Raw genomic sequence first — 72089 nt, forward strand, 5'->3', positions numbered from 1 at the left:
AACATTGAATAATATTCCACTGTCTGGATATACCAGTTTATTTATCCATTCACTAACTGCTTCATTGCTTTCAAGTTTTGACAATTATGAATAAAGCTGTGTTAAATATCTGTGTACAGATTATTTTGTGAACATAAGTTTTTAATTCATTTTGGTAAATACCAAGGAGCACAATTGCTGGGTTGTAAGGTAAGTGTATGTTTTAATTTGTAAAAAAAACTGCCAAAATGTCTTCCAAAGTGGCTGATATGGTTTGGCTGTGTCCCTATTCAAAATCTCATCTTGAACTGTAATAATCCCCAAGTGTCAAAGGGATTATTACAACAGTATGGTGGTTTTCCCCATACTTTTCTTGTGATAGTGAGTGAGTTCTCATAAGATCTGGTGGTTTTATAAGGGGCTTCCCCCTTCACTTGGCTATTATTCTCTCATCCTGTCTCCTGCCACAGTATGAAAAGGTGCCTTCTGCCATGATTGTAAGTTTCCTGAGGGCTCCTCAGCCATGTAGAACGGTGAGTCAATTAAACCTCTTTTCTTGGCCAGGCGTGGTGGCTCATGCCTGTAATCTCAGCACTTTGGGAGATTGAGGCTGGTAGATCATTTGAGGTTAGGAGTTCTAGACCAGCCTGGCCAACATGGTGAAACCCCATCTCTACTAAAAGTACAAAAAAATTAGCCGGGCATGGTGGTGGCGCATCTGTAATCTGAGCTACTTGGGAGGCTGAGGCAGGAGAATCCCTTGAATCCAGGAGGCAGGGGTTGCAGTGAGCTGAGATGGTGCCACTGCACTCCAGCCTGGGAACAGAGCAAGACTCTGTCTCAAAGAAAAAAAAAAAAAAATTCTCTTTTCTTTATAAATTACCTAGTCTCGAGTATGTCTTTATTAGCAACATGACAGTTCACTAATACAGTGGCTGTATCATTTTGCACTCGCAACAGCAACCAGCAACTAATGAGAGTTCTTCTTGCTCCACCACTTCCCAGCATTTGGTAGTGTCAGTGGTCTGGATTTTAGTCACCCTAAAAAAGTGTGTATCTCATTGTTTTAATTTTCAGTTCCCAAATGACATATAATGTGAGCATCTTTTCATGTGCTTATATGCTTGCTTGACATTTGTGTATGAGGTGTCTGTTCAGATATTTTGCCCATTTTTTTAACTGGGTTGTTTATTTTCTTATTGCTGAGTTTTAACAGTACTTTGTATATTTTGAATAACAGTCCTTTATCAGATACATCTCTTGCAAATATTTTTTTTTTTTTTTTTTTTTTTGAGACGGAGTCTTGCTCTTTCGCCCGGGCTGGAGTGCAGTGGCCGGATCTCAGCTCACTGCAAGCTCCGCCTCCCGGGTTTTACGCCATTCTCCTGCCTCAGCCTCCGGAGTAGCTGGGACTACAGGCGCCCGCCACCTCGCCCGGCTAGTTTTTTGTATTTTTAGTAGATACGGGGTTTCACCGTGTTAGCCAGGATGGTCTCGATCTCCTGACCTCGTGATCCGCCCGTCTCGGCCTCCCAAAGTGCTGGGATTACATCTTGCAAATATTTTCTCTCCATCTGTGGGCAAGTGCCCTGTCATTCTCAATTACTTTTTAGAAACCTTTTTGTAGTGTGTATTTTTAAAAGTCAGCCTGATCCTTTCTGAGACAAATTCATATATTGATAATTTTTACATAGATTTTACATATAAAATAGAATAGGGAAGGCTATGTCACAGGTGATTTCTCCTGCTTTGTTATCTGTTTCACTTTGTTTTAGCTCATTTACTGACTGTCAAAGCTTGAACGAATTCCTTCCTCTTAGGACCTCAACTTCTTCTTCTGTAAAATGAGGTAGGTGGATCAGATCATGCCCAGCGTTCCTTGAAACGTTCACAGGACACATGCCAACAGTCCAGCCAGTAGAGGGCCCAACCCTGGCTCATCTGGTGGCAACAGAGAGACCTACACCCTGAAAACTCTGAAAAATGGATTCAACATCCTGACATAGGGCATGATTCTCAGTGACTCTCTCTAATCTTCACTAACATCTGTCTGAGCAAAAAACTGGTATTATTTGATTAGCTTTTTGGAGGAATATCTGGGATAGAAATATCCCATGCTCAACTGTTGGCTGACAATATGGAAAAACAGACATTATTGATTACAAATCAATGTAGGGGAGATTGGGAAAAACACAGAAGTGAAAATATTTTGCAAATCTAAACCTGAAAATGGTTAGGAAAGAAGTCAAATAACAATAAGCATTTAAAGTTCATAGAATCCTAGCACCTCCAAGTATTCTCATAGCCCTTAGCATCACTTAAATTGCAGTGAAGATTCCTTGGAAGCTCAAATTCATTTTCTGTGATTCCCAATCTTAGCTGGTGTTACTAGTCACACTTTGTTATTTTATTTTGTTGTTGTTGTTGTTGTTGCTTTATGGATGAATAAACTGAGGCTTAGATATATTAAATAATCTAAGACCACACAAGCAACAGAAAGAGTGAGGGACCAGGCCTTCTAACTTCTGGCCCAGAGCTCTTTCCACCCCACACTCCTGCGCCATGATTGGTTCAATTTTAAACCTTTCTTGGGTAAATATCTCCCTTCTATGTGCATTTCCATTCTTTCCCCTTCAATTCCAGCCACTGGCCAGTTTTACAGGGCTTTATGGACATATTTCAGATGACTCCAAGTCAGGAGAGATTTTTAAAATCGCAGATGTCAGGATGAAGAATTGAAAATAATCCTAAAAGGCTGGAATGCAGAGCAGAAGCCAGTATGCTGAAATTTTACAGGTTTAATATAAAAACCTGAACAAGTTATGTCCCACTACATGCTGTGTGCTGTGTTGTAGCTCTGGGTTTCTTGCTGAGAATGCCTTTCCACCACAGTCTACCTAAGCAGGACCTGCAGTTAATCCTGCAAATCCTAGCTGAATTACCTCTCTTCCTGGAAACCTTACTTAGCATATTCAGGCAGAATCATCAAATCTTTCTTGTGTCACCTAGAACACACTTCTGTTGAGGCACTGGCCTCGATTCCTATATAAAATTATATGTGTCTATGTCTCCCTACTCTGTGAAAGCCAAAAGTAGATAGTCACAAGAATCTTGTGAGCATTATAAACTATTTATTTACATGACTGAAAGTTCCTGGGGAGTAGGATCTGGGTCTTATTAATGCCCATAACCCCAGCCAGCACCAGGCCAAAGTACATAAACATTTGCGCCACACAGTATTCTAGTGAATGAGACAAAGTTTATATACTCCTGGTTCTTATGTTCTAGCAGAGAGAAGCAGATAATATGCATCAAGGTAAAAAAAAAAAAAAAAAAAAAAAGAACACTTGAGATTGCTGTACTAGGAAAAAAAAACAAAACCTAGATAACTTAAGGGGCTAGCCTAGGGTTATTTTTTTTTTCTTTTTCTTTTACATTAAAGTTCAAGGATACATGAGCAGAATGTGCAGGTAAATGTGTGCCATCGTGTTTTGCTGCACCTATCAACCCATCACCTAGGTATTAAGCCCCATATGCATCAGTCATTTGTCCTGATGCTCTCCCTCCCCTCACCCCCTTCCCCGACAGGCCCTGGTGTGTGTTGTTTCCCTCCTTGTGTCCATGTGTTCTCATTGTTCAACTCCCAGTTATGAGTGAGAACATGCGGTGTTTGGTTTTCTGTTTCTGTGTTAGTTTGCTGAGGATAATGGCTTCCAACTTCATCCATGTCCCTGCAAAGGACATGATCTCATTCCTTTTTACAGCTGCATAGTATTTCATGGTGTATATGTACCACATTTTCTTTATCCAGTCTATCATTGATGGGCATTTGAGTTGGTTCCATGTCTTTACTATTGTGAATAGTAGCCTAGGGTTATTTTTAACCAGGGCAAGAAGAGCCTTTGGAAAAAGCAACCTTTGAGCTCAGACTTGAATGATGCCTAGGAGCCAGCCATGGGGGGGGAATCTAGGGAACAACTACTCCAATCAGAAGAGCAGCAGTGCCAAATAAATCATGGAGACAGGAAGAAGCATGACACATTTGAGGGACAGCATTAAACTGCTTATTAAGTTTAGAGTCATTTCACAATCTTCCATGAGGATCGGGGTGAAAGATAGAAGAGTATGTGATTAATTTTTCTCAAATGCCTTCCAGATCCCTGGAACTTCACATATGTGATCTCATATAATTCTCACAACCACAGAGCGGATTTACCCCATTTTACAGATGAGGCCCAGAGAGGAAGGGTGGCAGAAGCCAGATCTGGCAGACCCGGCTTTGGTTCTTCCCACCTTGTCACTCTACAGCAGTGGCCTCCTCATGTAGTAGAGGAAATGAGAGAAGAGCACAACGTACTCCAATGCTAGGTAAAAAGCCCCAAGTAGCACTGAAATGTACAGACCAACAGCTGTTGGTATTTTAGAACACGAAGGAATGGAACCCACCCATCTTTCCAGCTTCTGCCCATCTGTCAATGCCACAGCATACCACAGGCACCTAGCGAAGTCTTTGAAATACATTTTCTGAGCGATATGTTAAGTATCCAATTTGAAAAGAAAACTGGCTATGAAAACTGAGCTGTGGATAATTCCCTAAGCTCTTTCCCCTTAATTATGGTGCACACAGACAGCCAGCGAAACAAAGACTTAGGCCCTCTGTTGATTCTCTGATGCCTCATCTGAAGTCTAGGTATTTATTTTAATTCAGGACTTGGTTCCTTTTAAAGAAAAATCAGAGTCCCTGAAGAGATTCTCCTGCTAAGATTTCAATCTCCATTTCCTCCGAAATGGATGTCAAAGACAAAATCCCCAGGATCCTTATGACAGTCCACTTTGGGTTTCTAATTTTGACAAGGAAACCATAATCTGATGGTTTAACCCCTGAGGATGAATGCAAGAAGGAATGAGAATCAAATGGATGAATCGATCAAATAGAAACAGAGGTCTGCACAAAACAACATTCATGGAAATAAAATCTCCTGAGGCTCTAAGCTAATAGAAGCAGCTGGTGAAGACCACCAAAGACAAGAGAGTGAGAAAGGGCTTCCAGTGCGAGAAAGCAGAGTGGCTTCTCAGGGACAATGGAGCAGAAATTAGCATTCCAATGAATCGGCACAAAGGGACCCTGGCCAAGCCTGGGAAGGAGGCCCCTCTCCTCCTGGCCCCTTCTTAAGGTCCATTTGTATCCCTCTGCAGCCTTCCCACAAAATAAGTTGGTTTGCTACACGTTATCTTCTTCTGTATTTTTAATCAAAATATGTTTTCTGCTTCATTTAGCTAGAAATAGAGGGCTCTTCTGCTTGATATTTGGGCAAAATATGGCCCCAGCATTGAAATACTCACTTGTTATCAGAACTGTGCTGTCTCCCTTTCCCTTTCTTTTAATAAAAGTTTGGATTCCACAGAGTGTTCTTCCACTCTTAAGCTCCAAACATTTCAAACACCACAAAAGATATGACAAGATGAAAGGAAATGTCCGCAAATAGACAGCTAGACAACTAGTTAGCAGCTGTCTGCTTTTCTTCAGGGTTTGCCTTTCTTCAACTTCTTTTTCTGCAGGGGGGGAAAAAGTTTATTTTTCATTCTTGAAGAAGCCTGACTACCGACTGACACTGACACTGACTCCCTCTCTCCCTCTCTCTCTCTCTCTCTCTCTCTCTCTGTCTCTCTCCCTCCCTCTTCCCCTTTCCCTCTCTCTTTCTGTGTCTCTAACATTGGCCATTTTCCAAGTCTGTTGAGTGTTAGAAGGAGAAAAACACTTACCACGCCATGTGTAACCCTGACCTTTGGAACTCATTGTCCTTCTGGGGCACCGTGTGGAGGGCTGCAGCAGCTAAGTAGAATTGCTCATTCTCCATCTTTTATAGTCCAATGTTTGCAATTTAATGAGGTTTTGATGTTCCATCAAGTAAGGGCATTTCTTTAACAAAAGGAACCTGAAACACAGGTTTTGATTTAAAAACCTGCCCAGGCTTTGGAGAACTGATTTAAATCTATTTTAGATCTGGATCAACTGAGGTTTGATTTGAAGTTATTCCTCTTGTTCCCTAACAGATCAGGCAAGGACATTATTCTTTAATTCTTGATTTTAATTGCAGCTGCTTTGCAAATTTCTCACCTTTCCTCTCTCCAGGTCTTAAGCTCATGAGACGAAGATCCTGTAGCATAAAGACAAACCTTTAGAGTGCAGCTGAGAACATCTCTTTCCTATTAGTCCAGATCCCCTCTCAGATCTCAGGTTGATATCACTGGATGGCAGAAGAGGCAACAAGAGCTTCCCTGTGAGTTAATTGAGGGCTGGAAGTGTGTACCTCTGCTCACACTGGATCACCATTCCCCCCTGCCTATTAAACACTGCCATGGAACCTTCTGATGTACCTGACCAAACCCTACCCATCTTGCCTATTTTACAAGCCGGGTATAAAATGAACATCACATGTAAAACCACTTTGCAAACCAAGGGTGATGTAAACTATCATCCTCATGCTCATCACCTGTTCCTCCCCTAAGGCTTCCCTTTCTTGTGGGAGACCATATCCTCCACCTGTCCAGGAATTAGATGGTGCCTAAGGATTTTCCTCTCTCTTTTTTTTTTTTTTTTTTTTGAGACGGAGTCTCGCTCTGTCACCCAGGCTGGAGTGCAGTGGCCGGATCTCAGCTCACTGCAAGCTCCGCCTCCCGGGTTTACGCCATTCTCCTGCCTCAGCCTCCCGAGTAGCTGGGACTACAGGTGCCCGCCGCCTCGCCCGGCTAGTTTTTTTTGTATTTTTTAGTAGAGACGGGGTTTCAACAGGTTAGCCAGGATGGTCTCGATCTCCTGACCTCGTGATCCACCCGTCTTGGCCTCCCAAAGTGCTGGAAGATTTTCCTCTCTTAAGCATCACCATAACCCATCCATCTCTACCAATGTCAATTACCTCTCCTAACCACCTCACAAATGTATCCCTGTCCTCTCCCACAGCCTGGATGGTGCCCATGTCTAGGACCTCTTCCCCTCCTAATTGATGTTACAGCCTAAAGTCTCATTTCTCTCTAAATCATCCTCTGCTGCAAGAAAGATTTTTTAAAATTGCTATTATCACCCCCTTTATTACCATCCCTAAGCAATTCTCACCTGCTTCGGCATAAAGATCAGACACAGTCTAGGTTCTAGGGCCCCTCACAATCCAACCTCTGTCAATTTCCATGGCTCTTGTCCCATCACTCACCCCTCACCCCAACACCAGTCACACTGGCCTTTGCACTCCCAGGCTTCCATGATTTTCTTTAAGGCTACCCCTCTGCTAGAATGTCTTTCCCCATTCCAGCCTGATCAACTTCTCAGTTCACTCCATTAAAACTTTCCCTGTCGTGGTTTTGGTTAATGGTCCTGCCCCTGTTCTCCCACAACACTGTAAAAACACCACTATCACTGCAACCAGCAGTCAGCCACTTACTAAGCCTCATTTGCTGTTCCTCATTCCTGTGCATTCTGGCCAAAGAACAAATTGTACATTTCTTTTCCCACAGCCTAACCCAGGACTAGGCATCAATAAATAGTTGATAGGCGGATTAACTAATAATTAAATACTTATCTATGAAATAGGTCAAAGTTTTCAGCAGTCCTGTAAGTTGTGGTAGAAAAAAAAAGACCAAGAGGGCCTCTTCGTGAAAGATCACTTAAGGCATCTTATCCATCTAGAATTGACTGTATGTGGGACAAAGGATGGTATGTACAATGCCATAGATAAAGAAACATCCTGTGCTCAGATGGGCACTTATGAGGCATAGCTTACTCAGTGACAGGGCTAACCCTTCCAAATCATATTGAAGCAGTCTTAGGGTAGCAGAATGAGACTTAGACTAGAGTCCAAAGTCCTGGGTCCACTGACATGTACTCACTTTGCAACTCTGTGGAAGTTATATAACCTCTCTGATCCTTTTTCATGAAATAGAAAAACACTGCAGATCCTGCCTGTTTCACAAGCTGGATATGAGATTAACATCACATGTAAAAGCACCTTGCAAACCAAGGGTGATGCAAATTATCATCCTTATTTGATTTAAAGTCAGCTTAGCAAATATGCCTGAATTTTTTTAAAGTCTACCCTCCACAGATGTTCTCCTATTAAAATCTTGCATATATATTTACAAGCAAGTAGGACATAATATATAATAATAATTTGAAGTAGTAATTAGTGTGTTTTCCTTCATGTCTGCTTTCATGGAATTTCCTCACTGTTTTTCCAAGGACATCCCCTCTTTGCCTAGACACCTAGATGTGAGCCACCTACTGCTTGGAGGTAAATGACACACTGAAGAACTAGAAAACCACAAGCGACTATTCTTAAATATTGAGTTCAAAAGCCACTGGACTAGATGTAAAACAGATTGAGAGCAGACATTGAGAGGAGATTGTTTCTGCCACTAGACTAGATAAAAGTCTCCACGGGCCAAGAGAAAGGAAGAGGAGGAATCACATAGACAAAATGAGTGAGATGGAGAGACCACAGGCATGTGCCCCAGCAGGAGCCATTCATCATCATCGTCAGCCTGGGAGCAGAAAGAAAACCTGGCTTCCCCATTGTTATCTACTAACAACTACCAATCAATGGAAACCAGTGCATCACTCATGAGATATTCACCTCCTTTCTGCCCTTAGAGATTTCCCAGCCTCTTATACAGTCCACTCCATGTCAAAAATGCTTCATTCAATGGCCCAGATCACTTGTAGGGACACACACACACACACACTCACACACACACGGCTGCACACACACACACATGCACCCATGCACTGAGTAAAAAATAGGGCCCAGAAGATACAGAAGTGGTTATCCTCATGTTTGTGGAAGTGAGACTAGATGCAACCAGCAGAAGATCTCCCGCCAAGCTGACACTGGGACACACACACACACAACCCTATCTCCTTCCTTTACACATTGTAAAGTACCTCTCAGTCTTCATACAGAACATCAGAAATTGAACTGATAAATAAAGGATACATTTTTAAGGGGATAAAAAAGCTTGGCTTCTAAACAAATACAGTAGAATATTTACTATGAAGAATTGACTTAGAATAACATCAAGGTCTTACCTGAAGTAGCTTTTGTCATAAAACTTCCTTCTGAGTGCATCGTCCTTACATATCAAAAGTGTTTGGTACATTTTGCTGAATACTGAGGAGCATTTATGAAGCCAGGTGATCTTAGGTGCAGAATGGCTAAATATTAGCACTCACGAAGTTGGTGGGAGAAAGAAGGGTCACCTTGGATGTGTTACACAGAAAGTGCCAGAGCATCCATACTTCTGTCCAACAAGAGATCTGCTTATAATTCATACTCTGATCTTTGTGGCAAGAAGCAAGCAGGATTCAACCCACCCCCACCCCCCACATCTTGTAGAGCACAGTGGCTGACCCAAGCCTGGAGCATGAAGATGAGGAAAAGGCAGAGGGGGTGGGCAGAATCCTGCAAATAAATGAACAGCCCAACTCCTAACGGAGTAGTAGAGAAGTTACAGCAGGTTCATGGCCACGCAGGTTGGAGACAGGAATACTGCACGTAAGAACAGAAGCCAGCAGGATACACAGAGCTACTGCCCACGTGGAGGTTACTACAGACGATGAAGGAAGAGAAATAACTGCCTAGGCAGCTATAACACAGTGGGATAAGTGCCAGGATAGGGAAAGAAAGGCTTCCTGTAGTGCCTCCTATTACAGAAACACCCTGGAGGGGAATTTGACATAGCCAAGGGTTAAGGGCAGCAGCTAAGAAAGGTTATTGTCAGAAGTAACTTTTTTATTGAGAAATAATAATTCTATATATTTATGGGGTACAAAGGGGTGTTTGATACATTTAAGAATGAGTAAGAGTTTTCTAAGTAAATTGGATGTGATGAGTGAACCAGGCAGTTGGCAGTGTTCTCATACTAGATATTCAGGAAAAAAAAAAACAAACCCACAGATCCATTCAATCTGGCTCTCAGAGCTTTGTGGGTTTGTGGACGTTGTTTTTAATTACTGTCATTAATGAAGGTTTTCACATTAAAATTCTGATTTCTGATTTCTCTTGAAATACCCTCATGGTAACAACTGACTAGAACTGAGTAATGACTGCCCCTTTAAATGGGGTCTGATTTACTGCAGTTGCTATCACTTTTTCTTGTGCCTTTCCATGGTCTGAATGTATCTCCCCAAGTTCATGTCAAAACTTAATGGCAATTAATTATTATTAATATGAGAATGGTAAGAGGTGAGGGCCTTTGGGGCCACCAAGTTATGAGGGCAGAGCCCTCATGAATGGGATCAGTGCCCTTATACAAGAAGCTTAGGGAGCCCCCTTTGTCCTTCTACCATGTGAGGACACTGTTCATCTCTCCTGTCACATGAGCATACAGCAAAAAGGTTCCATCTATGAAGAGCAGACACCAAAGCGGCTGGCACCTTGATCTTGAACTTCCCAGCCTCCAGAACCATGAGCAATAAACTCCTATTATTTATAAATTACCCAGTTCTGTAATTTTGTTACAGAATCCAGAATGGACTAAGACATGCCTCTAGCAGTGAGGCCTAGGTCAGCTCCATTTATCATTAAGCTTGTGCTATTGTCTTTTTAATAGTACAGTTCAAGGAAAAACAAAATGTTTCTTATGTTCATGTTTCTACCAAAAGTGGAAAAGGTAGGATAGAGCAAGAAAGACACGTTTCACTCACTCTTTTCCCGCATAGTAATGGCCGTCCCAGCCCCTGTATACCTCTGAGTGCTGAGTCCTGGCCTAGACCTACATGAGGATAGGAACCACATCTTGTTCACCTCTACGAATGGCACTTGGTACAGAAGAAATGAATGCTTTTTGAGTGATTTTTTTTTAATGTACAATTGTCTACAATCCAGTAAGAACATATTTTATTCAGAGAACTGGAGGGAAAATTAGGATGAATATAAAGGAATAAGGAGAAACTTGGCATGAGGGTAAAGAGGAAGACAGAGGCCACATCAGGAAGGTCTAGCCAGGCTTTCTAGAGTAGAGAGCTTAAGAGCGTTGGGAACGTTTTGAAAGGTTTTAAGCAGAGGGAGTAGACTTCCCTAGATTTACATTTAGAAAGAGCTCTCAGCAGCATTGTAAAAGCTGCGTCAGAGGAGCTTTCATTTTTTTCATATACAGGCTGGTCTAGGAAGGCATCACAATGGTCCAGGTGAGCACCAACGGCCTGAACTGGACAGGGGTGGTCGCAATGGTGGAAAAAGAGTTTTAAGGCATCAGAATCCCCATCAGAAGCTGACCATTTGAGGGCAGGGAAAGGAGAGTACAGGTCAGACTTAGGCCCAGTGGGTAGAGCCATCCATGTCTAGAAATGAACAAGGCTTCCATGAATGCACTGAAGTGAGATGGGGCCACCTTCCCTAGTCACCTTTTTCTGTTCCATAATCCCTTGTCTTTCTGGAGGTTTAACTACTATTTCAGCTAGGGTTTGATAGACAAAATATTGGGTGACCAGTTCATTTGAATTTCAGATCAACAAAATTTTCTTTAATATAGGTATGCCTCAAAAAACATTTGGGCATCCTATATTTTTATTTGCTAAATCTGGCAACCCTGGTTTCAGCCCCATTTCTTCCACCAGGGTTCGCCATTGTAACCCACCCTCATCTCCCAGAGTGATGGATTTGGGCAGGCATTTTCTTACCACAGGGTAGAAATCTCCAAACGCTGTTCTAGAGCAACCTTACATTTGGAAATTGATGGAGTTGTTTTTCTGTAAAATATTCCCGTGGCCCATCAAGTTTTGGTATAAAAAAACTATCACCATGCTCCCTCAGTGCAGTTTCCAAAGGAAGCAAGTGAGTACCCCAAAGGCAGAGCCAATGAACCAAAATCACAGACACAAAAGGAGACAGGTGACAAGAGAGAAAGGGCAACTATGAGCAGAGAAAAGAAGAGGAGTGGTGGAACAAAGAAAACTACATCTATCGTGAATCAGGCAGAAGACTCCAAGGTCCACAGGGAGTCTTAACATACTCACATACGGGTGATGGAATTATCAATAATATTCTATTTCTTCATCTTCACACTTTTCTATATTTCAAAAAGTGCTACACTGAATATGTGCTACTTTTATTTTTAAAAATAGTAAATGCTATTTTAAAAAGGAAAAACAGGCAGGCTATTCAAAGTTTTTGCTATAAAAATTTTAAGATTTGTCTTCAAACCCATGATAGCAGTTAGCACCATTTGAGTTTACGGGGCAAATGCATTTGTAGCAAAATTGGTGGAGGCGGCGAGGTTGTCTGATGACTGCATAAGTGATAATAAATCCAAAGTACTTGCATCTAGGAGCAGCACCTCCTAACAAAGAAGCTACTGGAACTAAAATGTCTCAAACCTTAGAGAAATCCTGCAACATGCCACATCTTTTTAGCAGAACTTTCACAATCTGATGACTCTATACACCCAAAGTGTAGACCCAGAAAAGGAACATATAAGATGATATGTTTTCTTGGTTATAATGCTTTTTTCCCCCACACATGAATTCCAATGGGTGCAAGCTACTCTCTCTAGGGAGGAGGGGGAAAGAGGTAATCATGACAAATTATCCTTTTTCCAAGTTATCATCATCTTGCTCTGTCTCTGTCAAATTGTTCCTCCAACACAGCAGCCTGCAAGCCCTGCTCAGCCTTCCCCTTCTAGTGCTATTTATACCTTTTGGATCAAACCAGCACTTTTGCATATCTCAGCCATTTCAGGGGCTGTGATGGTGAACTGTACCGTTTCAATCATTCCCATCAGAGTCACTCGTCGTCATGTCCCTGAATATCTGTAAGGACAACGCATTCCACAATCACTTCAATCTAAATCTGTCGATAATTATGATAGAAGGGGATAGTCTAAGTTTCACCTGTGAAGGAATGGGTCATTTTTCAAACCTACACATTGCTTCCAAATTATCTGCAAGCAGCAACACAACCTTGATCTGCAACTTTGCAAAGAAGTGATTGTGAGCCTCTTTTTTATAATTCTCCCAGGAAACAAATCACCATTTCTCCTGAACAAAGACTGTATTTTTCTCCTTAAGCAATTTTCTTTCTTTCATGTTGTTTGTTAGGTATTGGCTTATTTTATTGAAGAGAACACTCATGGAAAAAAAACTCAATATCCAAGGTGTTGGAGCAGAGAAAGGGGGTAAAAGAAGGGAAGGAAAGGAAAGAGTGCTACAAAGAAGGGAGAGAGGAGATGGGTGGAAAGTATGACATTAACGAGGTGATGATGCTTGTCCTGGAATAATCAGCTTAGCAGAACATTGCAGCTGCTTCTTTCCAACTATTTTTCTGAATGGGAAGTAAGTTAGAGTGGCTGCAGAATTTTTAAGCTTCCCCACGATGGTTTACAAACTTCCCTTACCACAGACTCATTTCTCCCACCACATTTCCCTCTTTCTTTAGTCAACATCCTAGAAGTTTATATCTAAAGTATTTTAAATTACTAGATATAAATAGACTCAAAACAAATTATTGATGCTATGAAATCAGGAAGTTTAAAACTGAAAATGATACTTCTGTAAAACTTAAAAGGAATAATAAGGTGTAGAAGGATAGGAATTTTTTTTAACTCCAAGGCTACTTTTCCCAACCCATCAAGAGTTCACACATGTGGAAAATTCAAGAACATGTATGGTATTTACTAGAAACTTGTGGGTTTCTAAACAATCAATTAGGCTGTGTTTCACTCATCTTCCCCAATGAGGGTTTGAGAAAATATATAGGAAGGAGCTTCACACTAGCCAGCATTTCTCTTAACCCTCAAACAAGGAATGCACTGAGTAGCTAGATTGTGTCTCCATGACCTCAAGGGAAAACTAGCTTTCACATTAAATTTCTACCCAGTAAGGGAGAGTACAAAGAGTATGGGATGTGGAATCATGGGACCTTGATCAAGTCTTGCCTATTTGTAGATACGGAGTAAGTCTCAGTTTTCATACCCTTAAAATTAGAATAACTAAAAATCTGTGAGCATTTAATAACATGTATTTTTTAAAACACTACATAAACTATAGAGCCCTAAGTGTTTTGTTATCAGAAGCAACTATCCTGGCTCAAAGGGAGGATCAGTCCCCACATCATCCTCATCATTTGGCTCTGACGTTTGCTTCCAAAAATTAGCCAAAGACGTTTCTATTTACCCTCTGAGCATGCTCAAGCTCTGTAAAAGGGCAAAATAAAATTTAAAGAGATGACCCTTGCCTCCATGATTAAAATGTGTCTCTAGACCAAAATGCTCACATCTAAAACTAAATTAGAAGTATTTTCTGTATGTTTCTTACAATGAGAAGAAGGTAATTTTAAAATGCAGACAGGAAAGCAAGATGGAAACAAATGAGCTTGCTCTAATAATGATAATAGTAGCAAAGTTACATGGAGCCTTCTCTATTTAACCCTCACTCTACTCCTGTGAAATAGGTACTTTTACTAACCCATTGTACCGATGAGGAAGCTGAGGTAGAAGGCATGGAAGCAACATATGCCCAGAAACTCCTATGGGTTCTTCAAGCTAGAAATGTGAAACTTAAATGAAGATGTAAATTCACAAATCCTCTCTCTATTTTCCCATTTCTGTCTCCATGCAACTGCTGTTGTACGACTCAGCTGGACAAATGGATGAGTCTTTTACCTAGATACTTACCCCAAATGTTAAAGGCAGAAAATATTCCTTAGTGCATCATGGTTGCAGCAGTAGTACGTGAGAAGCACCAGGAGGAAGGCGAAGCTTGCAAAGAAAGGTTGAGATTTCTTAATTCATTTTTCCTTCCTTTTTAAGAAATTCTTCTTACAGTGCCAACTTGGAGGTTTCTGTATCTTATTTTTATTAGGAATATGGCTTTTCCACATAAGTGCTAATTAGATCTTAGAGATTTTAGAGGGAATTTGAGATATTTCTTGCTGTTATCCTTGTCCTGGGCAACCCCGATTTGTAGAACCATAAAAGCATCTGTAGAGGAATCAAGAGATGAAGAATCAAAAGTGAGGGAGGGGATCACGGCAGATGGGAGGCAGGACTACATTGTAGCTCTGACTTAGATGAGCAGAGCAGCACGTGGAGGCTCCCATCATGAATTTTTACTCCAAAATGATTGCAGGCATAAATCAGGAAGCCTGAGAGGACCCACAGACCCCCTGAAGGAAGCAGATTGCTCCTGTAGGACCCAGGAGACAACCCAAATAGTGTGCTGGTATCCATGACAGAGAGACCGACAGATGGTTCACATCACAGGACTCTGTACAGACAACCCCCAGTACCAGCCTGGAGCCTGGTAGACCCAAGACAGAAAGTGTTCTTTAGTGGACAGCATCATGGTGGTAGCAGCAGTACATGAGAAGCACCAAGTCTACCAGGCTCTAGGCTGGTACTGGGGGTTGTCTGTACAGAGTGGCCAGATTCAGAAAAGAGACAACAATCACTACAGCTCTGGCCACCTTGTGGGACAAAAGAATCTGAAAAACAGCCTTCTGCCCTAGACTTTCCCTCTGACAGAGGCTACTCAAATGAGAAGGAACCAGGAACCAACTCTGGTAATATGACAAAACAAGGTTTCTAATACCTCCAAAAAATCACACTAGTTTACCAGCAATGGACCCAAACCAAGAAGAAATCCCTGATTTACCTAAAAAAGAATTCAGGAGGTTAATTATTAAGCTAATCAGGGAGGCACCAGAGAAAGGTGAAGCCCAATGTAAGGAAATCCAAAAACTGATACAAGAAGTGAATGGAGAAATATTCAAGAAAATAGATAGCATAAACAAAAAACAATCAAAACTTCAGGAAACAATAGACACACTTATTATAGAAATGCAAAATGAACTGGAAAGTCTCAGCAATATAACTGAACAAGTAGAAGAAAGAAATTGAGGGCTCAGAGACAAGGTCTTCAAATTAACCTAATCCAACAAAGACAAAGAAAAAAGAATAAGAAAATACTAACAAAGCCTCCAAGAAGTCTGTGATTATGTTAAATGACCAAACCTAAGAATAACTGGTGTTCCTGAGGAAGAAGAGAAATACAAAAGTTTGGAAAACGTATTTAGGGGAATAATCAAGGAAAACTTCCCCAGCCTTGCTAGAGACCTAGACATCCAAATACAAGAAGCACAAAGAGCACCTGGGAAATTCATCAAAAAAAGATCATCGTCTAGGCACATTTTCATCAGGTTATCTAAAGTTATGATGAAAGAAAGAATCTTAAGAGCTATGAGACAAAAACACCAGGTAACCTATACAGGAAAACCTATCGGATTAACAGCTGATTTCTCAGCAGAAACCCTACATGCAAGAGGGGATTGGTGTGCCTCCTCAAACAAAACAACCACCAGCCAAAAATTTTGTATCCAGTGAAACTAAGCTTCATATGTGAAGGAAAGACACAGTCTTTTTCACACAGACAAATGCTAGGAGAATTCACCACTACCAAGCCACCAGTACAAGAACTGCTCAAAGGAGCTCTAAATCTTGAAACAAATCCTGGAAACACATCAAAACAGAACCTCTTTAAAACATAAATCTCATAGAACCTATAAAACAAAAATACAATTTAAAAAACAAAAAACCAAGGTATACAGGCAACAAATGGTACAATAAATTGTACCTCACATCTCAATACTAACAGTGAATGTAAATGGCCTAAATGCTCCACTTAAAAGATACAGAATTGCAGAATGGATAAGAAGTCACCAACCAACTATCTGCTGCCTTCAAGAGACTCATCTAACATATAAGGACTTGCACAAATGTAAGGTAAAGGAGTGGAAAAAGATATTTCATGCAAATGGATACCAAAAGCAAGCAGTAGTAGCTATTCTTATATCAGACAAAATAAACTTTAAAGCAACAGCAGTTTAAAAAGACAAAAAGGGACATTATATAATGATAAATGGCCTTGTCCAACAATCCTTAATCCATCAGAAGAAAGGAAATAATCAAGATCAGAGCAAAAATTAATAAAATCTAAACAAAAAAATAAAATTAAATTAACAAATGAAACAAAAAGCTGGTTCTTTGGCAAGATAAATAAAATCGATAGACCATTAAGATTAACCAAGAAAAGAAGAGAGGAAATCCAAATAAGTTCAATAAGAAATGAAACAGGATTATTACAACTGACACCACAGAAATACAAAAGATCATTTAAGGCCACTATGAACAACTTTATGCACATAAACTAGAAAACCTAGAAGAGATGGATAAATTCCTGGAAAAATATAACCCTCCTAGCTTAAATCAGTAAGAATTAGATACCCTGAACAGACCAATAACAATCAGTGAGATCTAAATGGTAATTTTTAATTACCAACAAAAAAAAGTCCAGGACCAGATGGGTTCATAGCAGAATTCTACCAGACATTCAAAGAAGAATTGCTACCAGTTCTATTGACACTAGTCCACAAGACAGAAAAAGAGGGAACCCTCCCTAAATCATTCCATGGAGCCAGTATTACCCTAATACCAAAACCAGGAAAGGACCGATATCCCCAATGAACACAGATGCTAAAATCCTTAACAAAATACTAGTTAACCAAATCCAACAACATATCAGAAAGATAATCCACCATGATCAAGTGGGTTTCATACCAGGGATGCAGTGACGGTTTAACATATGCAAGTCAATAAATGTCATACATCACATAAACAGAATTAAAAACAAAAATCACATAATCATCTCAACAGATGCAGAAAAAGCATTCAACAAAATCCAGCACCCCTTTATGATTAAAACACTTAGCAAAATCAGCATATAAGGGACATCCCTTAATATAAGAAAAGCCATCTATGACAAACCCATAGCCAACATAATACTGAATGGGGAAAAAGATGAAAGCATTCCCTTTGAGAACTGGAACAAGACAAGGATGCCTACTCTCACCACTCCTCTTCAACATAGTACTGGAAGTCCTAGCCAGAGCAATCAGACAAGAGAAAGAAATAAAGGCCATCCAAATCGGTAAAGAGGAAGTCAAACTGTCACTGTTTGCTGATGATATGATCATTTACCTAGAAGACCTGAACAATCCTCCAGAAAGCTCCTAGAACTGATCAAAGAATTCAGCAAAGTTTCCAGATACAAGATTAATCTACACAAATTAGCAGCTCTTCTATATACCAACAGTGACCAAGCTGAGAATCAAATCAAGAACTCAACCCCTTTTGTGATAGCTGCAAAAAATAAAATAAAATACAATACTTAGGAATAAACCTAAGCAAGGTCATGAAAGACCTCTACAAGGAAAACTACAAAACACTGCTGAAAGAAATTGTAGACTACACAAATAAATGAAAACACATCCCATGCTCATGGATGGGTAGAATCAACATTGTGAAAACGACCATACTGTCAAAAGCAGTCTACAAATCCCATCAAAATACCACCATCATTCTTCACATAATTAGAAAAAAAAAATTCTAAAATTCGTATGGAACCAAAAAAGAGCCTGCATAGCCAAAGCAAGACTAAGCAAAAAGAACAATCTGGAGGCATCACATGACCTGATTTCAAACTATACCATCAGGCCATAGTTACCAAAACAACATGGTACTGGTATAAAAATAGGCACATAGACCAATGGAACAGAATAGAGAACCCAGAAATAAACCCAAATACTTACAGCCAACTGATCTTCAACAAAGCAAACAAAAACAAAAGTGGGGGGAAAAGCAAACAAAAACATTAAGTGGGGAAAGGAAACCCTTTTCAACAAATGATGCTGGGATAATTGGCTAGCCACATGTAGGAGAATGAAACTGGCTCTTCATCTCTCACCTTATACAAAAGTCAACTCAAGATGGATTAAGAACTTGAATCTAAGAACTGAAACGATAAAAATTACAGAATATAACATTGAAAACCCTTCTAAACGTTGGCTTAGAAAAGGATTTCATGACCATGAACCAAAAAGCAAATGCAATAAAAACAAAGATAAATTGCTGGGACTTAATTAAATGAAAGAGCTTTTACATGGCAAAAGGAACAGTCAGAATAAACAGACAACCCATAGGGTGGGAAAAAATCTTCACAATCTGTACATTGACAAAGGACTAATATCCTGAATCTACAATGAACTCGAACAAATCAACAAGAAAAAGAATCTCATCAAGAAGTGGGCTAAGGACATGAATAGACAATTCTCAAAAGAAGATACATAAATGGGCCAACAAACATATGAAAAAATGCTCAACATCACTAATGATCAGGAAAACGCAAATTAAAACCACAATGTGATACCACCTTACAGCAAGAATGGCCATAATCAAAAAACCAAAACATAGTAGATGTTGACGTGGATGCGGTGAAGAGGGAACACTTCTATACTGCTGGTGGGAATGTAAACTAGTACAACTGCCATGCAAAACGGTGTGGAGATTCTTTAAAGACCTAAAAGTAGAACTACCATTTGATTCAGTAATCCCACTACTGGTATACACACACACACACACACACACACACACACACACACATATACATATGCATATATAGACATACATATATATACACATGTACATATATACACACATACATATATACACATACATATATATATATATTATATATATATATATATATATGATGGACTACTATTCAGCGATAAAAAGGAATGAATTAATGGCATTTGCAGGAACCTGGATGAGATTGAAGACTAGTATTCTAAGTAAAGTAACTCAGGAATGGGAAATCAAACATTGTATGTTCTCACTGATACGTGGAGCTAAGCTATGAGGACACAAAGGTATAAGAATAATACCATGGATTCTGGGGACTTGGAAAGAGTGGGAGGGGGGTGAAGCATAAAATACTACAAATAGGTACAGTATATACTGTGTGGGTGATGGGCACACCAAAATCTCACAAATCACCACTAAAGAATTTACTAATGTAACCAAACACCACTTGTTCCCCAATAACCTATGGAAATTTAAAAAAAAAAAAAATTTGAAAAAAGAGATGAGGAATCAAGTGCTCAGAAAATAACACTGATAAAACCCTAAACCAAGCATACAAATTTATAGAGACCCTAATAGAACAACAAACCCTTCACACTAGACACCATCCACAGTGGCATCCAGGATGGTGCCGCAACAATCTTTAGATTGTTGCCAGGGGAGGTCTGAGCTCTTTAACATCAGCTGAGCCCTTAGTGTGCCTAAACAGGCATTGCTCTTAATCATACGTGACCAGTTCCTTCTTTGCCCCTTCAATGGTGGCTCCAAACCTCTCCACTCACCTGAAGCCCCCTATGTCTTCCCTTCATCCCTCTCCTTCAGATGATCTCACAGACAATATTCAACAGACAAAACAAGTGAGCCAGCCTGAATTTCCTCATCCTCTTTCGTCTACACCAACAACCATCTGACTCACCCACTCCCTCTTAAACTTCTCCCTCCAGTTCCCAAGGAAGATATGTTCTTCCCACCGCTCCAGGCACATTCTTCCAGTTGTTCTTCATCTTATCCCTTTCCACCAGTGGTCCTTCAATCTGTGATGGTCCAGATTCTCCTTTCTCCTGGATCCTTCCTTTACTCCTGGGAAACACGAGCAAGTGTCTCCTAACTTTAATGTCCCTCCCTTTCCCATATCCCTATCTAGTAGCTACCACCTTCTCCTTCCCTCTTTTTATAACCATGTGTCTAGAAAGAGTTGTCCAGTTTCACTGTGGTTAGATTCTATCATTCACTCCTCAACTCAACCCTAGACACTCTCACCAAGAACACCTGTGAACTCCATATTGCACAAGCCAATGGATACATCTTAATCCTCACCTCCATTATCCCTCATCAGGACTACTACTAGCTCAATTATCTGGGAAACATTTATTTACCCCTAAAATTTGGTTTAAGAGAGTCACCTCTTCTGTGATTCATCCACACCCTCTCTAGGGGTCTAGGGTGACCTCTCCCTCTTGGCACCTATGCAGTACTGAACACTATGCATACTTCTGCTACCCATCATCTCACCTTGTACAGCATTTAACTCCTGACATCTCTCTCTCTGCTCCAGGTGTGTAAGTTTCTGGAAAACACAGGCAATGTGTTTTCAGTACCTGACATGTAGGCCTCCAATAAATGTATCTCAAATTGAACTGAATTCATTCTAGTCTTAAGTTCCTAGAGAGTAAGTTCAAATAATGCTTATTTGGTTAAGAAAAGCTTGTGGACTGATGTAAACTAGAACCAAGTCTCTGAGTTTTTATCAAACAGGAAGAAAACAGAAGCATGAAAATATTCTCCACATTGAAACTAAACTTCACGTTTTGATTCAAGTTCACAGTTGCCACCGCTTTGGGTATGTCTTATGTACATGGTTACACACTAATGTTGATAGTAAGAAAAGAAGTCTCTCTGGGAAGATGCAGTGGTGCAGCTGAAAAAATCCCCAAACAGAAAAAAAGACACTTGGGATCTATTCTCTGCTCTGCTAATAACTCACTTGGTCAAGTTCCTTCTTCTGTCACCCCATCTGAAAAATGATAGGGTTGAATTAAATGATCGATAAGGGTACTTCCTGTTCTGAATGGCTAAAATTCTGGGGGTTTTTTTCTAGCTTAAAAGATTTGATGTACGGAGTACAACTGAAGGTCACAGATTTCAAGAGGCTGAAGAACTAGCCTCTGGGAAGGGATGTAAGCAAGGATGTTGAAGTCAACAAGATCAGCCAGGGCTGGAATTCAAGATAATTTCTTCATCTGCAAAATGGGAACAATGGTGGTCATCTAAATTAACCCTTGTGGTAATTGTGAAGATGAGTTTAACTGATCAGGTGAAAATGCAATATCAGCAGTCAAGCAAGCACTTTAAAAAGTTTATTTTTGTTTTTCATAATAAATTATTAATAAGAGTAGCTAGCTATAGGCAGAAACTACAGTAGAAATTTCTCAAGAACTTAAACACATAAATCAACAAATACTCTGTCCTACTCAGTTGAGAGCAGTTCCTCTAATATTCATCTAAAAAAAAAAGCAGATTTGATATCTCTAAGAGCCATTTAGATTCACTATAACCACAGTAAGAAAGATTTACAAAGGTTACCCTGATATTTGAAATATATTCAAACTGCGTTATTAATAATAATAACAAAAACAATAGTTTTTCAGGATGCACTTTAGAGTTTACAAGACACTTTCATTTTACCCATGAAGATACTGAGTCTCAGAGAGGTTAAGTAACCTGCCCAATGCTTCACTCCCAATAAAGAAGGATGCTGGGCCGGGCGCGGTGGCTCAAGCCTGTAATCCCAGCACTTTGGGAGGCCGAGACGGGCAGATCACGAGGTCAGGAGATCGAGACCATCCTGGCTAACACAGTGAAACCCCCGTCTCTACTAAAAATACAAAAACTAGCCGGGCGAGGTGGCGGGCGCCTGTAGTCCCAGCTACCAGGAGGCTGAGGCAGGAGAATGGCGTAAACCCGGGAGGCGGAGCTCAGTGAGCTGAGATCCGGCCACTGCACTCCAGTCCGGGCGACAGAGCGAGACTCTGCCTCAAAAAAAAAAAAAAAAAAAAAAAAAAGGATGCTGGAGTTTACCTTACATAAACCAGGATTCCATTTCCCATGGAACTACTAAGAAAATTTCTAAAATACATATATAAAGACATAGACAAAGTGATACATGCGATAAATAAAACTGAAACTCCCCATGCTACAGAGCTCATAAAAATGATCAGTGTGTGTGTATAAAATTTTCATTGTTTTAGAATGAAAAACCTGACAAAAAGGCCAGAGAAATGTATCCCCAATCACATAGCAGTATCTGAAAATTCACTGAGTCCAACTTTGCAATGGGAAGGTTTGCTCCTAAGTAGATGGCAAGCAAGGTTTCATTTTCCAAGGTGATAGCACGCAAGAGGACATGGGGAGAATAGGACACACACACACACACCGAGCAGAGATTTCCCAAAACCTCGGACCCTCATTGTATAAACACACAGGCAAAGTAGTCACCAAAGGAAATGGCACTTGCCCAGAGATATTTCCTGGTATATAAAGTCTGTCTTTTATTTCACCAATGCACTACTTTGTAAAAGCATAACATTCGTGAGATTCCTAACTCCATGCAAATCCAAACACTCATGAGAGGGTGGGAACTTCTTAATTGCGGCCTTTCACAGACTGGTGGGGTCTAGGGTTACTAGGTGGCACATTGGAGGTTAAAGCTAAGAAGAAAGTTCAAAGGAAGCCTCTCCCTGACCTCCCCCTTGATCAGCAGGTGGATTTGAGGGGATTTGCCTGGGAATATCACATCTACTCTGTCACTTTAATCAAGAACCTTACTTTTTTAAATTTTCTAACCCATTGCAGTAACATTCTAACTAGAATCTGAATGCCTAATCTCAGTCCCCTCCAATTTATCTCTTCAGTGACAACTAGTGATTTTTGTAAAATGCCAATCTGACCATGTTACATCCCTTAATTAAAAAAAAAAAATTAACCTTCCAATAAATTACACCTGCTTTCAGGATGAAAGATAAATCTCTCAGTGCTGAATCTAAAGCTCCCTCATCCTCTGCCTCCCTTCTGCAACTCACTCTCAACCCTAAAATTCAGCCTTCCCAAGTTAATTTCAAGACACACTCCCATGGGTACCATATTCTGCCAGGTACCCATGCCTTCACTCAAATCAGGCTTTTTGTTGGAAATGCCCTTTCCCTTGTCCATTAGGCAGCTCCTATAATGCTTCAGCGCTTCCGGTCACATGCTACCTGGTCTAAACATCAGCACTCACCCCTAAACCCCCCCAAATTAGTTGCTGTCTCTGTGATATGCTCCTTCAGCCTTCTACAGACCTGTTTCCTAGCATTGTTCTCAGTATGTTACAATTGCCCCGTCTTTCCCCCTAACTAGACTGTGATGGCAGGAGGGATTATGTCTTATATATCAGTATATTCCCAGTTTTGGCAAGGACACAGAATAGATGTTCAATGCAGCTTTGTTGAAAAAAATGCCCATGGAGCATTTATGGAACTCCATAAGTGCACTGTAAGTATTGGGCACTGCATGTATACTATATTAGGATCTCTAACTTTGTTAAATATCAGGGGAACAAATTGCTGGAGTGATTAAGCGAGCACACCCACTTACTGGCAAACACTGGCTCACTGACCACATCCAATTTCTAATAAAGGTTTTACTTTTTATGTAGGTCATAATAAAATAAGAATAAAGTAATATAATTAGATTTTCTACCATTATTCCCGTCTTACTTTTTTCGGTGCTAAAACATCTTCATTTAGTAAGATAAATAGAGCGGTAGCAGACAGCAGTTTTGTTTGGGTCTTGCTTATTTGTTTACGCCCTTACTTGGCAATCTAAAAATAAGCAAGTCAATATTGGTCTTTGTAACAGTCAGGGTCTCAGCAGGAAACAGAATTCACCCCAGATGGTTCAAATAAAGAGACGTCAATGAAAAAACCACTCACAGAGCTGGGAGGGGTGGGAGAATAAACAAGGGCAATGAGATGCCCAGAAGGGTCAAGGGGAGAAAATTGTGTCACTGGAGCCTGGTGAGTGCTGGAGCCATGGAGAGGGGCCACCAGCAGAAGCCATAGCTTTGAAGGAGTATCACTACCTCTGACATGCCACACTGCAGCAGAGTTTCTCTCCTATTACCACTCAGTCTCCTGCCAGGGACTCCCATTGGTCAGCTGGAAGCCAGCCAGCAAGGAGCTGGTACAGCCCACAGGTCAGCCTCTTGGACACAGAGCAGGCCTGGCCTGGGCCCAGAATGAAATGAGGGAAGAGGAGAAATGAGGAATAAACTGCATAGTTTCCCCCAATTGTTAAACTGGTCCGTGAAAACCAAATCTTGGCTACTACTGAACGAGTGGCCTGAGCACCAAAAAGGGAAATAGAATCCTGAATTATAACTTAATCCCTTTTAGTTACTAGCTGGGTGACCTTAAGCAAGTCCTTTAACTTCTCTTTAAGACATTTTCTTCATCTGTAAAGTGGAAATAATAATCACTGTCATACCAACTCCCACGGTTGTTGTAAGAATTAAAAAGTGTATCATATACGCAAGGACTTATAAACTGCCCAGTACTATAGTTTAATTTAACCAACATTTATAGTCCTTACTGTGTGCCAGGCTCTGTTCTAATCCCTTACCAAACACCAATCCAGGAAATCTTCCATGCAGGTTTCCCCCACATACAATATCTTTTCCTCATAGGGGCAGAAAAATATTCAAAGGATGAATGATACACTCATCATTACTTTCAATGTTATAAGAGGAATCAACTTCATTCATTCTGAAACAAGAACATTAAGTTAATATTTACATATCACACTAAGAGGCTGTAAGATATCCTGATTATTTTATTCAAAATAACACTAAAATTTACCTTATTTTCATGGATTTCACTACTGGAGGAAAATAAGAACCAGTGGCAGACTATGGACATTTACTATTGCCATTATTCTTCTTACTATTTTATTGTCAACCAAAATTGAGACTCTGTAGCGGCCTAGAGATAAACACAGATCATTCTCCTGGGAAAATAACACATTTTTATGGCATTTCTTCAGCTTGTTTTTCCAAACACTCTAAAAAAATAATAATCATGGACACCATAATTGGTTCCATCAAAAATGAATAATCAGTGTGGTTCATCGCCCACTCATTTTGCCAGTTAGCCAACTATGACCACCTGCAGATTTAGACTGGTAAACAGGCTTAAAGAGTTGTTTGTTCCAAACCTGTTCCAAACGCTGTTCCTTGTGCCTGGAGCGTTCATAAAACATGTTCACAAATCATCACAGACAGAGAATTTCCAGTGGAGATTTTAGAGGGCGTGGCTGGAGGGCAAAAGTCTCTGAGTTCAATTACATATTGTTATTAGGAGTATTTCTCATCCTAGAGCTCCACAAATCCTAAGCTATAATAAGGTTGCAGAAAGAAGACAGGCTCTGAAGTCACACTAGGACTTAAATTGCAGATTCTCCACTTACTAGGTATGTGACCTTGGGTAAATTACTTAATGTGGCTGAACCTTGACAAAGTAGGAAAAGAATTTCTGCCTTATAGGATTATTGTAGAAATACATGAGATAATATATGATGCACCTGGTCTGGTGCCTAGCATATAGCTAGTGCTCACTAAATAAACATAATGATGCTGATGATAAGGAAAGCCTATGATGTCCTGACCCAGAAGGGGTGGCTGTGGAGGAAGACATCAAAAGTGGATGAATACAAGACTTGGCTTTCTCTTCAGACAGGAATCTGTGCTAATCAATGCTCCTTGGCTGTAATGAGCAGTTACCTTTTGTCTGCCTAACATTCCTCCCTCTTTCTGGGAACAGCACTCCCCATTGGAATGAGAATGGAGTCTCCCCTTCTCCACCTCTTCGACTTTAGTATACTCCCCACACCACCTCTGGCCACAGAAAGCAAGAAAAACTGATCAGAGTCCCTCCTCAGGACTTTCCAAATTGGAACTAAGAGAAGAGAGTTTTTTCCACCCCGGAGTCAAAGCTAAGAGGATGTGAGCTAGCACCTGTCTGTGCCCAAAACTTGGCGAAAAGAAACTAGCATCCAGGGTAAGGTAAAAGTAAAGGCAGCGCGTGAGAGAGAAGCCTGGTGGAAATTGAGTCCCTGGTTCCTGACATCCCTAAGGCCAGCTGTACCCCTGCCCATCCATTCTACAGTTTGGTATCAGAGCCAATAAATCTCCTTTCTGTCTAAGCCAGTTAACTTAGTTTCTGTCATGCTCAATCATGCTGAGTAATACAGGGGCCATTCATCTAAATACAGGACAAAATCTAAGACAACACCTCTCCACCTCTTCAGAATTCAGAGTAGCAGAGAAATATCCATGAGAGGAGGCCTTGGTGGTAGGGGCAGGGGAAACTGCATTTCTTCCTCTCTTCAGTCAGTCATTCAACAACCATTACAGAATTTTATTATGTCCCATATGCAAATCCAAGATAATTCATCATTTTCTATATCTTCATAGTCTAGAGATCAATGTGAATTAATAATCATTATATAAGAAAATAATTTTATTAATGAAGGTATGTACAAAGGGCAGAGAGCATAAGGAATATTTTTCAGGCCTTCACAGAAGAAAAAAGCTAAGCTAAGACTTGAAAGTTGAGATGAGTTTGCTTTTTCAAACTCTCTCTAGTGAAAGCCCAGTTTAGTTTGAGTGAGAGTGTGTGTGTGTGCATGTGTGTGTGTTTTATTGCCAATCCTTTGCAGGTTGGTTTATGGCCCTACTACATCTGAACTTGTACCACCTGTGACTCACTGTACAAGTTCAATAACTCCTAAACTGTCAATAACCTCTTCAATGACACGTTTACTAATCAAAGTCCTGTATGTTACAGCAATATTAAGTTGTTATAAATTTTTTTAAATGCTCACTTTCCATTTCTGTATTTATTTTGTCCCAGAGTAGTAACTAACCCTTCATGGCCCAGTAGTGTGCTAGAGGAGCAGCAGAATTCTAGAAGGCAGGCTGGGCCAGAGCACCTCAGGCAGCATAGTGAAGGCTTCAGAGAGTTCAATAATAAGGAAAATGAAGCTCCCTCTTGGAGTTAAACCATAAAATAAACACATAGTTACAGGCACCTTAACCATGTTGACTGGCTTCTAGATGAGAGTAAGACTTCACTATATTGGTGATATTATAGTCTTGAGGCAAGAAGCAGAAATCAGAATATTATAAGGTCATCATAGAAAATAAAGAAAAATTAGGAGGAGCATCTCCAGTATCTGCCTAGCCCTGGCCCAGGGTCCCCATCCTGGCCCTGGATCTGGCACATGTTAGATGGCTGCTTTTATAGACCTTTCTCTTTCTGAGATTACAGGTGGTACAGAGTGTCTGACTTTGAATCCCGCTGCTATGTCCAGCTGAACTTTCAGCATTCCTGTTGTAGAAATGGATGCATCAGAGCTAAAGGCCACTGAACACAGGGATCTTCCAACCTAGTCTTCCCTTTGTTCTAAGCTCTGACTCTCCAAACTCTCCTTGTCCTGTGGTGCCCCATGAGCTGGTGTTAGGAGACAGACCTCTGGTTAAGTCAGTGAACATCGGTCAGTTGGTACGAGAGACTTGAGTTTTCTCTCACACATAAATGATGAACTGGGAATCCTGGTATGTAAGTTGGTTATCATTACATAATAAACTATCTAAAAGCTCGGCGGCCTAAAACAAGATGCACATATTACTGCACAGAAGTCTGTAGGTCAGCTGGGTGTGCTACTGATCTGAGCCAACCTTGGCAGATCTTGGCTGGGCTCACTTATGTGGTCTGCAGTCTCCCGGTAGATCCGCTGAGGGCTGGCTGCCTAGGGGTTGGCTGGCTTCTGGCAGCTGGCTGGCTGGTGACTGTGGGAGCAGGGGTGACTCATCCTCTAAAAGCTGGTTTGGTCTTGTTCACATGACAGTGGCAAGGATCTGAGAGTGGAGGCTTGAGCGGCCTCTTGAGGCCTAGGTTTGAACTAGAACACCATCATTTCCACTTCATTCATTTTGCCAAAGCAAACCACAGGATAACCCAAATTCAAAGAGTGGAGAAACAGGCTCCATCCCTTGATAGGAGCAGTTACAGAGTCACATTGCTAAGGGTAGGACTTGGGGGCCCAAGAATTGGGGCCATTTTTGCAATCCATCTGCCCCATCTGGCTTCCACTTTGGGTGTTTCCTCTGGATGAGTTACTGACCAAGTATTAAGTTTCTGAATCCGCCAAATCCAGCCCCTGAACCATAGAAAATTCCCCAAGGTAAATGCCACTCTCCGCAGCTTTGGTAAGCAAGATCCACATCTGACTAGGTGCTTTTTGTTTGTTTGTTTGGAGACAGGGTCTCACTCTGTCAACCACGCTGGAGTGCAGTGGTACAATCTCAGGTCACTGCAACCTTTGCCTCCCGGGTTCAAGTGATTCTCATGCTTCAGCCTGCAGAGTAGCTGGAATTACAGGCAACATGCCATCAGGCCAGGAGAATTTTTGTATTTTTAGTGGAGACAGGGTTTCACCATGTTGGCCAGACTGGTCTCAAATGCCTGACCTCAAGTGATCCTCCCACCTCAGCCTCACAAAGTGCTGGGATTACATGTGTGAGCCTGACTACGTGCTTTCTTTAAAACTCCAACCAGTATCAAGTTGAACATCCTTTTTGGGGGAGGGAGGGAAGGAGCATTTAAGTTAACCAAGGAGCTCATGAGAAAATGTTATCCTTACGTTAGAAAAAAAGCATGCAAGAATATGGGAATGATAGGATTCAAAATTCAATTCATTCATTTAGTTATCCATTCAATAAACGCTGGTTTAATACCTTCTAAATGCATGATGCACCTAAGATGCTTTGGGGCATATAGAGGCAATTTAGACCTGCATAGTGCCCTTAAGGGAATATGACCTCATATATAGTCAGTATCAGAGGGTTTGGTGCCCAGTTCCCGTAGAAACTACAGTTGTTTACCTATTTCTCCTCCAGCTGCCTACGAGATCCTCAAAATTGTGGATCTCATTTTATCTACATTTAACGCATATTAAGCACTCAATGAATGTTTGCAGAAATACAATTAAATAAATATCTGAACAAAAGAAAACTATAAACATTGACAACATAATTTACCCTTCATAAACAAAATGGTTTGATTTACCCACTCCCCATTTAACAGAGTTAAAACATGTGGAAATGATACAACTTACCCACAAAATAGTGATACTATGGCCCCTTTACAAAAAGCTTAGTGAGTTTATAAGTCAATAAAAAGGGCATTTTTGTTTTTCCCCACTCCTCTGTAGGAGCGTCTCCTCCGTTGGAAGGAAGAAACAAGGCAAACAGCAGCCTGCATGCTTCTGAAGCTGGACTATCAACAAAGGATCTTCTCAATCAATTCATTACCAGCAACAGAATGCAGGCGGTTCTCAGAAATGGCTCACAAAGAAGCACAGAGAAAGGCTCTCTGAAGGCAGAAGCAGGAGATGTTTCCCTCCTGAAGATGGAAATTGGACCTACAGGCTTTTCTGTGGAGTCAGAAGTGCCATGGCCATCTCGGTGCGGGTGATTCATAGAGGGTCAGAACACTTCCTCCAGGCCACCCAGGGGAGTTTTCATTAGAGCCATAGAAGTCAGATTCCCCAGCTGCCCTCCTCCTGGGCTCTCCAGCCTCTGCCAGCACGAGGCCCAACAGGCAGTGCCCCCAGCAGAGGAACAAGAAGCATTGAGGAGGAGCACCGACTTGAACAGCTGCCAGCACCATCTGCGCATTCCACCGATGGAGGAGACAGAAGCAGCCTCAAACCCCACTGAATTTAAAGAACAGGGATGTTAAAGAGTGAGACTGATGACATCAGCTGGACTTCACGGAGCCCAGGACCTAAGGGGACTCAGTGGGTCCACTCAGCTTTCCAGGCTCCAAAATATGATTTTGCCCATGCACTCTGAGCTTGTAAGAGCTGCTTTCCAACTAATCTCATTTTTAAAATGATCTTTTTGAAAAATAGACTATTTTTTAAAGTAGTTTTAGGTTCACAGCAAAATTGGGCAGAACAAAACAACTATATTTTTAAATGTATAATTGGTTCAATAAACATGCCTTGAGCTGGATGAAAGTATAGCAAATAAGACAGCATTGTCCCAAAACCGAATTGCTCAAAGTGGATGAGACAGAAAAATACGTGTAAGAGTTTCCCAAGTTAGTGAAGGGTTTAGGGGACATTTTATTTTAGGAAAAATTGATGTCCTATGATCTCTCCTTGTCCAAACCTAAGGCCAAATGAGCCTTAGAAAATCCCTGCAACCGCCTTCTCTGAATCCAGGAAGTCCTCCATGTCCATCTCTAATATCCTACTCTAATGCTTCACTTTCTTCCCATTGCTCCTGTTTTCACTGTGAATTCAACTCCACTTGGCAGCTCCTTCAGGGGAGTGACCCACTGGGTGGTTTCCAAACCTGGATTTTGGTTTCTGCCCCAGATGCTGCCTCTTTTATCACATCCACATGTGGGTAGGCTATTTCCCAGGTTACTATATCTGAGCCCAGAGCTCCATGACCCCTCTGGCTTGGTAGGGAATGGGGAGATTTGACCATTGCAGGCAGTGGAAGCAGATGTACAATGGCAAAAAACCCCTCTCTGAAGAGTGCTCTGCCTCACTCAGATCCCAGTGTCTTCAAATCAGGAGAAACAGGTGTTTGGGCAACATTAACTCCACACCCAGAGAATCCTAAAAGTGAGTTCTTCAGGTTGTAGCCAAAGCCCCATGAACGATTTATCCCAATCAGAAAGGTGACTGGAGAGTGAATTCTCAATAACCTGAGAACACACACTGCTCTTCTTAATTCAATGTGAACATCTTTAATGTTCATTAAGTGACATATCTGAGGACCATCACCCCAGCTGTTTTCTTAGGAAGATAGCCAACCTCAGCCATTCTAGACTGATGTCTACAACTGCCCCCCTCGGGAGGGAAATGCCTTACAAATGCTGATGACCTCCAACTGTGAGGTCCTATGTCTTGCTGCAACTCCTCCAACATAATTGAAATGAGGTATTTCACTAACAATCTCCATAGGTTCCTCCCCATTCCTTCTCCTAGAGAGAACTATTTCCTTGAAGCCACCCTAGGCCTCAGCCCACTCTTACACCCATCTGTAAACACAGCCTGAACTATTCCATATAACAGAGTTTCCTCTCCCCATCTGAATTGGGAGCTCCAAGAGGGCAGGTGCCATATCTTAAGTCATTTTTTTGTGTATGCTATGAACACACATTCAATGTGTGCACTAAACAATGTGGAGCAAATGAGCCTCCCTGTAAAATTGGAAGAAATAACCAAATGGATGTCAGAGGTTCACTAGGTGCATTACATGGAAGGATGTATGAAAAATCCCCAGCATGGAACATAGTAAGTGCTCAAAACTTATTTGCTGCTGGTCTGTGTTGTTAATATCTTAATTAACTAACTCTGGGTCTTAGCTCCCTCATTAGTTCAATAGTAATAAAATAGGTACTTTAATGGGTTACAGTAACTAAATGAGACAACGCTCATAAGAACCTAGAATGCTGATGTTCTCACTCATAGGTGGGAATTGAACAATGAGAACACTTGGACACAGGAAGGGGAGCATCACACACTGGGGCCTATCGAGGGGTCGGGGGAGCGGGGAGGGATAACATTAGGAGAAATACCTAATGTAAATGACGAGTTAACTGGTGCAGCACACCAACATGGCACCTGTATACATATGTAGCAAACCTGCACGTTGTGCACATGTACCCTAGAACTTAAAGTATAATAATAATAAAAAAAAAAGAACCTAGCATGCTGTCTGGCACATACTAGTCCCTTTGTAAATGGAAGAATTAATACTAATGCACTGAGAACTTGCCTCCCCTTCTTCCCTATTTCCACCCATGGAGAGGGGTAGTTGATCTGGTCCCTCTGAATTTAAGTACTACTAGAAGACCTAAGGTACATGAGGTTGAGGATGCTCCTCTCCCCGGGGTTCCTGGGAACTCTGAGAGATACCCTGCCCAGTGCTACCACAGACGGCTGTGATGGGGCTCACCAGAGGCATCAGCAACCTGCCCCAGGAAAGCTGAGCATCTGAGCGAGGGACACACACCCCAAATAGGAAACAAATGCCTACCACTGGTGAGGACTGCAGAGGGATGCTACAGCCCACTCCCCTGGGTTTTATGAATTTTTAAGCCAGGGCAAAGAGAACACTGCTTGAGAGCCTACTGAAAGTCATCCATTCATTTGCTTATCTACTATTCAGCCACCCATCTGTTCATTTACAGCATAGAGGCTCTGGAGGTAGGCTTCCTGAATTGAACCCTGACTCAATCACTTACTAGATGTGTGACTTGAACAAAGCACTTAATACCATAAGCCTCATATTCCCCCTTTTATAGAATGGGAAATAGTAACAATAAATGCCCCATAAGTTTATTCATGGAAAAAACAATCCCTGAGTATAGCACCTGGCACAGCATAAACATCATCACATGCTACCTGCTATTATGACGATGATGATGATGATGATGATGTAGGAAGCCTGCACAAAGTGGAGGATAGAGCTGCATAAATCAAACTGCAGAGGAGTGCACACAGGCAATACCATCAAAGCCGGCCCTGAATAATTGGGGCTAGGGCTGCTGCTTCTGTTATTAGGCTGTTTTAAGATCTGTTGTGTTTTCAAAGGGAAGAAGATATGCTGCCACTTCCCTTGAAGTTTCCAGTTTACACGGGTCAGTTGCACACCTGCAATTAAACCTTGAAGGGATTTTGGGAAGCTCTCTTTTTCAGCAGCTACTTTTTTTTAACCATCCTTTTCCAGGTTTGTTCCCATAGTCACCTGTCAATGTGTCACTTCCCTTCAACCTGCCCTCAAATGCACTTGCTAAAAAACAATTTACAAACTCTCCTTGTTACCAACAGAGATGCTGAGAAAGAGAGAGGAGAGCTGGAAAAGCTACCGATTCTCTTTGATGAGTCAAAGATTCTAGCATTTTCCTTTCTTGATGCTCTGCCTTTGACTGACATTGAGGCCTGTTTATAAATCTCTAACCTGAGCCAGTGATCATTTCTCAAAATCTAAAACTGCAGACCAGAATCAACCTTAGAATTGATTGCAGTGGATTTGTTTTGGTTGCTCATTTCTCCGGAGCCTTAACAAGCAATCTTTCAAGGCTTGCTGGTGGGAGGGATGGATGGCCTGAAAGGAAGTAAGTGAGGTGATGAGAGTTCCCCAGGCTCTCGCACCACCCCTGCTTTCTCTCTACTACTGGGTGATTTCTTTTCTCTACTACTTTTTGAAGCTACCAATTAAGTCTCTCCACCACCCTCTGCCTAAGTCAAGCACTGCTTCTGCTTATGCCAAGTCACATTCAAATTGAAAAAATTAAGGAAATGTAGTAGCAAGAAAGATGGCCCTAAAATCCTGTTCAGTGAGTTTCAATAGTTCCATTTTTTAAAATTACCGGAACATCAAGACATGGTGCACGTAGGAAAAATACGTGATCTACACGTTGGTGTGCACATGCAAACAGGGGATGACCCCCTTGTGTCACACTGGAAGCCTCTGACAACATCAGATTCTAAATTATTAAAGTAACGAAAATTTAAAATGGCCACAGCCCCTCACAATGCCCAATAACAAACAGCTGTATCTCTAATAAGATGCATTCTCAGGCCACAAGCCCGGAGCCTGCTGAGCCATGCCGCAGCTCATCTTGTTCACCAAGGCCTTTGCAGCTTGAAGGTGACAGAGTCCACACCTGCAAGGGCAGGGTCATCCCAGCAGCCACCATGGCCCCTTCAATCAGCTAATCCCAGATATGACCTCTTTTCACGGAGACAAGAAACTACATGGATCTTTCCACTTGGTCACATCCTGGGGATGGAGCCTGGTACACGAATGTGCTCAGAGACATGCCAGCCAAATTAACTAACAGGCCTGGGGCACAGAGGCCAGGGCCACCTGTGCAGGCAACCTGTGATTAGGCAGGCTCCTGGCATATCAGCAGAGGGACTATGGCCCAAGAGACAGAACCACATACCCTGTTAGGCCCAAATTTGCCCTGTCAGCCTGCAGCCTGGACAACCTCTGTTCCCACCAGCTTATACAGAGCTGAAAGAATTGTAGGCACCTTCACCACTGCTGAGAGTAATTGAGCAATAGCCTCCCAGCAGGTTGAATCACGATGTGTTCCTTGGGAAATTATATACTTTTAACCTCTAAAACAATATAATTTAAAAGTGAAAGTATTTTTCCTCAATAGTTACAGAGCCTCTTATTTCCTCTAAAGAGCTGAGGTGGGAAGTTATTTTGCTGCTCCTACATATATATTTAAAGAGATACTTACAATGGATTCACCTCCAAATGTAAGTTTTGGTAGAGAGGTATTTAGAAGGCCTCTGAAAGTAATATTTCTGTATAGGATTTTACTTCCAATTAACCCAGTTTTGTAACCAAAGTGTATGTGCCCACTCCGACCCCTTACAGAGTTTCTATTTATGACAACAGAATCTTCCCAAACACCAAGACAAGAAGAGTTATAGTCATGGTGAAGAATGAAGGTGATCTCATCACTACCCTTCATTCCTCATATTCCCTCATTCAATAATTCCATCACCGAGAGTTAGTCAACCATCCAATCTGGCCTCTTTTTCATTGAAGTGGCTCTTGTATTCATTCCTATTCAGTTCCAATATCCCTACACAAGGCAAGACTCTTCCACCCTCATGCTGGGATCACTGTGTCCGTTCCAATTAAACCCCCTGGGTTCCAGCAGCTTCTCCACATGGTACAATCCTGCACACAGCTGCTAGCAGCATCCACTTTCATGCTACTTTTTGCGAGGTCACTCCTCTGCTCAAAAACCTTCAATGCCTTTTATCCTACCATGGTATTCAAAGCAGCATTCTCTGGCCATCTCACAAGCAAGATCCACCCTGCCTATCCTGCTGTATTCACAATATTTTTCAGCAGGTACTCACTATTCCAGTCACACCAACAATGTTTGGACCCACAATCACATCAAACTCATTCATATCTGAAACTTCTGTATCTTTGCTCATCCTGTTTCCATCATTTGGAATTCTCTGTAATCTTCTCACTTCCTAACTCAATTCTAGGCATCCTCCAAAGTTCACTTCTTCCATGAAGACTTTCTTGATTGCCTTGTGCCCTGCTATTCTCCCACAAGTGCTATGTCAGTCAACGTTGTGCTTTATTATGGACTATTTGTGACCAAGTCACTGTTTCTTGTTTTTTTTCAATGTCCTATTTTTTCAAAATTGCAAGAATTTGAGTGTCGTAAGTCATCCGTATCATTTTTTACACGAAGTCTAGAACCGATTAGCAAATAGGCAGCTTATGCAGACTTGGAAATAAATGAAAAGATGCTGTGATGCCAACCTGAGCTCATCAAGGACAAGTCACACCAGACTAGCTTAATTCCTTCCCGTTCAGGGATTTTAGAAAGGTATAATAGGAAAATAGAATAAATGCAATGCTCTGCATTTCACCAAAGTATTTAACAAAGTCTCTCCTTCCCAAAAATTTATGAGCAAAAGTACCTTTGATGAACTTTCTAGATAATCGTTTGATTATCTAGAAAGAATGCCAATCATTGCACTGTTGTCAACCAGCTAGGAGAGCTCTAGTGGTATGCTCATGAGTCTATCTCAAGAATATTTTTGTCAATGGCAGAATGATAATATTTATAGCACTCTGGGGAAAACACACAACTTGGAGGGAAAATTATAATATTGAATGACCAAATAAAGTTACAAAATTTTCTGAACTGGCTGGTGAAAGAAACAAAGCTGTCAATATGGCATTCAATAGAGACAAATTTAAAGCTTCACCCACGTCCATTCATCCAATATGACAAGTATGGAATTCCAGTTGCTGAAGTTTTTCTGATATAAGTTATTTTTTCATTTTTATGATATACAAAATATCCAGTATCCAAAAGGGGGCTGAACTATATGATGTCAAAAAATCTTCCCAACTTTTGAGATCGGAGTGATATGTGATTCTATATATCTCTGTCTCTATCTCACACCGAAACTAGATTGTAAATGTATTGGCATGAACATCATGAACATCATGGTGTAGGGAAAAGAGCATGGAATTTGGAGACAGATAGACATGAGTTCAAATAATAGTTTTTCCAGTTACTCGGTGGATAACTTCTGTTTCTTTTTCCACAAATTAGAAAATGTGCAAGGTATGAGAGTTGACTTGGATAATGTTCCAAACATACGACCTAGTCTAATGTCTGGCACACAGTGGGCATTGAATAAATGTTAATTATAAATATTTCTCTGTATCCTACCCAGCTGATAGACTATTAGGAATAAATTGGAATTTTAGTAAGAAATCATTTAGTTCTTTGATTTTGAAGAATGTCTTAGCGAGGTTACTTGCTCATTAGAAAAGGTTTGAAGAGGTTTGAAGATGGAGGAAGAATAAATACAGGTATTCTAGCAGAGGAATGGCAGGAGGAAAGGCACTGAAGTGTGAATATGTAGAACATGGCATTTGCAGAGAATGGGAATGACTACAACCCAATAGGACTAAAGGCTGGAGAGAAGGTTAGGTTGGTAGAATGGCTCAGATGGTGCAGACCTTGAAGTGCCACTGAGCCAAACTGTAAGCCATGGGTACTTTCTGATACTCACATGATAACTCACCTCTATACTCTCTTTTTGGCACATTTTAGGAATATTAAATAAATATTATGATCAAGATAGTTTCTCTTTGAGAGCAATGGCATGACAAAAACAATTCGCAAGAGATGTCTCTTCTAGCAGCAATCAAATTATTTCATCCTCATTTTTCTAGTTTGCTTTCAAAAGCCAAGGTTTACTGATTTGAACCAGGTGCCCCATTGTACCCATGCAGTCTCTCTAGCCAGCAGAGTTTGAAGGTCTATTTCACCAGTTCTATTCTTTTTCTGACACTAACATATTTGACAGGAATATGAGTAGGTGGAAAACACAATGTTTTCAATTGAAGTTCACTAGCAAGTCTCCAGTAGAGTTATTTTAGAGATTAAAGAAAGGATCATTTGGACACATGAATTTGAATATGATTTATAGATTACTTCCACAGACATAGAGTTGCTTATCTCTCAGACAGCTGTGAGAATAGACTTAGAAATCACATAGGAGGTATGTAGTCCCTAGAATGGGAAAAAATATATATTAAATCTTAAAGTGGCTGATGCAGCAATTAATATTTCAACCTTCCTTGTGCAAGGAAGAAAAGAGTAAGATTACAGGGATGTCGGATTCCCATGAATATGTGATTTCAGACTTGCGGGGAAAAATGCCTAATTATGTATTACAAACCTAAACCCCTCAGGCACTAATGGGCTATTTCACAATGGTTTTTAAAAATTGTGGAGACTAAAAAATTGTTTCTATCAAGGTTTCAGTAGCATATTTCTAGCACATTCCTAAATAAGGTTATGGAAAAGAAACAGTATATAGTCAAAATCCTGTGAAAATGAATTTCCATTGCTTTTTAATTTATCGACAAGTATTTAGTAACCATGCTCTGTGGGGCTAGCAGACCACATCCTTTTACCCTCTAAACCCCACTCTTTTTCCAAAACACACAGTTTCTTACACAAATACACAAGAAAAAAGATATATGGGTCAGTCCTAAAGGGTTTTATCATCAGTTTAGGGATAGAAAACAAACAGGAAAAACCTATAAAAAATTTTTGTGCATTCACCTCGCTGACCCTGACTTGAAGTACTTCTGGAGTTCCAGAAAGGCTCTAGGTGAGCTAAAGAAGTCAAAAGAAGTTTCAGAGAGAAAGTGCAAAGGCATCTGGGCCTTTGAGGTAGAAGGCAAAGGAGGCCGGGTCTACAATGAAATGAAGAATTTGTATGTTTGGCCAAAGGGAAGAAGTCATTTAAATGAAAAAGGAACATCTTTAAGTTCATCAAGCACTCTACCAACTCTATACACACTTTCTCAAAAATTGTATTCTGCCTTGCATTTCCAACTGATAGACCCAGCACATGCATCACCTCCCCATTTACTGAGGTCATGTTGATATATTGATATGATAGAAAAAAACTTCTTATGAAACCAAATATAAAGGAAGCCAGCTGTCACAAGAAATATTGAAGAAATCCTGTAAAATATAAAGCAGCTAGGACAAGTTCAATGAAGAATAAGAGTTGGGAAAACTATAGCTTAAAAATAAACAATCAAAGCAGTCCTTCCCAAGCATATGACAGAGCCTGAATGGGCAGAGGACTCATTATCAGGATAATAAACTACAGAATTACAATAAGAGTGTGAATCTTAATCAGACCTTTGCTGTGTCCTCAGGCTTACAGAGCCTATGAGAATGGCAGCAGCATTTTATGCCCTCAGGATAAAGCATGACAACTTCTCTCTAGGAATATTAGAAATGTGACTGGAAAGGGAGTTAGTACAGGAGATGAGGCCTGAAAGAGTTTGAATAGATGACTATACACTTCCACATTAGACCAGATGGATGGGAGATAGGAGAAGTCAGCTCCATTTAGGAGTAAAATAAACTAAAGTTTTCTAACTGCAGAGTAAATTTCTATTACTTTGGAAATTGTGAGAAGTTTGCCAATCTACATGCTTCTTCTTTGTTTATGAACCTTATCTCAAAATCTGCCAATCTATTCACCTTTTTGGAGCCCTAAGTAAGACCTCCCAATCAAAAGAGAAGCCTACTGAGAAAACAGACTTCTAAAAAAGGCAGAGAAAATCCCATGTAAGTTACCTATATGAATCAAACCACTCCTTCATTTATAATCAGGATCACAAGACATTTGAGGAAATAAATTTACATTAAAACAAGATGAACCCAATATGACATCAGAAGAAATAAAAATGATTCAGAAAAGTGAAAATAATTATTAAATGTTTTCAGATGTTTATTTTAGAGATATTTGAGTGGGTGTTGAACACACATAAAAAATGAATAGATTATAAAAGCTTCTACGAAATAAGAGTAATCAGAGTACATGAACAAATGTTGGGAAATTAAAAATATGGTTACTGAACTTTAAAAAATTCAATGTATGGAATAGATGACCACAACAAATAAGGCTGAAGACTGGATAAAGAAAATTTCTCATGAAAAAGAGCAAAAATGAAAAGAGATAGAAAATATGAGCTTGTGGAAGATAGAGCTAGAAAGGCAACATATATCTGAGTCCTAGAAGCAGAAAATTGCAACAATAGAGGGGGAAAAATAATCAAAGAAATAAAGGTGAGTGGGAATCCTAGGGGTAAAGAAAGATAATTCATAAGAATGAAAAGACCAGGCCGAGCGCGGTGGCTCAAGCCTGTAATCCCAGCACTTTGGGAGGCCGAGACGGGCGGATCACGAGGTCAGGAGATCGAGACCATCCTGGCTAACACGGTGAAACCCCGTCTCTACTAAAATATACAAAAAATTAGCCGGGCGAGATGGCGGGCGCCTGTAGTCCCAGCTACTCGGGAGGCTGAGGCGAGAGAATGGCGTAAACCCGGGAGGCGGAGCTTGCAGTGAGCTGAGATCCGGCCACTGCACTCCAGCCTGGGTGACAGAGCGAGACTCCGTCTCAAAAAAAAAAAAAAAAAAGAATGAAAAGACCAGCCCGATGCAGTGGCTCACCCCTGCAATTCCAATACTTTCAGAGTCTGAAGCAGGAGGATTGCTTGAGGCCAGGAGTTTGAGACCAGCCTGAGCAACATAGTAAGACCCTCTCTCTAAATTTTTTTTAAAACTTAGCCTGACATGATGGCCTATGCCTGTAGTCCCAGCTGCTGGACAGACTGAGGCGTGAGCCCAGGAATTCAAGGTTATAGTGAGTTACAATCACATCACTGCACTCCAGCCTGGGCAACAGAATAAGACCTTGTCTCTAAAACAAATACATAATAATGATGAAAAGACCTACCAACTTAATGTGTGAACAGAAACAATACACATCTGAACAAATCTTGGTGAAATTTCAAAAATCCTAAAAATTATCATAAAGAAGGGAGGTTCTTACAGAGTAGCAAGATCAGAGTGATAGCACACTTCTCAACAGCAATAAGGGAGCAATTCCTTCAAAGTTCTGAGAAGATGTTTGAAATCAGAAATATATACTTAGCCAAAGTGTCAATCAAAAGTGAAGTAAAAATAAAGACAGTTTTAGATATTCAAAGATTTTTAAATGTTGCTCCCTTATATTTCATATTTTTAAAAGTTCTGATGAAGGACTCCAGTAAAACAAAATTGGAATATGACAAGAAAAATGAGAGGAGATAAATATTTGAGAAAAAAAATAACATCTGAACACGACCCAGAAGAAAGCAAGCTCCAAAGAAATGAAGAGAGAAAACTCTCGCTTCTGTGTCTTAGGGATCTGTTGAGTGATTTGGGACTACATTCCTTTCTCTTTGGATCCAATCTCTTCACAGGGATAAGTTTTATAAATACTATTTTTCCTTGGTTAATAATTGCAACTAACCCATGGATAAAGCATTACCAAAAACAATTGTAGTGACAACAGAATGTAAATATTTTAAAACTTGACAACATAAAAATAAGTGCAACAAAAATCTAGAACAAAGGGGAAATGCAGAAATAAATGTAAATGTGCTACATAGTGGGGATTCCATAGATAATGTCTAAATATAAGTCATCAAACAGAGAATGGAGAATTTTAAAGCTATAAAGCTAACCATTAGAATATCAATAAAATCTCAAGAGATAAAGAAGGGGAGGGAAAGTGTACAATACTAAAAATAACCAAATACCTCAAATTTTCATAGCAGGATGTCAAAATATACTCTAAAATGTTGATATATAAAAAACATAAAATTATATGACTTACAATTTTAATTGTTGCCACCAAAAATCCAAAAGCAGAAACTTGAATTTCTTAGGGATAAAATTGGGGTACAGGGGGGAAATAGACAAGATAAATGTTTACTTTCCATTTTAGACTCATGAGTAGTTCAAATAATTTTTTTCTGTTTACATAGGCAGGTTGTTTAAATTAATTCAAAAAATCATAAAGAAAAAAATAAGTTATAATTTCTCAGCTTATCAGTGAGTGGTGCCCCCAAAATGAGCTGGGTCCTTTTAGGTATTAGGAATTTAATATGGCAGCTGAAGCCAAGAACTGGTATGTGAGATTTGAAGGTCAAAAATTTTAGACATGTAAAGTCCACAACAGGGCCAGATCAAGACTAAAAAGATGTGTAATTGATTAATAAGCATAGAAAAATCATTCATTTATACATGCATTCATTCACTCTCTCATTCACTCATTTATTCCCTCTGACTCATTTTCCAACTTACAAATCATTAATTCTTTCATTGATTCACTTATTCAATGGCTTATCAGAAAACATAAGGCAGGCTCTCTCTGCCTTCAAAGAGTTTAAAAATCAGCTGGAGGGAAGGCAATAACCTAATACACTACTCTCAGAAAGCACCGAATCATGCTAAAAGATGGGCATGGGCAAAAGTCTCATGAATGGGATAATAAGTGTACTGGGTTTTGAAGAATGAACAACCTCTGACTCGGAGGAAGGAATTTGTTTCGTTTTACATCTTCATACTTTCATTTTTAAGTTTTATGCTACCCTTTGAGATATTGAGGATAACGGTAGTGAGTAAGCTTTCTATAAACTAGAGGCAAGGATCCATAGATCTACTATCTCGCACTAGTCAGAATAGCAATTATTAAAAAGTCAAAAATAACAGATGCTGGCGAGGAGAAAAAGGATACTTTTACATTGTGGGAGTGTAAATTAGTTCAACCATTGTGGAAGACAGTTTAGCAATTCCTCAAAGACCTAGAGGCAAAAATATCATTTGATCCAGCAATCTCAATATTGGGTACATACCCAAAGGAATAAAAATCATTTTATTATGAAGATACATGCATGCATATGTTCATTGCAGCACTATTCACAATAGCAAAGGCACGGAATCAACCTAAATGCCCATCAATAATAGACTAGATTAAAACATGTGATACATATACACCATGGAATACTGTACAGCCATAAAGAGGAATAAGATCATGTGCTTTGCAGGGACATGAATAAAGTCTGAAGTTATTATTGTCAGCAAACTAATGCAGTTAACAGAAAACTAAACACCACAGGTTCTTACTTACAAGTGGGAGCTGAATGATGACAACACATGGACACTTGACAGGGAACAACACACTGGGGTCTGTCAGAGGGCTGGGGGCAAGAGGAGGGAGGGCATCAGGAAGAATAGCTAATGGATGCTGGTCTTAATATCTAGGTGATGGGATGATCTGTGCAGCAAACCACCATAGCACCATAGTACATGTTTACCTATGTAACAAATGTGTACATCCTGCACAGGTACCCCTGAACTTAATATAAAAGTTGGAAATCAAAAAGAAAAAGAATCCATACATAAATCCACAATAGAGCAGGCAACTAGTCCACAGAAGAAAACAAGACCTTCTTCAACCACAGAGAAAGTTCTATCACCCCCTGGGGTACTTGTTTAAGCTGTGTCTGGGTCCTCCAAAGGGGATAAGTTGCCCTGAGTAAGATGACTGACCACCCCAATTTTCCCAGGACTGTCCTGGTTTTAGCACTTAAAGTCTTGTGTTTCTAGCAGCCTGTCACTCTCAAGCAAACTAGAACAGTTGGTCACTCTAGAGTCAGCATTCAGTTTCTAACACTTCAAGACTTACTTCATTTGATTCACACCATGAGTTTACTGTGAGTTGAGATACTCGTATCCCTACTTTTCTGATGACAAAATTGAGGCACGAAGGGGTCCACTGATTGCTAAACGACACATACACAAAGAAAGTGGTAGAGCCAGGATTGAATCCCAGGTCTGTCTGCTTTTATCTAAAACTCTCTCTCCAACAACCTCACTCCATGCCCTGTGTTTCTTCACACAGACAGGCGTGAGAACAGAGGTAGTACATACTAAGGAATTTCAATTCTCCGTGTGCAGAAGTGACAGAGGAGCAGGAGACCTTGAGTTCACTGGTACCTTGCTCCAACCCAGTGAGCTAGGCAGCACAGTTATGAGGATAAGGCAATATCTACATTTAGCATTCAGGATCCACAGAACTGCTTGCAGGGTCTGATGAAATGCCATTTAATTAGACAGGTACTCAATAATTTTTCTGTAAATTGAGACAACATGGCTCCTTATTTTCTACAGCATACATAGTTTATCATTCCTGGATAGTCATAATAGTAATAATAATAATAATAATGCACCACTTAGGCACGGTAGGATTTTTTTAACAAAATCTTTGCAATACCTTGTCAAGGATGTTGAAGATTACATATCTATCCAGTACAAAGAGGAAACTTCTGAGGCCTCTTCCAACCCTAGAAGATGACAGTTATCAGACTCAGAGACAATGTACCCATATTCCTGGATAAAATCTTTGCCTATGTGTACCCTACTAGGGATTTTTTAAAAGAATAGATTATATAAAAAAGAAAGAGAAGAGATCTGGGAGAAAATGAGATAAGAGGGAAAAGAGAGGGTGACAGAAATAATGAAAGAGGTAGATAAAGGAAGGAATGAAAGAAAAAGAAGAGCTAGACCTGCATAATGAGAAACTAGAACAGATAAATGAAAAACGACAGTACAGAAAGTCATGGAGTGTTCAATTAATTAGTTATTGTCCATTTCCTTGAGAGACCTCTAACAAATCTGTCCTTGTCAGTGACAGGAAATCTTTCTGAATTCTTTGTAAAAGGATATTAATGGCCACTGCAAGCTTCAGCAGCCCTCCACTGTGATGCTGTGATGCAGGGAGGTTGCCGAAGTTCCTCTAGGTCATGCCAGGAGCCAGCCTTGGTGCAGGAGCGACTCCTCTCATGTGGACACAAAGAGTACTCCTCCAGCCCACAGATTGTCAACCCTCTATCCTTGACTGGTACATGGGAGGCTGACATTTAATACCCTGAGGATATAGATGTTTGAAAGCTGGTTATTGTAACAAAGGAAGCCATCCAAACTCTGCAAGACCAAATGGATCAGATAAAGCTGACACAGAGATAAATCTGTTTTACATCCATTCTTGCACAAGTTTTGCTAATCTATGTAGTTATAGCTTTCCCACTGAAGGGGAAAAAAATAGCCCACCACATGTCGGCAAGTCCACATCGCATTCCTATTTTTAATCTCCAAGGTATAACGTTCTGGGCAAAGACCATTTTTATGCTGACTTTTGCATGAACTCCATTCATGTAGAATGACACAGGAAGAAAATTAAAAAGGAGGATGAGAGAGTATAGGGAGGGGGGAAAGGAGAGAGAGAAGGGGAGAGAATTCTTCTTGAATGACTGTGTAAATGCAGATTTTGTTTTAAATGAATGAATTCTGCTCCATCAATGACACAAGATCGCTTCTCTCCCAGGCAGTCAGACATCTTCTCTTCATTAGCCAGTATTTATGCTGCCAGATTGGACTTTCATATGGGAGCCTGAAGCAGGAATGGTGCAGATGGCAGGAAAGCTCTCATGAGATTGATAACGATGAAGAAAGATGCCACATTAAGTCAGAAGGTGCCACTGTTAACATCCCAGCTCGGAGGAGAATATTTCTAGCTAGCACTCCCCTCCAAGGTCTGTTTCTCTTCCAGCTTCAACTAAAATTCATCCCCCTCCCCAAAAGCTCTCTGCCCTACTCACTCTCTTTCTGGCAAGTAAGGGATACTTTGGATTTCCTGTCCTTTGTGTTTCAACAGTTTTTGCCTCGGGTACTTAACCTTTGCTTTCCAAAGGTGGCTGAGATCCTAGCTGTGGAGAGGAGCTGAAGGGAGCAGGGAGGAAGGGAGAAGGCATTTTAGTCCATGTTTGCTCTAACAAAGGAACCACTATATAAGAAGTTCGGAGCAGGAAACCTGAATGGTATTTATTGTTTCGATTCAGGCCCTCATTGCATCTGCTGCCTTTCAAAGATAGACGCTGTGTTCATAAAACCAGAGCCCTGCCTCAAAACCTTTGAGAAATGGCAATCTCCAGGGTGTAGGACAGACAGAAAGTCAACACCACTGGAGGATCTACAGTGCTAGGCAATTGCTGCTAGGATGGAGGAGCAGAGCCTCCTAACTTCCGACTTGCAAAGGAGGGACGGAGACTCATTTAAGCCTTCAGTTGCTGGCTAAACTAGTTGGTTCCTCATTCAAGGAAAACACAGGTCCTCATCTGTGAAGTCTGAGTCTTTCCACTGCAGAATAAAAGAATCCACTATGTTTCAACTAAAAAAAGGAGCAACATCTTCTTCTGATTTTTAATCTCCATGGTCCTCCTTACTGATTTTATCTAGTCAGTGACAAAGGCTCTCTTTTGTGACCAAACTTGAGTCAGGCTCCTCTGAATCCTTTCTGACTAGGGCAACAGTGGACTTCCCTCTCTCTCCTTTAGAATCTAGTTTGAGAAGGAATCCTGCTAAGTCGGTCACTGAAAATCCCTACCCTTTGTTTCTGACCACCCCCTACATCTCATCACCCTGGTCTGCCTTCAGCAAGAATTCTATTGAGTCAGTCTAGCAAGAATCCCCTTAATCCCTCATGTTTTCCTTTTAGCAATTTTCCATCTACCAACCCCCACCCTGCTCCTTGGTTATAAATCCCCACTCCTCTTTGTTGGAGTCGGAGTCCAGCCCAATCTCTCTCCCCTACTGCAAGACCCTGTTCCAGTGGACCCTATATCCATCACCATAGCCCCACTTGAATAATGTCTGCCTTACCATCTTGAACAAGTGCCACGAAGAACTTTTTCTTTCACATCACAAAAACATCTTTGGCATTAAAGCAGGGAATGAGTTTTCTGGTTTCTTCTGACATCCCAGCCTACCTGGATGGCAATCTGACACCAGGCCAGGAAGGAGAGTAGATGAAAAGTGTTTTAGCCCTCAGTGCAATCAGATAGGGAGAGCATTTCCCTTGTTCAGAAACAGTCACCCAGAAACCAAACCAACAGACAAAATGTGATACAATGAGACTTGCGAACTTAGCAAGTTTGGAAAATTTGGCTGCTTTCACGCAACCTGAGTTATATACTATCAGAGTCCATCCTAGAAAATGTAGGCTGGAAAACAAAGGGAGGCCACATCAAGGGCCCCTGTGCAGCAATCACAAATTCATGTTGGTGTGTAAGCATTTAATTAGCTTCCCAGGTTTACAGGAGCTCCAGTCAATTTAAGACACTCTAGGTAGCTCCTCCTAGACCACGCTGGTCCTCTTGGAAGCCTGGACGTAGAATGCCTACCACCAGGGAAGGGTATTCGGAGAACCTTAATTGAAGGAAATTCCTATTTTTATGTCTATATGATGTACCATCAGCATTTCCTCCCCCACAAAAATACACAGAGGGGCAACTAGTCCAAATAACTGGTTTAAATCTGTAAATTACAGCGCTGCTTCAAGGAACTTTTAAGGTCGTTTTGTGTCTATGGAAAAGTTAGATGGCATCATAAAATTTTTAGAGCTAATGTAATCTTTATACAGTGGATTCATCTCCACTGATGAGATGTGTTTGAGGCCCTACCCCTCTCTCCCTTTCTTTTGACTGTCCTTGAGTCCTGAGAAAGAATTACTGCTCCAGTGATACTCATGCCATGACCGCACAAAAACATCTTCCACCCTTTGGGATGCAAGATCTCAGATCCCAGGCCTTCATTTTACTTTTCTCTACCAAGGGAAGTGTTGCCTAAACATGGTTAATTTTCTGAGTTGGTTGCATTTCAGCTGTGGAGTCTAATCCTCTCTTACATCTCCTGTGTGTATTTCTTCTCGGCACTTCGGTCTTTAGTGACCTTCTCATACCATTTCATTAAATGCCCTCCGCCTCGGTAAATTACAGTACTTTGAAGCCTTGGAGTTTAGCATATAAAAAAGCAAGCGCCTCTATATACTGCCCTGGGATAAGGTGTGATGAAAATCCCATGCAAGCTGAACTGTACTTCCTAATCAAATGGGTGTAACAGATGGCTGTTGGAGCGAACCATCACAATGGAAATATCTGCAGTTCTCATGGTAACGGAATCTGCCAGGTCTGAGGGATTTGCTGTTTTTCAGGACATCTGAGCTGCAATCTCTTTCGAGCTGTCTAGCAGTCTCCGTCTCGCTCTCTCTCACTCTCTCAGCATGATGGAGATAGAGTTGAAAGGTGGAGCTCGATTTTGCATTCCAGCTGTGATTAAAGACACAGGCACACATCCTGGGAGATAATACGCTGCATATTCATTATGCTATCTAGAACCTCTTTAGCTACTGGGACACGACTGTCATACAATTACAATATGCCTTCTTCAGGAGTAAAGGGGGGTTGGGATGAAGAAGATCAGAGAATGACAGTGGGGAAAATATGAGGAATTAAGATGCATGAGACGTACCTTGTAATAAAGATATGGAGCAATATTAAAACGAGCAGTTGTTTCCATTTCATGGCAACATGTCAAGATGACTTAACACAGCAGGATAAAACATCTGGCCTGGGGAAAAAAAAATACATGATGTCAAATTTCCAAATCACAATGTAGACTATGTGGAAGAAAAACAACAGATAAGCAACTGTGTACCTTCCCAATAAGTGAAAGCATGTGGAAGATTTCTTTATACTCCGCCATCAGAAAAGAGATCCATCTCATAAGGTGGAGGTTAGCATATAGACACTGAGCTTTTATTATAAAACTAAGGTTTGGACTTAAACCCACAGGACTGCCTTAGAAAAGGGTTTTTTTATTATTTTTTTTCCTCATGCTATTCATAACCTTCTGATTTCACAGCAGTGCTCGGAAAGGGGAAAATAATCAGTCACAATTCTATTTTATTAAAGTCTTTTCCTCCAAATCCCTATCGATTTAAAGAAATAAGGAAAAGTATACTGTCTTCTTTGCTATAGTACCTCCTAGAAAACACACACACACACACACACACGCACAGGGTTGATTCACAGCTGCCTGGTCCCTTGGGTATTTCAGCTTGAAGATCAGACAACATATAAGAATTCAGCCATGACTCAAAATGGAAACAAAGAAGACCATTCTTAGCAAACCCAGCAACGTGAAATGAAAAACTACAGGCTGTAGGCTGGAGCCCCTAGCATGCTTACTACCCCCCACCCATTGTCCTTGAGGGCACTACTGTTAAATACATATGACAGCCAAAGAGATGAGGAGAATAGTTTCCAGAAAGCAATGATTGGATCTCCCTTTTCATGAGGTAGAATAGGCAGGACTATGTAAGCCTGTAAAGTAGCTCTTGAGAACAGGCCCTGGGAGGCAGCATTGTCTCCCTCTCATACAGCGCCTGAAGAACATATTATATTATATAACCTTTCTCCAAAGCCTGCCTTGCTTTGACTGGGACCCTCTTCCTTTAGAAGCCTGCCAATAACAACTTGTGGATGACAATCTCTGTCTTAACAAGCCGGATTAGTTAGTTTAAAGCAATGAACTGAGGCCATTTGTGCAGATGCTAATCAAAAAAAGAAAAAGGAAAAAATTAGAAAAGACCCATGAGCCTCCATCTCTTGTAAGTACAATATAGATAAAGAGGAGCGCGTCCCAGGGCCACATCTGTGAGCTGACCTCTAAGGCACACAAAGGTCTCCGGGGCTGTGGGGTTATAAAAGGAGGGAAGAGGGTTTGTATGGGGCCAGTAGCAGACAACAGTGGCTCTGAAAGGGCAGTTATCGGAGGACTGTCTGAAGCTTTTTTCCCCCTTGGAAATTGTTCTTTATTTGTCTCTTACGAGGACTTTGCTTTTGCTTCACAGACACTTCCCAGCTCCTAGCACAGAGCCTGGCACATAGTAGAGGCGCAGATTAAATATTTGATATATAAAAGATTAAATGGATAAGGAAAGATTCAAAAATGTTCAAATGTCAAGAACAAACATACAAATCCCACAAATATATGACTGACCTCTCCTTCCTCTCTTCACCAAGAACAAAAATAAAATTGTATTAAACACAACAGTCAGCACATTCAGAAAGACATTCTGTATCTTTGAAGATCAATGGCCAGATTGATTATTAACATTCAACCATGACTGGCACTTTAAAATATATACACAAAAGGGAAAGCTACTCAGCGGGCGATTCAGATTTAGAATATTGCAGAAAATGTAAGTCCATTTTTAAAAAGTAATCTGTCATTTCATCGGCTTCTCTGAGAGGTCACTTTTTTTTTACACCACAACTAGGAAAACTGACTCATGAAGGAAGGAATGTTTGGTTTCCTTTCAAATATTCTGAGAATAACATAATATGCACTCTATTACATTTCAAATCTGAGTATGTAATCAGTGTGAGAGAGAAAAACAAATTACTAGAGAGAATACTGGCTGTCACATTCCAGAGGCTGAAATACACACACACACACACACACACACACACACACAGTTTCTATTGGCTCCTTAAATTTTAACTGCCTTCAGAGTACATTTTTTTAGGAATTCTCTAAGCCAAATGTTTGCTGGAATGCTAACCTCCTTAGAAGCCCAGGATGTCCTGCTGAGATCATTCAGTTAGAAGACATTCAACTGCCCTACAAGTTAGAGAAGGGTAAGTTTGAGAATTGGAAAGACTCTTAAAGAGCAAAACATAAAAGCTGCCTCTCTGGGTAACACTCATCTCTAACTCTCATAACAAATAATATTTTTGTACAAGAAGGTTGTAGTCAAACTCAAGAAGATACAGATATAACTTCAATGTTCCTTCTATAATTTATAGATAGAAAATAAGCTCTTCGTATATCCTCAGCTCATACTTTCAGCCACAGAGATTCTTTTGTTTTATTATCAATAATTATCTCATTTTCTCATGCCCCTGTCACCTTGAGCAGAGGAATAGGATCTAACTATGGTGTTGCTGCTTACAATAAGTTTTAGGATCCAGTTTGTTTTAGACCTCACCTAATTCTCTGGAGTGTTCAAAGCCCAGGTAGTACAATCAGATCTGTCCTTTCAAAAGAGCTCTCTTATTACCAACCTTCTCTAGAATAGATCCTCAAGAATTGAACTAGAATATTTTGTTGTAGTTGAGTTCATCAAACCTGAGTAGGAAACCCACTACACACACACACACACACACACACATATTCAAGGTTCTGGGGGAATATAAAATAAGTCAATACCTTCTTGTCCTAAGAGTTTACAATCAAGCTGGGACAGTTAAGACAAGATTACTAACGGTTATATATAATATCAGGTAGGACAAAAGAAGTATAATTCAAGTAATCTGCAGAGGCAAAGGAGGGTTGATAAAGGGCTCTACGAAAAATTGAAAATTTGATGATATTTGAAGGATTATGTGTAAGAGTTCAACAGACTAAAACAAAGACACGAACAAAGACATCCCAAATGGAGGAAATGACATGAACACAGAGGCAGAAAAGTGTTAAGAATAGTTTGGGCACACTGAAGAGACTTGTTTGACTAAGCAGAGGAAAGTAGAAGAAAACAAAGCTGTGGTCATATGAGAGGAAATAATATTTAATCCCAGGAGCATTTGGGAGTTGTTGACCATTATTGAGCAAAGAAACATTTTAATTGCGAACTCCAGCTTCACTAGATTCATACAATACAACGCTTTTTGAGGTTTCCAAGGATGCCCCAGGCAAGCAACAGTCCCAAGGGTGCATTACCAGCAAAAAATCCAGGGGAGTCCCAATTTACATGGAGCACCTTTTTGCCCACTGCAAGTATGATCTTTTAAGAGTCAAAACAGCAAGATGTAAAACCTGTCCTATTTTGCATGTCTTTGGAAATAAATAAACCTTTTTTATTTCAATACTTGGCATCGTGACAAGACCTAAGAGGAACTAGAGAGATAATTAATAAGGGCATGAGGGGAAAGTGCAATTAAAAATGGCAAAGACCACTTCGTAAATAAGTGCTTCATACTGAGAAAGATTATTACTGCGATCTCCAGCTTCAAACTGAAATCAAATCACTCCGAATGGATAATTTGAACATTATTAGGGGGGAAAAAGCCATCATGGTTCCTAGCCTCTAAATTACAGGAGAAACAAGATTTTATTCTGACTTCACCTTTCTGTCAGTTTAAATCAACAAAATAATCACAGCTTAGTCCCAGTTGGCATAACTCTCCATAACCTCAAGTTTTAATGTTCTTCAGTTTCCTAACCAGAAGAGGAAGTTAGACTGAGAATGCCTCAAGAAGAATCTTTTCCAGGGAACTATTAAAAAAAAAAAAAAAAGTCTCCTAGGAAACAAGAAAGGCAAACTCCCTTTATCTGAATAAGAGCCTTTGTTGGAAATAAAATCTAGCTGGAGCGAATCTGAAAGCACAAACCCCACCAGGCTTGGAGATGTTTGAACCTCTGGCCCAGTTTACAGAGCCCACTTAAAGTACCAATGTTTCCCATCTAAAAAGCAGTCCATGTGTTTGTCACTCACAGGAGAACTTTTGGCTTCTGCCTTTTGAATGGAATGATTCAAAACTGTATCATTTCCTGCAATTTAATTTCATAGCTAAATGCAAAGTATAGGAAGATAAGGTCACAGGGACATGAATCTATCTACAGAAAGTGATCACACTCCCTAGGCTGCCGTAAGTGGAGATTTAATTGGATACAGTAGGTTTTGCTATCATTGCAACATGGAGATAAATTATTTTTAAAATGGCCAATGACCATTGGCAGCTCAGCAGGAATAGGGGTCAGAGAAGAGTATGGCTTCCAATTATGGCTTGAGATAGAAAGAATTGCTTACATCAATTTCAGATGGTTGTGAATAGCATCATTATTTTATAATCACCATCATTATTGTCGTCATCGTCATCATCCTGACTTATATTTTTTAGTAATCTTAGAAAGGAACAATGACCAGAGGGGAATACTGTGTACTGTTCATTCTCTCTTTAACTTAGGTTGAGGAAGTCCACTAAAATAAAAGTGGAATGAATAACTCCTATCATTCCTGCTCAAAATAATTGGCCCAAATTCCTTTAAGTCAGAAGGCAACAAATTATACCTGCAGTCCAAATCTAGCATTCTTCCTGTGTTTGTAAATAAGGCTTTATTGGAACACAGCCATACTTATTCATTTATGTATTGTCTATAGCTGCTTTTACAATACAATGACAAAGTTCAGTAGTTAATGACAGAGACCATGTGGCCTGCAAATGTTGAAATATTTATTCTCTAGCTCCTCACTTTGCTAACCCCTTCTCTATGATCATCATCATTATCATAATCATCTCTTCCATTGTAGAAGTCATGGAGTATCTGAAGGTTTTAACACATCTTGTTTGATAACACCTTTCTGATAGATGAAGATGGAGAGAACTGCAGTGCCCAGAGACATCTCAGACTAGCGTCACTTCTCTATGAGAGATTCAGACTTAACATCCCCTTCATCATGGGACACTCAGGATAAGGACATCACTCTGTTTATATAGTAAGGCTCAGTGCTCCTTGTTGTCAGTAAGACTGAGAGGCATTAAGCTTTATCTATGGACTAGGGTGATTCATCAGGAAATGACAGTGAGGGCTGTTAAACTTGGAAACTGCTTATTAAACCACCTTGTGTGTAATACATTTGTAACTGCACATATTCTCATCCATCTGGCGTGGAAATATATAAATGAAGAAACATCAAAGTTGAGTATTAACCTGATTGGACTCTTAAAAACTGTAGTAGCAGAATAAAATATTGGAAATAATTTAGAACCTAGACTCACCTTAGTTCAAATCCAGATACCCATTAGCTATGAACATTTGGACAAATTTCTTACCCTCTTGAAACTTCCATTTCTTCATCTGCAAAATAGAAATGTTAATAGATAACATTTATTTTGCAGGGTTGTTGTAGGAATTAAATGAGGTGATTCCTGAATAATGCCCAGCACAGTGCAGTAGATGCTCAAAATGGCAACGGCAATGATTACTGTATTTGGCTTTAACTAAGAAGGCAGTAGAATTCTTTCCTAAGAAACACTGATTTCAATGCTCTTAGTAAATTGGGCTGATATGCTTAAAAGTTATTTAATTTTGTATTCAACTTGTTTTTAATATTATACTTAAAATATTATAGCTTGCATTTTTACATCACTTCTACTCCCAAAGCTTTCTAAAATGAACCCAACATTTCTGTGTCAAAAGTATGGCACAAGGGTCAGGTATTTGTCCATTTAACAGATAAAGAAAGTAAAGTTATACCTAGATTCCTACAGTAAGTGAACTAAGTTAAGGCTCTGGCTGTAGTGCCTCATGGCTCAAGCACTTAGTACTACCCTGGATGTTACGTAATAGGCTTTTAAAAGTCAACCCTAACATCCTGGGGAAGGCAGGGATCCCAGTTAGAAAGTGACATTATATGGAATGAAAGCCAGGGCAGAAGATGCTGAGAAAGAAGGCAAGACATTCAAGAAAGAAAGAATCTAACAGAAAGATGATGCTTCAGAATTCAGACAAATACAGCAGTGTGCCTTTAAAAAGGACCACGTCTATACTTCTATATTGCTTACTATCTGAAGCTAAGCCAGAGGGATGTACATAGTGAGATCTTTGTCTCATTTCAGGAAGGATACAAGATAAAGATTCTGTGCCAGTAATCTTCCTTGGATTAATGGTTTCTCTTTTATCTGCTGTATTTCTGCTCAGATGTCTTTTCTCTGAATGAGTCAGAGGAATGCAAATGCTGGGTGCAGTCCGCCTGAAATATTTAAATCTAGTTTTGCAATGTTTTGCAGGTTTGGAGGGAAAAATTACACACATACACTTACATATGATGAAGGAATGGCAGATGAGAATTACAGAGACATCAGCCAGCAATACAAAAATGTGGTATTTCAATTTGACAACAAATTCATTTTTCTTTTTCCATGTCTTTGTTTCTCCAGATCAACATTTAGATACTTGATGTGAGTGGAAAGAATCTGCAAATTCTTTTGTGAGACTCGGAATCTCATCAAGAATGTATCTGACTACATGGGAAACTGATTTTATTTTGGCTCCTAAATGACAAGCCTTCATTAAGCAGTGAGCATCTCTCTTCCTCTAAACAGCATTCTCTATATCCTTATAAAAGGTGAGACATATTGGACTGTTGGACATGATTTGTGTTCATTTTCCTGATTCTTCCTTTTACTGATATACTCTGAACTCTTTATTCTTGCGTTCAGTCATAGACTTGCAGGCAGGGTCTCACTATTGTGACTAAGAGGGCTTCCTCTAAAAGGAAACCTGAAAGGCATTAATATTCAAATCCTCTGATTTGGTCTGCAGTGGCCTGATGGAGCTTGCACAGAGCTCCTATGCTGCAAGGGAACAAATCTTGGGAAATACAGCTGAGTAAATTGGAATTTAGCTTCTGTCCCCATGTGCAGTACTTAACATGAAACCCTTATAATGAAAGGTCTCTTCCAAAGGCTTTTATTGCTGCAAGAAAGAGTTCCTACAATGTGAACCCAAGGACAGAAGGAGGCTTTCTTATTTTCCTTTCCACCTCATGTGAAAGAATAATCTCATGCCTTTAGGACAAAGCCTTCTTTAGACAACAAAGTGAAATGCTTTCAACATCCATGAACATCTCCCAACATCAATGAGACTTCTATTCACAGATGAAAAAGGAAGAAGAAAAGTGTTGGGCATGAACAATTGGTCAACACGGCATTACCCTCAAAAACCAGAAAGCCAGAATCTGAAATGTGAAACATCTCTCACTCCTATTAAATTAGGATTGATGAGTTCTCAGGGTTGTTCAACATCCTTTGACTTTACTTAAATGATTTATAACTCTTCTCTATGCCATGGTTTCTAAATTTTCTCCAAGCATGCACCTGAACTAAGACTGGGGAAGGCATGACACAAGTATACAAAATCATACTTCTTTTTTTCAAGGAGTTTTTGTAAATTGGTCTGTGAAATTTTATTCAGTATTAACTAAGCACCTAAAACGTGCCAGGCACTGTGCTAGATACTGGGGCACAGATATGAGTAAGACATAGTCCTGGCCCTCAGAGAGCACACACCTGATAGAGAGAGAGAGACGAACCAATGTCTGCAATGTCATACAAGCGCCAGAGCAGAGATGAGTGTAAAAGAAGACCAACCAGGAGGGCAGATACACACACACACACACACACACACACACACACACACACATATACATATATATACATATAACCTTCTGTATATATGTATGTATATAGGTATGTGTATATATATACATATACATACATATGTATGTATATATATACATATAACATATATATATATATAACATGTAACCTTCTGAAACAGGCCCCTGGGTCTCTCTCTCTCTCACACACACACACACACACCACACACACACACATATACATATATATACATATAACCTTCTGTATATATGTATGTATATAGGTATGTGTATATATATACATATACATACATATGTATGTATATATATACATATAACATATATATATATATAACATGTAACCTTCTGAAACAGGCCCCTGGGTCTCTCTCTCTCTCACACACACACACACACACACACATTTCAGAAGGTTACATGTTAAAAGAAAATCAGACTTCAGCCTCTCCAAGTGAGATTTCAGTGGCATCAGCCTCTGCCTGGCAGTCATCTCTCCAACTCATTCCCCTTCTAAAAAACCATTCAAACAATAAAATACTTTGAGGTCTCCGGCAGCTGCAGACATGAATACAGGTCTTCTTTGGACCCCATTTAGTCTGTCAGCAGACTATCCGTTGTAGGCATCAAAACGAGAAGCAGCAGAACAGGGTACCCAAGTCATAGGCAGGGACAGTCTGTCTCAAAGAGGCTCAACCAAATTTCTGTCTAGCATGGAAATACATCCTGCCAGTACAGAAATGCAAAACACACTGTGAAACAACTAGCCATTTGTATTTGCATTCCCTTGGAAGGGTTCCAAGTGCTTCTGCCATCCTTTGTGTATTCTCCAGAACTGAAGAATGATCAAGGTATATGTTAGAGTCCCAATCTGAGTGGCTACAGCTTACCCACTGAGTCCTCTTAGGAAATCCAAATGTGATACACCAAAATGCCTTTGATCTCTTGACACCAGAATTTAATGCATCATTTATGCTACAAAGAGAAAGATTTTACATCTCTACAAACATCCCAGCCAAAATTCATAGAGATTTTATATCTATACAAATACACCTTCCTTGGCTAGAATAGCATGTTGCTGAGAAGGATTTTTAGGATGCAGGTTTAAATGAGATGGAGGCTAATTTATTCTCTGAAATGATATCGAAGCTCTGCATCACACAATGTAAAAAATGACTAAGTCCACTCATGCATCAGCCAGAATAATTCTGGCAAAGTTGATGCTGACAGTATTTAAAAAAAAACAATGATGGAGGAGTCTGGCCTTGTTGTTGTCATTTTAATTGCCACTATGAGTGACGAAAAATGCATTTCCTTCTCCAGCATACATATCTCTCTCAGCTCTGTAATACCTTAACTGGGTCTGTGTCACTCAAGGGTGTGATTAAAAAATAAAAAGGAAAGGAAGTGTATATGTAAGATGTAAGAGGAAGAGGGAGTGTGGAGAGGAAGAGGAAGAACGAAGGGGAGAAGAAGGAGAGAGACAAAGAAAGAAAGAGCCAAGTGAGCAACTGAATCTGAGTGAGAGAATGAGACAAAGATAGAGAAAAAATGATATACAAACAAGGATTGTTTTGGATGGCTCTTCCTGAATATCAAACAAAGGGTGCTGTTAGTAATCTCACGAAAAAGGCTAGTTTTTTTGCATCAAATCAAGAAACCTGCAATGTTTCCAAGATCTACTCAGAGTTTTCAGGCAAGACAGCCCAGAATTTCTTGTTAAAAGCTTAAGGGCTCAATTTATGCTAAGCATTCAAGGAAATGTCTCATCCAAACAGAGTATCATTTTTCATATTAAAGAAGCAAACCAATCTCAGAGCATAAATGTTATTATTCACAGTCGCAAAGGAAAATGGCATTTACATTCTCTTCTTTCATAGGGAAGGAAGAAGGAGATGCTCCCTTCTTTGGGGCCAGAAGAGAGCTCAGAAATCCTATTTCTCCTCCTGAAAGAAATACATTTTTTTCCTCAACCCCAATAGGTGAGTCCACAAGCCTCCCCCAAGGCATTGATTGCTTTGATGGGTCAGTGTACAGTATGTGCATGTTGCTTTTAAACATATGTTTGGGGGGAAGAATCAAAGCTAATTTCAGTGTGTGAAAAGCTAGCAGATTCCATTAGTGATTGTGACTTTACTTCAAAGTGATAAGGCTGCTGGATGCAGGTTCTCAGAACTGAATGTCCAAATGGGAATTTATGATGTAGAACTTCAGTTTTATCAACTATTGGAGTCAACACACATACAAAAGAAGAAATACTATATTTTTCCCCTAGCAGAAATTTTAAGGTTAATGCAGTGAACCTGTCGTGCTTTCTTTTTTCATTTTCTCCCTAGTTTTTCTTCTTGAAAACTTATTACAGTGGGGATTAGGGTCACTGGAATCACCATTTCTGGTTTTCATATTGATGGATCTGAAAGAATGCACATTACATGACCCCCCTCCCATAGCTTCTTCTACAGATGACCATGGAAAACTGCCAGAAATAATTCAAATGGGATTAGACTATAGCCCTGAACTCTCCTTACAACACTGATATCTGGTAGTACTCTTAATGATCTTGGTGTCAAATCCCAGCAAGTCATACCTTTATGGATAACAACCCCAAGTAGAAATTTGAAGAGAACATGGTCATTGATACTCAATGGATATTATTACACTCAAAACACAACAAATCCATAAATGTACATAAATAGACAACTCATATGTCCAAAAGAAAAAAAAATATATGTACTGCTAAATCCTCAAAATAGAGCACACTTTTTAAAGAAAGTTTGTTATAAGACAACATTTGCTGTTTCCCCTATAAAACTAGGTGGTCTCCATTTAATGAGATAAGATTTTTTTTTTTTTTTTTTTACAAGATTTACCTTACTCAGGATATGAAGAGTTAAAAACCGGATCCACCAGTTTCATAAGAAAAGAAGTCAGGACTCATGCCAGTTTAACATCATTTCAGGCAGCGTAATAATACCCTTCCCCGTTCTATGTCCAGGAAAGGGAAAACAGAGTCATTGAGAGTGATACTGGAGTCCTTCCTTGTTTTATTTGGCCACAGTTCCTCAGCAGCTATTGTTTGCTGTGTGTTCAAGCACAAGTTGCTATAATCAGTGGAAGAAAATGTAAAGACAAAGAGTGGCATGAGAGATAACTAAATTCTACTGAGTGTCTACCATGTGCCAGGCACAGTTGATTATCTGTTTCAGTTCTCATAGATATCTTGTGAAGTACATTCTCATTCAAATACCCATTTTACAGATGATGAAACTGAAACTCTAACACTTGCCCAGGATGGTATAGCTGGTAGTTGGTGTAACAGCAAATAAACTCAGACCCATCCCATCTGATTCTAAATCCCATGTTCCAGAAAACTATAGAGCAATGGTATTCAAACTGTGTGCCAGTGTTTTAGGGGTTCTGTCAATGTTTCATTTAAACTGTTTTCCTCAAAATACATTTTAAAATATCTTTAAACTATAATTTTTTAAAGGTACATTCAGCCAGGCATGGTGGCTCACACCTGTAATCCCAGCACTTTGGGAGGCTAAGGTGGGTGGATGACCTAAAGTCAGGAGTTCTACACCAGCCTGACCAACATGGAGAAACCCTGTCTTTACTAAAAAATACAAAAAATTAGCTGAGCATGATGGTGGGCGCCTGTAATCCCAGCTACTCAGAAGGCTGAGTCAGGAGAATCACTTGAACTCAAGAGGCAGAGGTTGCGGTGAGCCAAGATCGTGCCGTTGCACTCCAACCTGGTCAAGAAGAGCAGGACTCTGTCTCAAAAAAAAAAAAAGAAAGAAAGAAAGAAAGAAAGAAAAAGAAAAAAGGTATATTCGAGTGTCCTGTATTCAATGTCCCTTTTGGAGATTACCAGGATATTAACTTGTTTCCTCATTGGCTGTGTAAAATACTGCTTTTACAACATTCAACATTTCATATGTTGAATTTCGCATAGAATTTGCATCGACTAAAAGACGAGTTTGAAAATCATTGCTGTAGGGCATGCATTCTCAGTAGGGGCCAGTATAACTACCAAGGGGATGAAATTTGGTTCTTGAAGGCCAAAAACCTTAGATATTACCATGGTTTGCTCCCTGCTTCCCAAAGGTCATCGTACAGAAAGAGGTATCCAGTATTTCTGTGGGATTAAAATTTCACAGGGGCCCTCCTTGTGAAATTTAAGACATTGAGCAAAAAAATTTAAGACATTAGCAAAGAAAAGGTCTTAAAAGGCTGTTTATGAGGGAGATAATGAAAAAAACGTTGAGAAACACTGCTCTAGAGTATTAAGAATTTCAGGGAATTTGAAACAGAGAAGAAGGACAGCTTGGTCCTCACTTGGCCTGGGCAGCCCACCTACTTGAATTGTAATCCTTTGGGGAGTTCTCCTTGGATGCTGTCCATTGTTAACAAGCCTGGCTTGTTTGGAACCTTAGAATTTTCTATCTGTAAAATGGTTTTACCAGTTCCAACCCCTCTGTTTCTGGGATGAGATTTAACAACTTGAGCCAGCCCCCCTCATCATATAGAAGGAAAAAGGGAGGTCTGGAAAAGGAAAGGATTTGTCCAAGGACATAGAACTATTTGTGCCAGGGCCGGGCGCGGTGGCTCAAGCCTGTAATCCCAGCACTTTGGGAGGCCGAGACGGGCGGATCACGAGGTCAGGAGATCGAGACCATCCTGGCTAACACAGTGAAACCCCGTCTCTACTAAAAAAAATACAAAAAATTAGCCGGGCGAGATGGCGGGCGCCTGTAGTCCCAGCTACTCGGGAGGCTGAGGCGAGAGAATGGCGTAAACCCGGGAGGCGGAGCTTGCAATGAGCTGAGATCCGGCCACTGCACTCCAGCCTGGGCCACAGAGCGAGACTCCATCTCAACAAAAAAAAAAAAAAAAAAAAAGAACTATTTGTGCCAATCAAAATTTAAACCTAGAACAGTACCTTACACAGGGTAGGTGCTCAAAAAGTCTTTTGTCAGATGAGTGAGTAAAGGGACAAATGACTTCAATTTAACCAGGAGATTTAATTGGGAAGATCGGATATAAGAATATTTTAAACCAACTGTATGCCACCAACTGACAGGGAGAAAGAAGGGAAAAAGAGAACCCCTGACTAAATAAATGTCCCCAGTGGGTAGGCCTCTAGGAGTCACGTCACAAGTCATAGCCCCAGCTGAAGCAGAACAGTGTTGGGAGACAATGCAAGTGAGTTCTTCCTCTGGCTGACCCAACCACAGATCTTTCCTTTGTTTGTTTTCCTTTCTTTAATGCTCTTACAATACTCCTAGCGTAGTACCATCTGCTGAAGCGGGATGAACAGGTAGCTTTAAAATGATGATAGCTCTGGGAAATGATAATCACTAGGTCATAGAAAGCTGCACTGCAGTGTATAAATAAGATAAGTAAAACTGCTGAGGACTGCATGTTTGCTTTAATAAAATGTGTTTTCCTTTTTTGTGGAGAACGCCTTTCTCAAACGCCTGGGGAGAGAAACTGAACTATAGACCAGAAACATGCAGACGGTTCCAGAATCTGGCAATGAGGGTGGGATCAGAGGGGAGAAGGATGAAATATTACCTACTGAGACACAAAAGGAAAAGGGTTGGACCAGAGCCTTTGTGTTGAATTGCTGAAGCAATGGAATGAGATAAGAACTTCCAGGTCTAATTCCAAAACTCCCTTTGGTAGAGGCAATATGCTGCAGTGAAAAGAGCAAGGGTTTGGGTTACAGCACAGCTCTCAACTAACTATGTGACCTTAGGAAACTCAATCTCTCTGAACCTTGATTTTCTCATACATAAAAAGTAGATAATTATCTTAAAGGGATATCTAAGGTTTAAATTAGAGAATATATGTAAAGCACCAACCATAATGCCTGATATACCTTGTGTTTAATAAATGGTGCTGGTGATGATGCAGTGATGAGGATGCAGATACGCAGATGATGATGACAATGAAGATGATCCACAGGCCTTCTCTAGAGAGTAGTAGCTGCATGTACACACTGAGTCCTGAAAATCATCAGTGGTTTAGAAGTTATCATGCCCTGTGAGATATGCTATGGGAAAGTGTAATTCATAGAGCGAGAATTCCCTTTGCGAAGGGTTTCAGTGAGTAAGAACCAAATCTAAAAAGATGTGCAGCTTCTGAATTTTTGCATACTGTCTTACTTGGGCTTTCTGCAAATCCAAAATATTTTCACTGACATTTTCACATTTTATTCCCATACCAGCAATCTAAGGTTGGCAGCATACATACTAGATGCCCATTTGACAGATGAGAAAATCTGAGGCCTCAGGAAGTTTAAACCATTTAGTTACTAGCACGGCCTCATACAGTGAGAAATGGTACCTGGACTGAAAGCCTGGTTGTCTGCTTGCTATTCTAATGGTACAACATGCCAATTACTTTAAACATTTCTACCTAGAAAGAAATGTGGAACACACGCAAGTCTGGTGCAGGTGCAAGTGCGCCCTCTCTGCATCCCTAATGCGTAGCCATCTATCCCCTACCTGATCATTTCCACCTGAGTCAACATAGCATTCTCATTATTCATCCACCCACTCTGTCCTCCATTCCTGACTCAAAGTAGAAAATCTAGGGGAGACTAATGAAAGAATCCTTCCTCTTGAAAACTAATAAAGTGAGATGTCTATCAAACCAGATACATAAATGGCATCATCCAACCATTGTGCAACTGCCAGGGAAGCAAGACTGAGCTCTGGAGGGCTTTACTGTATCTCAATGGACAAAGTAGAGCTAACTTCTGTCTGCAAGATTTCAACCGTCGGGGATACTGTCTCTACCCTCAAACACATTTCTGAAGGTATAAATGATGTATCTTCCTTCTCACAACAGTCCTATGAGGAAGATGGGGCTATCCTTTTTCTTCAAGTGGGGAAACAGGAATCATAAATCAGCTACCATATGCAGGAACACCATACGAGTTCATTGGAAAGCCAGGTCTTAAACACAGATTTCCTCACTCTAGTCCTATCTTCTTTGTGCTGTACTAGATTGCTGCCTCTATCAATTAGAAATCTGGCAGCAACAGAAAATCCAAAACCCAAATCCGCTTGAACAACAACAACAACAACAACCTTCTGTAAATAAATAGTTCAAGGAATAAGTCTGGTTTCAGGCCCCAGGTAAAAATCTGGGGTAGCTCCAACTTCAAGCCTTACATAGCAGCTCCCTAGCAACCACAAGTTCTCCTCTCACAGAGAAGACAGTTCCATGCTACAAATCCTCTTATTACCACCTTCTGTGGGGAAAAGAGCATTTATGTCCCTGCATTTCCATGACAGGTGGTGAGCTTTACTCTAGTTGGATCAGCTTAAATCATGTTCCCATCGCTACACCATCATGATAGAAAGAAGGACAGGACACTTTGATGGGCTAATCAGGACCCACCACTGGAGTTAGGGTGAGGTCAACCCCACTCAGTCTACATAAATGACTATGGTGGAGAGGTGCTCTCTCAGTGGAAATTCAAGGTGCTAATATCAGGAAGGAAAGCTAATAGAAACTGGGCATGGACTCCATAATGACAATCTTTGAATTCCTACCATGTGTCAATTGCACTGCCAGTCTGGAAGTAAACTTTTAAAAAGAAAACACCAATGTCTGCCTAGGCAGAGTTCAGTCTGGCATACCTTGACCCAATGGTAGAAAACAGGTGTTGTCTTAGTCAGTTCAGGCTGACAGAATACATAGAATGGCATGAACAATGGACATTTACTTCTCACAGTTCTGGAGGTTGGGAATTCCAAGGTCAAGGTGCTAGCAGCAGATCTGGTGTCTGGTGAGAGGTTTATTCCTGGTTTGCAGACAGTCATCTTCTTGTTATATCTTCACATAATTAAGAGAGAGAAAGCAAACTTCCTCATGTCTTTTTATAAGGGCACTAGTAATAATGAGCACTCCATCCTTATTACCTGATTGCCTCCCCAAGGTCCTATTTCCAAGCACCATCCCATTAAGGGTTAAGATTTCAATATATGAATTTGAGAAGGGACGCAAACATTCAGACCACAGCAGACAGTTTTACTGTTGATGGTACTTTCAGTCACTTCCCCAATGTAGCCTCTAGCTCACCTAAATTGCTGTCCTGTCCAGACAGAGTCTGAGCCAGGCTGGTGAGAGAAACAATGGAGTGGTAAGTTCAAGTTGTTTTCTACCTACAAGGCAACTAGATTTATGTCTTATATAGTAAAAGGGGCAGTATGGTACAATGGTGAAGAGGGCAGGCTATAGAGTCAGACTGCTTAAGTTTGAATCTTGAGTCAACCACTTCCTAACTGTGTGAGCTTGGGTGAGTTATTTAACCTATCTGTGCTCCAGATAGGTTAAATAGTAAAGTAGTAGCAACTACTTCATTCTGCCATTATAATGTGAAGCCAGGCATAGATGATACCTGAACAAATGAATGTGACTCTGTTCCAGTAAAACTTTTTCCTTTTGACACAGGGTCTTGTTCTGTTGCCCAGCCTGGAGTGCAGTGGCACAATCACAGCTCACTACAGCTTCTACCTCCTGGGCTCAAATGTTCTTCTTCCCACCTTGGCCTCCTAATAGCTGGGACCACAGGTATGCATACCCAAATAAGTTTTTTTGAATTTTTTGTAAAGATGGACTCTCACTGTGTTACTCAGGTGGTCTCAAATTTCTGAACTCAAGTGATCCTACTGCCTCAGCTTCCCAAAGTGCTGGGATTACAGTCATGAACCACCGTGCCCAGCCCCAGTAAAACTTTATTTATATAAATAGGCAGCAGGATAGATTTTCCTGACATCAAGTAACAGCTTCATATGACAGCTAATGTTAAAAAGCCATAGCAAATAGCATATAACTTTATTATTCTCTTCCATACAAAATTCCTCTCTCTCAATAGATTCTACTTCCACCCCTTTTTGCTTATGCTGATCATAGATTTATTATTTCAGATATGTACACATGAACTGTTTGTCTTAATTTCTTAACTTGATGACATAAAAGATCAAGAAAACTCCCCACTTCTCTAATTGGATTATCTTTCACATGTTTAAATTGTCTTGTCCATATGACTTAAAGAGGAAACATTCAGCAAAAATCTTGGCATGTTATATACAACCCAATGCTGGGGTGGTGCATAGCAAGTAAAGAATAATAACGGTGATTATTTGCTATAAATAAACTCTCAACCTCATTAGCGAATGTTCACTTGCAGACATTTACTCCCATCAAAATGATTTCCTTATGTTACAAGCCACCCCTCAAGTTTCCTTCTCTACAACTACACTCCAGGTCCAGAAATCACAACTCAAATTTTATGGTGCTCAGTCATGCTGAGATGTCTCAAGAGACACAAAAACAACGCTGGAGTTACAAGTTAATTCTTCCTGCTGGGTTAATAATTAGGTAAAACCAGTTTGAAGCAAAGGGAAATCAGTGTGTCTGGAGTTCAGAATGAATTAGTGGGGAAAGAGGCAAAATAAGGAATTACAGAGTAGGAATATAACTGCTTCTCCTCTTCTGAAGTGGTGCACTGGGCGGGAAAGGGGAGAGGACAAGGAGAGCCATTCAGGAGCCTGAACTTATAATCGGCAAAGAATCCCTGAACTCAGAATCAGATCCTTGTCTGTGAGGAGACCTTTTAGCTAATCAACATGAATTACACTTCTGTTTACTGGTGAGACAAAGACTTAAAACTTGATAAATTATAAAATGTCTCTCCCCTTAGCACTTCTGCTGGCAGCCTGGCTCATGTTAAGTTTTATTTTATACCAAAGCATCCTCCCATTAACTCAGCATTTTCCCTCAAATTTGTATAGTAAAGAGAAACTTCACATCTCATGTATTCATTTTGTTAGGATGTCTGCAACACCCAGTCAATATGCACCAATCAATATGCACATTACCCAAAATGCCAAGTGACAACCCTGGGAAACACATGAATAAGGAAAAGAGAAGCTGACAATTTCTCTGCTCATTGGCACAGAAATGCACTGCCATATTTTATGTCTTTCAATAGAGAGGTACGTGGGTGAGGCCATAAATGGTCCATGACTTTGTTACTAGGAAAGAAACCAGTGGAGGTGGGAATATTCCATGTATTTGGACAAAACTGTATCAACGTTACTAGAAATAAAAATGCTCTCATCCATTGTATTCCCCTGTAGAGACCCGGACATATATCCAAAAGCACTTAGTGTAGTTAAGTCTCAAATATACCAAAGCCAAGATTAAGTTTTAAACGACTGAAATGCCACAGCTTTGTTGATCATGCTACTGGTGCCACCTACAGCCTATTAACTTGTGAGGTCAGCACTCAAGTGTTCACACAACTCTGAGCTTTTTACTCTGCTTTCTACAAGGAGAGCTCCTGATCTCATCCAAATAATACAAGCCTTTTCCATCCATCCCTTTCCCTAGGACTTGAAAATCTTAGCGCAGGCTGGGCACAGTGGCTCACGCCTGTAATCCCAGCTCTTTGGGAGGCCGAGGTGAGTAGATCGCCTAAGGTTAGGAGTTCAAGACCAGCCTGGCCAATACGGTGAAAACCCCATCTCTACTAAAAATACAAAAATTTGCTGGGCATGGTGGTGCACACCTGTAATCCCAGCTGCTTGAGAGGCTGAGGCAGGAGAATCACTTGAACCTGGGAGGCGGAGGTTGCAGTGAGTCGAGATTGTGCCATTGCACTCCAACCTGGGCAACAAGAGCTAAACTCCTTCTCAAGAAAAAAAGAAGAAAACTAAAAAAAGAAAATCTTAGTGCAAGGAATTAAGGAATCACAAAAGTCCCAATTGCAGAGAGAAAATTAAATGGGCTTGACGTCAGATGAGCTGGTTTTGAATTTCAAAACTGCCCTTACTAACTGTGTGCTATAGTTTGGATAATGTTTGTCCCTCACAATGAAATCTGATCCCCAGTACTGGAATGGGGCTTAATGGGAGGTGTTTGGGTCAGATACCTCATGAATGGCTTGGTGCTGTTCTCATGGTAATGAGTGAGTTCTTACTCTGTTAGTTCTCACAGAAGCTGGTTGTTAAAAGGAGCCTGTTGCCACCCCTTCTCTTGCTTCCTCTCTCACCAGGTGATGTCTATACACACTGACTCCCCTTTGCCTTAGTCCATGAGAGGAAGCAGCCTGAAACCCTCACCAGAAGCAGATGCCAGTGCTATGCTTCTTGTACGGTCTGCAGAACCATAAGCCAAATAAACCTCTTTTCTTTGAATTACCCAGCCATGGATATTCCTTAATAACAAAAAAGAAAAAAGAAAAAAGAGAAAGGACTGACACTGTGGGACCTTGGGCAAGTTACCGAAGTAACTTGGGTAATGTTACTCTATTTTCACTTACAAAATAGGAATAATGATATCTGCTTTCTAGGGTTGCTGTAAGGATTAGAGAAATACATGTTAAGTGTCTAATATATAATAAGGCTCAATAAGTAAGTTTTATTTTTCTGGAAAGACAAGTCATATGAGCTTGACATATAATTTCTCCAGCCTTGCTCTCTGCTCTTCCCTATGTTTTGATCATCTCAGGACCATAGGAAAGGCCATGATCCAGAGTGCTTAAGAAGAATAGGAGAAGGACAAGTAAAGGAAGAGGAAGAGAAGCAGCAGCACCTTACTAAGTAACACTAAGTACCAGGGATTGTTCTAAGGTGTTCGTAAATATTGACTCAGTCTTCATAGCAACCCTATAAGGTTGGTACCATAATTATCCCCACTTTACAGATTAGAAAAGCACAGAGAGGGGGATATATGACTTGCCCAAGATTGCACTGCTAGTAAGTGCCAAAGCAAGGATGCAAACCCAGGCAGAATGGCTCCAGAGTGTGCATTAGTGACTACTGCTATAGGACCCCAAAAAACAAATATGGAATCTACTCAAGTAAAGACATCAGAGAACTTTAGGGGATGAGTACTTTTTTGTTTGCCAAGGGTACCAGGTCATAATTTTTAATATAAAAGAGGTAACTAATGAGCTTAAGGACACTCTGTTGATATAAATAATACAGAAAAGGCTATGTTTGTATACATACTAGTGAAGAAAGGTGACAAAGTAGGTTATGTCCATCGCAATCTATGTCTCTTCAGATGAACTGACTCTAAATCACTGGAGAAACTGAGTATGCATAGAAGCACATTGGTTCCTGCCCTTCCTCCCACATCCTCTTTGCTCTTTAGCAGCCATTGGCCATATCACTGAGTGTTCTTGTTGCTTGAGTGGTACCTTCGGAAACTGAAAGATATGTATGGAAGAGAAAGGTCCAGGTATCTTCATTGCCTAGTCTTGAGGATGGAAATATAGGCAGACATCCTGGTCAAAAACAAAGAGGGAGACTTGGTTCAGATGTCAGGAAAATAGCTTAGCTAGACTGAGTGCCAAATGGAAAAGGAAACTCAAAGATACCTTAATCAGAAAACCATGGCTACACATTCCATAGCAGGGAAAAAAACATCAGGTTACATGGGCAACGTTATGATTCTCTTTCATTTACTTTACACAAATGTGAGTGTTCCAAAGGCACTCACAAGGTTTTCCTTCACTTCATACTCTGGCAAAATGAAGTCTATTAGAGCCATGTTAACTATTCAAAATACCAAAAGATACCTATTTTTGGAACCATTTTCACATATAATGGGGTAATGCAATGTATAGATTCAAGGAGTTCTCTCGGTTCCCTCACAGTGACAATTTTGTTGTTGCTGCTGTTGCTATTGTTACAAGTGCTAGAAGTTAAAAGCAAGCATATTTCTGCATGTTCAACAACCTCCCAATCTGGAGAGCCCATGTAATTTAGATACACTTTAAGGTTCACAGCTACAACCAAAATGTTAGCTTCTATACTAAGTACACAGTACAAATAATATGGATCCAAAAAGTACAAAGAGATAGAGAATAGGAAACTCCAGAGGTAGAACAGAAGCAATACACTCCTGCTGGGGACAGCCAGGGAGGAGAACCTCACAGGAGCTATTAAAGTCCAACTCTCCCTCCTCGAGAATAAGAACGGAAAAAATGGAAATGCGCTGGCTACAAAGTAGGGAAAGGCCAAGATCCAAGCCTCTCTGCTGTAGCACAGTGGGAATTACTCATGGAAAGGACAGAGGGAAGGGAGGGGGTTCTGTTGATTGTAAGAAGTACCAGAATCAACCCAGCTATTCTCTTCTTAAACTTTCATGCAGCTATGCCCTCTGGTGTCTTCCAAAAAGTCCAAAATGAATTATTAGGATATCAGTGAGTCAAAGCATGATGTTCAGGATTCTTCCATATTGCTAGGATTTTCATAAATTCTAAGATTTTTATCTTAGAATTACAAAGCTACCTCAGATTAAAGCTATAGGGAATGGTGTTGAAAGAATGCAACAGCTTTAATGTGACCATGAGCTTTGAAAGCTACAGTAAGTAAACCAGATACCTGGTAGTTTACATTCTAAGCAACTCAAAGGCAATTGCTAAGGATAGCATAAGAAATGAGGCTCATTTATGTGAATTAACTGCTAACATCCCCCGCCTCTCTCTCTTGCATACACACACACACACACACACACACACACACACACACACATATTACTTGCTCTCTGTAAAAAGCCACGTTATAAGCGGCCCTATAGAGAGGCCCATGTGGCAAGGACACATGGCTGCTTGCCAACAGCCTCCTGACAACAGTGTGTAAGCTTAGAAATAGATTTTCCAGCCTTGGCCAAGTCTTTAGCACTGCAACCTTGTCTGACAACTTGATTGCAAGTTCATGAGAGGCTCTGAGACAGAATCATCCATCTAGATAGCTCCAAAATTCCTGACCCTCAAAATCCATGTGAGATAATAAATGTTTTTCATCTTAAGTGACTACATTTTCAAGTAATTTTTTATATAACAATAGATAACTAACATTAACTCTTGCTTAAGTCATATAGCTTAAATAGGGTGGTATACCCATTTCCCAAACCTATGCCATTGCCACTGCAACATTCTGCCAAGCCTATAGTAATCCTGCATTCCAATAATTAATGGCTTCTGTCGTGGTTCTGCAAGAAACAAAAACCCAGTCAAGCTAACTCAAGTAAGCTCAAGCTAATTCAAGGCTGGGTGTCTAATAATGTATCTTTCCATAAATAATATCTATAAATGCTAGAAGAAAAAATATAAATACTTGATGGCTCCAAGAACTGAAAAAAAGCAGGCATATTTTGAAAGGCAGTCAAACTTATAGTAAGAAGTCAGCACACAGTGATTTATAGTTTTTGCAGGTATGCCCTAAAGGCAACCAGAACCATGACCAAAGCAGCATAGCTGAAATTCCAAGAAAAAGTCTCCTACTTTTCTAGCTGGAGGAACTAGCAAAATTCCAGGCAAAGTAGACAATCAGAAGTTGTGGGAGAAGAAAGCCAGGAAAGAATACCACCAAATTTTGTTTGCACGCAGCTCACATTTCTGGATGACCCCTGAATTATGTATGAATGGGTCAAATAGAAAGCAGCTAGCGGTTAAGGATTATAGAATTAAACTCAGTTCTGAACTTCCACTCAGCAAAGGTATTACAGGCTTCATTTTAAACCAAAGGAAATAAGATGCCTGCTAAAATGAAACATCAACACTCTTTAGAGCAATATAACAAAATTCAGAGTCTCTATAATAATGCCTCTACAGCATCTAGGATAAAATACAAAATTACTCAATATACAAAGTGCCAGAAAAATGTGACCCAGTCTCAAGAGAAAATGCAAACAATAGAAGCCCATGTCAAGATGACCTATATGTTGGAATTATCAGGAAAGAATTTTAAAATAGCTATTGTGAGTATACTCAGTGATGTCAAGGAAATATAATAAATATGAAGATTAAAAACCTCAGCAAGAGAAAAATAACATACAAAAAAGAAATGAATGGAAATTTTAGTACTGAATACTAAAACATCTCAAATGAAAAATTCAGTGGATGGTCCTAATAGCAAAATAGAGATGAAAGGAAGCAGTGAATTTGAAGATAGATCAATAAACATCATCTAATTTGAATAAGAGAGGTAGGGGAAAATTTTTTTAAAAAACAAGCAGAACCTCAGGGACCTATGAAATAATTTCAATATATCTTACCAAGAAAGACACATGGGGCAGGAAAATATTTTAAAGATAAACACCAGAAAACATCTCCAAATTTTTTAAGATGTAAATGTACAGATCTAGGAAGCTCAAAAAACCTCAAAGAGAATTAATGCAAAGAAATCCACATCTAAGTACATTATAGTCAAACTGATGTTCAGGGAAAAGAAAGAGAAAAATTTGAAAGCAGACAGAAAAGAACATCACATTACATATAGCAGAATAATGATAGAAATTATCACAAACTTTTCTCACAAACCTTTCCCAGAAACTATAGAGGCTAGAAGACAGTGGAACATCTTTAACATGTTACAAGAAAATAACTGTCATCCTAGAATTCTAAATTCAGTGAAACTTGCTTCAAAAAGGAAAGTGAAATAAAGACATTTTTAGGTAATGAAAAACTAAGGGAATTGGTCTCCACCAGAACTGTATAAAAAGGTCTTCAAGTTGAAGGAAATGATATCAAGGGAAATCTTGGATTTTCAGGAATGAATGAAGAGTAGGAAATACAAGTGGTAAATATATGGGTAAATAAAAACACTTTCTTCTTTTAAATTCTTTAGAATACAAATGATTATTCACAGCAAAAAGTATGACATTTTCTTGTAGGATTTACCATGTACTTAGATGTAATATATGTGACAACGGTAACTTGAAGAGTGGTAAGATAGAAAGTAAATAGACCTATCTATGTATTACAATAATTCTAGTTTTTACCATATTAGCACTGCATAAACTGTGAAAAGAATGTATAGAGCAAACATGTTTTTGAAATGTACAGAAGTATAATTTCAAATGAATAAGTATCCTAAAATGGAAATTAAGATATTGAAATAACCCAAAAGAAGGTAAGATGAGAGTGGGTAAAATGAAAGGGATTCAAAATATATAAAAAATAAAATGGCTACCTAAATTCAGCCATATCAGTAATTATATTAAATGTCAATTGAGCTGAACACTGCAATTAAAGGGCACAGGTTATCAGAATGGATTTTTTAAAATGAACACCTAACCAAATTCTATCTACAGGAGATATATCTTAAATATAAATTTAAAAGTTGAAAGTAAATGGACAGAAAAAGACATGCCATGTGAAAAGTAACCATAATAATGCTACAGTGGTTGTGATAATAGCAGATAAAATAGATCTCAAGAGTTTTAGAAAAAATAATGAAGAGTATTTTATAATAAAAGGATTAATCCATCAGAAAGGCATAGAAATTATAAATGTGTGTGTACCTAATAACAGAATTTTAAAATAAGCGAATCAAAAATTGATAAGATTAAAGGGAGAAACAGATGATTCTACAATCAGAGCAGGAGAATTTAATACCCCCCTTTCAGCAAATTACTTAAAATCTAGAAAAAAAAAAGAAGTAAATACATAGAATAACTGAACGTGTCATTCATTTTTG

General features: G+C 40.0%; 1 long non-coding RNA gene across 1 annotated transcript; it reads right to left on the reverse strand.

The window, feature by feature from the left end:
• Positions 1–14828: 14828 nt before the first annotated feature.
• Positions 14829–53258, reverse strand: LOC117098878. Its single transcript, XR_004443626.1, has 3 exons — positions 53177–53258; positions 47862–47960; positions 14829–14943 (listed from the first exon to the last, which is right to left on the reverse strand). It is a non-coding gene; the product is annotated as an uncharacterized LOC117098878 (long non-coding RNA).
• Positions 53259–72089: the final 18831 nt, after the last annotated feature.

This window comes from Trachypithecus francoisi, unplaced genomic scaffold (assembly GCF_009764315.1).
Source record: "Trachypithecus francoisi isolate TF-2019V2 unplaced genomic scaffold, Tfra_2.0 Lachesis_group16, whole genome shotgun sequence".
In the NCBI taxonomy this organism is placed as follows: domain Eukaryota; kingdom Metazoa; phylum Chordata; class Mammalia; order Primates; family Cercopithecidae; genus Trachypithecus; species Trachypithecus francoisi.